We start from the raw sequence: 72,089 nt of genomic DNA on the forward strand, positions 1-72,089 counted from the left end.
CCTGGTGCACCTGAGAGCCTGGTATCCAGGTGCCCCGCACACCAGGCGCCTATGGGTAAGACGGTCCTGGGGACTGGCATGGTTCTGAGGAAGAGAACTGGCATTCACAAGTACACAAAACTGTCTTCCTTTCACCTAAAATGTTAGAGGGCATGTGTATAATTTGTGTTACTGTCCAGGTCCACGACACTATTTTCAAATCTTAGAAATTAAAAACATTTATATTTTCTTGGGGTGTAGAAAGTAGGGAGAGCAAGTTATACTATGGTATACTTTCATCAGGAAAGAATCTGGAATTTTGCTGGACATGTATCTCATTAATCTGGAAGTTTGAGGCCTGGGCAACTTCCTCATTCTCCTTGCCTGGTTCAGATCTAGGTTTGGTGTTCCACATGTTTCAGAACTATTGTTTATCCACATTTCTGTGCCATGCTTCAGAGGCGTAGGTGCTCTGAGGCCTGTTACCACCACCACCACCACTGCTTCCACACAAGGAAGATAGTACAGTGGTACCTTGGGTTACATACACTTCAGGTTACATATGTTTCAGGTTACAGACTCCGCTAACCCAGAAATAGTGCTTCAGGTTAAGAACTTTGTTTTAGGATGAGAACACAAATTTTGCTCCGGCGGCGCAGCAGCAGCTGGAGGCCCCATTAGCTAAAGTGGTGCTTCAGGTTAAGAACAATTTCAGGTTAAGTACGGACCCCGGAATGAATTGAGTACTTAACCCGAGGTACCACTATAAAGCAAATTCTTTCCTCCTCTATTTGATCAGGGGTAAGCAGTGATCAGGGCCAGTTCAGCCATTAGATGGGGTGAGGCCTCTGCCTCAGGCAATGGAAGGCCCTAAGGGGGCACCTCTGTGGGTTCCTTTCCTGCCCTGAGGCACCAGCATCAGTGCCAATTCGAGGTGAGATCTTGCTGAAATTGCTCAAAATCCTTGCAGAGCATTTGGGATATCACCTGAAATCAGCACTGATGCCGGCAGTGGAGGCGGTGGGACAGATGGTGGCAGTGGTAGCAGGGCAAGGCAGCATTTCCCATTTTGCCTCAAGCGGCAAAATAGGACGTGTTGCCCCTTGGTGGTGATAGCAACAGTGCACTGTGTCTTACCAATCCTGGTGAAGTCCTGCTTGTCAACAAGTCACATTACTGTACTAAACCCAAGCTTAGCAAGGAGCATCTGTTGACACCATAGCCACTCTGAGGTAAGGCTGCCTTACGTCCAGAGTTTCCCGGACATTACCAGGATTTCAAAGGTGGAAGCGACGTCTGGGGGTGATTTCCGAAAGGTGGTGCTTTGTCCTGGATCTTTGACAAGTCAGTTGGAAAACTGTGAGGCTTTGGGCGTTTTTGAAGGGGTGGGGGGAGCTCAACAACTATCAGGGTATGGCAACCCTACTCTGAGGAAAAGAATAGTGCAGCAGGAGTGATAGCACAACAGCTCTTGTTAGGTAGAGGCCCAGACCTGGAATTCAGATGCAGTTTGATTATTATCACTATTAGCCTATGTGTGCCAGACCTCAGTGCAAGTACATAGTAAAGAGCAATTGCAAAATAGGACCCTCTGAAAATTCAGTAAATAAGACAGGGCAAGTGCAAACAATGCCCAGAGTTGTGTGCGTATTACTGAGCAGTTCTTTTTTAAAAAAGTGAGCTCTTTCCAGTCCCCAAATCTAGGTCCTTCTAGAACCTACTAAAACTAGCAGAGATGCCAAATGCAAATTTTGGTTTCCTTTGCTATGCCTGCAGCATCACTAGTGCTGGTGAGTAGGCCTGTATTTTGTAAAAAAGAACAGCTTGCTAGTAGGAAGTTGGCTTGGCACCAGAAGACTCTCTTCCTGAGTCTTTTCTCTCAGAAAATATTATTGAAAGGGGAGAAATCATTGGTAGTGTTAAGGAAAAATTTAAAGTGTTGTTTTCTCAAGCTTAAAGCAAAAATAAAAAAAAAAATCTTTCTTATATTTTCCCCAGGTTTCCCCTGCATCTGTAAATTGGTGAGTGCCATTTGCTGTGGGCTCTATTAAATGGGGAAAGACCCCCTACTATGGTATTTTTCTCTGCTCTGCCCCAATTTTTGCCTTCTGCAGAGACATTAGGTAGGGTTGCCATGTTTCAAGACGTACCATTCCTGAGTTGCTGAGCTTTCTTTAGGAACACCCCAAAATTGTAGAGCTTTATTTCAGAAACCTCCCCCAAAAATAGTGATTTTAAGCTTCTGGAGCTGTTTCTGCTGCTTTTTCCAGCGTGTTGCCGACACCGTTTTTTCACCCCAAAACCAGGACATCTAGAGGCCTACATTAGGTCTCTAATAGTTAAAGCTGCAGTCCTAGATGTATTTACATGGGGGTTAACTTCTGAGTAGGCATTATTAGATTGCACTTTAAATATTTGGTTTCAGAGCAGTCCACATAGCTATACATGCACACACGTGCCATTGCTCTTCTGCTTTTGTAACCACTCCAGCACAATTCACTGTTTTGACTAATCCTGTCCCAGCATTTAATGAATATGTATTGCAGAAGCAGGGAGATGATCAGAGTTGCACCCTCCCCATCCTCAGCTTCCATGCACACTCAGCAGCCTTAAACGTATGGAGGTCAGTGATAGGGCCAGCAGGAGTGATCTACATGCTCATAATGGACTAGATGAATGAATAGGGCTGTAGGAAATAGGATAGCTCTGCTAGACTTCTAATGCCAATGTGATATACACTACATTGACCCACAAATCCCTAGCATGAAGCAGCAGCAGAATGCGTGGACACAGAATTGCATGCAAAAATCTTTGCATACTGCAGAAGAGCGGCACTGAACTGAGGAGCCCCAGAAGGCATCATAAATTTAAAGGGGGTGGGATTCAAAAGATTGGAATTGTTGCTTTAACAAACAGTGGGAACCCTCAAGGAAACAAAAAACAACTGCTGCAGGGAAACAGAGTCAAAACCCAATCTTTTGGATGAGATTTCCAGGATAATCCTATGCATCAGAAGAAGGTTTCACAAGGCATCCAAGATATATGCAGCTTTGAACTTCGGTGCCTACCACTGTCACTTGCCCTCCCTATTTGGTACTGATGCAAACAACAACAACCTTAACTATCACTTCCTGTGCTGCTAATCTAGATCCTTGCATATTTTAACCGGGTGATTTCTCTGGCCCAGCCTGGAGATAATCCAAGTATAGATGGCCAGCCTCTCTTGATTTGGAAGGCTAACTTCTTCTTTACACAGTAATCTGTGGCCTAGCTGGGGGTGAGCTTTGTAGTACATTTGGCACCGTTGGAGATCAGAAAGAGATTCAATATTTGCACTCAGGCATGCCATGACATATGGTGGACTGGGCAGGAAACTACAAAGCACATCTGCCTGGTGAGCACTTCCCTTTGCTGCCACTGCCATTGAGGAGAAATAGAGCCAAGAGCCATGGTAATTGGACATTAGCCCAGGTTTATCTGACACCATGGACTGCACCTGACATTCAGATGATAGATAGCTTAGAGAAGAGGCTTGCTTCTCTTGCCTGAGGAATACTCTCAGACCAAATTGATAACATTATTCAGAAATAATTTTTCCCTGTGCCAGGTTGTTCTTTACAGGATCTGTCAGTGTGAGGCCCATATCATCAACTTATAAATCTGATTTATTTGTTTATTATGAGCCACTTTGAGAACAATTATGGTTGAGAAGAGGTATATAAATTTTGTAATAAATATAAATATGCACATTGACATTTACATTCACTCACAGAGAGCTTCCCTGGATCCCACCCCTCCTCCTGACGAAATTACACTGGAAATAAGTCATTCTGTCATAGTCAGTGTAATCGTTTGTGGGCCATGCTTGGTTGTGGTGAGTGTGCAGTGTCCGTGACAGTTTCCCCAGTTAGCAAACATGCCCATGCACTCAAAAATCAGGTTAGAGGGTGCCTGATTTGCATACTAGTTTCAAGTCGAAAACACAGGTGCAGCATTCTAGGATGGGATATATGTTTCTTACATCATGAATGCAATTTTCATAGGACCATCCGGGAGAAGAAAAATGTGCACAGGGACATCTGGTTAATAATTAAACCCTTAGAGGTTTAATTCTTTCCCCGCCCCCACCCAATGCAGATAATCTTCTTGATAAAGGATTCATTCCTTAGAGGAATGAATTATTCTTTCTTTTTATTTAGTTCATTTGGCTAGCATTCACAGAAACAGCTCTGTCTTCTATTGCGTGTGTTGTTCCATCTCTTCAGTGATATTCATTGAAATCTCATTTCACCAGAACCACACACACCTTTCTCTGTTGTGCTAGCAAAATGGTACATACAGAGTTTAAATCAAGCAATTTATTCTTCTCTTCCTAACACCAGCCACATTTTTAACAATGACAATAATTTCCTGGATGGCTAGGAGGAAATGATCAAAGGTTCAGCAGCTCTTTTAAAAGTATCAAACCCACAGTTGGTGAAGCAGTTGTACCCCCCAGCCCCCAATTTGGGTTACCAGTATGGACCAATGCCAGGAATGAACCATGGAGAAAGCAGTGGGTGGCCTTAAGTAAGTCACTCTTTCTCAAACTAACCTACCTAAAAATGAGATAAAATGGGAAGCACAGCCCTATTGGGCTTTAAACTGTTGCCTGTTCTTCCCAAGCCACTTAATTGAAAGGGAAAGCTGCAGCTCATCAATGACTTAGAAGTGATGGTGCCCTTTGAAAAATGTTTCCTTTTGTTTAGTATCCAATCTGAGTCCTGTGCAAATCACAAGTCTGGAGTTGATACCACATGGTGACTCTCAGTTGGTTTCTAATAAAGGTAAAAAGCTTCAAAAGCAATCACTCAGTTCTTATCTATCTTTCCCCACAAACCATTTTGAACTTCTGCAATGTACAGCTATGGACCTTAACCTTTCCCAGGGACCGATCTGTTATATAGTCTTGAACACACCTAATGATACTTGGAATATTTCATCAGATTACTCACATGCTATTTTCCCCTGCACAATTTATCATGTTTACTATGAAATGTGTATTGTGCCAGATACACCATTACACAATCTCTCTGGTGTAATATACGCACTATTCCAGTCAACATCACTCATGAAAAGGGGTTTTATTTTTTTTATTTTTTCCTCTGGTAGCTCTTAACAGCTTTAGGAACAGAGAAACTTAAAGCCGCTTCTCAGCAGGGATGTCTATATGAATGAAGAAGAAGAAAAATCTCCAGGGATATGATGGTGAAGGCTTCATTGACTGAATAATGTAATACTAGGCAAAACACCAGAAAATATGCTGCACAAATTGGAAACTACCCCAGGTAATCATATGATAAGAGGAAAGCCTGCATCCCATCATTCATTCTGGTTAATAAGATATATTCCCCGCCCCCTGCACAAGATGATAGCATTTAAAATCCAGCTTAAAAATAGAACTTCCAGAGCAATTATGTCATTAGTTTAATGAAATTACTGTAGCTATTTCTCACTGTTGAGCAACCACAAGCAGGGCAGGTTAGCATTGTGAAGTCCTGATTAGTCTGTTTTTTCGTCTTTGGAGAGAATTCCATTGATTTCCATGGGCAACTCTCACTTCCATCCCTGGTGGCATTTAAAAATAGCTTCTCAGCATGAACCGCAGAAGTGACCTAATCAGAAAGTAAGATGGTTGAACTGTTTTACACGTTTTTAGATGCCCTCAATGTTTTTAAACACCTGTAGAGGTTTTTACTTGTTTCTCAAATGTTAAAAATAAGTTTTGTTTTTCATAGTGTGGCTTTGTTTTTAATAGTATTGTCTTATCACTTTAGTGCTTGCCACTCTGAGATAGAAATTTAATAAACATATAAAATAAAATTATATCCTGCAGCTCCAGTCCCTCTATTCTATTTCCCCTCCCATCCAATTGTCAGAATACTTTCTCAGTATTCCATTTCTCCCGCCCTTCCAGTCAACGAAGACTCCACCCCTTCTCAGTCATTCAACACCACTGAGATGATGCTATTTTTTGTGTTCTTCCTAAGTTCTCCCCCCCCCCCCCGATTTTTTATTGTTTCCATTTGTGCATACATTAGAGTTAACTCCTGGTCTAGCAATACATGCCTCTTGTTTAGTTTTGGCTTCACAAAATTGTATGACTATATAGATTATGGTGGGGATGTATCTAAAACAGCACTTCTTAAAGTGTAGGGCACAGCATTGCACCAGATGGGCTGTTCTATCCCTGGCCACCTTTATGTCCCTCACTTCACAGTGTCTTGACACATGCTGGCTAGTTTCTCCTCATTTTTCATGGAGTGAGGTGTGGGGAGAAAACGAAGAGACTGAGCTTTAAGGGGGAAGAACAAACGTAGGAAGTTGCCTTATATCAAGTCAGATCACGGATCCATCTAGCTCAGTAATCTCGATACTGAGTTGCGGTGTTTGTTCAGGGTTTCAGTAAGGGACCATTTCAAGTTCTACCTAGAGATCCTAGGGATTAAATCTGGGATGTTTCTGCTTGTAATACAGCAACCCTGCCACTCAGCCACCCCATTTCCTGCCATTTTATACATGTCTTCATCTCACACAACTTCTTTGTGGCTGTCCTTGCCTGTCCTGGTGCCATTGCGACTTTGTGACTTGTTCTACCCTGTCCCACTGCCATTTTGTGACCTGCTCTGCCCCTTGCCTCTGTTTTTAGTCATTTTTAATCCTGTCAGGAAGGCTACTTGAGAACTTCTGGTCTAAAAGCTTCCCACAATGCAATTCTGCACAGCAGGATTGATGTAGGTCTGCCACTGGATTCTTGACTGAGGGTTTTCTCATTGAAAAGCTGCACAACAGGCAAATAATTCAACATTTGTTTAAAATAAGGACTTGTTACATTTCTGTGGACCATCTGGATTTTTTTTGGAGCAGGCCATCTTTGTCAGGAAAATGTTGGCAATGCTAACCATAAAGAAGAGAGTCATAGTCTCATGCAACATCTCTTAAATGCACTTTGAAGTGTAACATATATTATGGTTTGCATGCTTTGTTCAAGTTAATTCAAAGTTGACCCAAGAGGACTTAAGTTTCCCTCAGGCAGTAGAGAAACAAAATCACACACAAACAAAATCATGTACCCCTCGTAAGAATTCACTTTCTGTAAACTCATACTTTTATTTAACTTGTTTTCCTCTGGTTTTTACTCATCTGAGATTAATTTTTCCACAGCCCCAGGGGCTATGTTTTGGGTTGTTTTGAAAGCCGTCAGATAATCTTTTCTTTCCCCCTCAGAGTATTCTGAACTGCATGCTTCTCTCCAGGCCTTCTTACCATTGCTTGGTGATTTGAGGACAGGTTTTTGTATAAACAGTGGGGCTGGCTGTTGTCCAGTCATTCCATTTCTAAGTTTTCACTGTGAAGTAGATGTAGACATAAGCAGGTAAACATCCAATTCCTTACTGATATTGTCATTTACTGTCTCTTCATGACTGAATGTTGCCTTACACAAACGGAACTGGACAAATCTTTACTTCAAACTGAATGACGTGTTCTGATCAGGGTGACCTATTTGTATCTGTATCACCACTAATATTGGCTAGCATTGGTAAGTTGTCAGACATCATGTCTGGCTCAGCCCAAGCCAAACAGAAAACAATTAAACAAAGCAACAACTGTGATTGAAGATAAAATTGCATAGAAATCTCTGTGCACTTTTCTTGTACAGATTTCTAATTGTATAGAATCTGTTCAGATACATACTTTTCAATTCAAAGAAAGGCATTTAAATTAACAAATCCCAGGTCCTCAAATTCCACAGACACATTTTTGTACCCTAGAGCAAAGCTCATAGACATACATGTATTATTTAAGAGTAGCACTGATTTGTGAAACCAATTGGGCCAGTTAATCTTCTAGGTGTTCTATCTTGGACAATGGAGTCCTGCGTCACATCCACACCTACATTTAAAACACTATTATACAACTTTTGACAGTCATGGAGAATCCTGGGAATTGCAGTTTGTTAAGAGTGCTGGGAATCATAGCTCTGTGGGGATCCTTAACAAACCATAGTTTCCAGGACCCTTTAGTGTAAGCCATGACTACTGAAGTGGTATAAGAGTGCTTTAAATGTATGACGTGGATGTGCCCTCAGAATTCATCATCTGGTTAGTGAATTTGAATAACATTTTTTTGCAGAGATGGTGTGGGGAAGGACTATCGTTGGATTATTCATATTAAATCTGTCAGTTAATCAGTCATTCAAGTGCTTGTTGAAATGTGAGGGTTGAGGTGAATCCAGGAATGTTACAGAATTTTAATTACACGGTCAAACTACCATAGTCAGACCAGTTGAGTTTCAGTGTTCAGGAAGGAAGGAAAGAAGGAAGGGAGGGAGGGAGGGAGAGAGGGAGGGAGGGAGGAAAAGGATCCTGGGCTGCATCATCACTCCTTCTAATAGTGAACTCAAACAATGAGTGCCAATAGCTGTGTTGGCAATGCAGGTCCATTGGAAAGCAATGAAGAGGATGAGGAACTTGAAGAATTGCAAAATAGCAGCAAACATTTAAAAACAACCCCAAGTAGGGGGATCTTTCAGAATGATCATGCACAGTAGCTATGGGATATTGACTATCAACAGGGAAATGGAGAACAGGGAGTTGGCTGGTCTTCTTGGAGGAACAGTTGATTAGAACCCTGTACAGGAGGCAGGGCATATTGCAACATTGTGCTTCAGGTCCCACTTGCTCAGTGATACAGGAGTAAATGGAAACTCTCAGCTGCACTTAGTCACCAGAAAGCTTTCACCATTCCTTTAGCTGCACTGAAGAAGATCCAACTACTGCCCCATAGCTCACACTATGCTGCTTAAGTGAATTGCAAATATTGTAGAGAGACTCTATCTTTCCATATGTCTGTTGAAGGTCCATAGCACTACTAGCACAAAGACAAAGAAGATAAACGGGCTCTGAATGAATGCACACCTCGAGTTTCATCAAAAATCAGTTAATTATTATGCATTATGAGAATGGAGATAAAGCGGTGTAAATTAAATTGAAATGAAGAAGTCTCGCTTGAGATCTCACCTAATACGCAAAGCTTGCAGAACCTCTGACCTACTTTTCCAGTTCTTTTTTCAAAAGTAGCAATCTTAATACACTGTGTTTGGGTTGCTAGCAAGTATCTGTGTTTATAATACTGGAATTATTTGTCAGCAAAATTGGTTTGAGTGGCACCAAGACTGTTCTGGCAACTCTTATCTCAACATTTTCATACCACAGTACATTCTAAATATATATATATATATAATATTTCAGAACTTGAAGAATGGGATGTGATACGAAGATGGGGGGAAATGTGCAGATGTGTGACACCTAAATGTGAAAAGTACTTTCCAAGAGATAGAAAAATATATATTGTGACATTCAGGTTTTCAGAAATCATTTTATCAGCTCTGACATCAAACTCCATTGAAGTGGCTAATTCATTTGGGTTCCTCATTGCTATACCATGCTGAATGCTTTGTTCATTTAATATCAACATGTGTACATCATTTTACTATCAGATGATGGAGGATATGAGTATTCAGGAGCTTTAAAAAACCAGATTTGTGTTTCTTCACATTGGCCTTTTTGAAACAATATGTTTCCTCACTTTATTTATTTATTTATTTATTTATTTATTTATTTATTTATTTAATCTCTATACCACCCTTCACCCAAGGATCACAGGGCAGTTTATAATATAAAAACACAAAAATGCATAGCATAGTAACAAACAAAAACAATACCCCCCCAGCCCCCTTTTTTTAATTAACCAAAAGCCTGAAACACAAAGATATGTAATGAAGGAGCCAGGTGAGCTTCCCTGGGGAGAGCATTCCACAAACGGGGAGCCATGGCAGAGATGGCCTGTTCTCATGTTGCTTCCCTCTGGACCTCTCATGGAGGAGGCACATGAATAAGGGCCTCAAATGATTGCAGAGTCTGAGTCAGTTCATATGGGCAGACATGGTCCTTGAGGTAGCTTTGCTTGATCTCTGGAGCTTTTCTTTCATATTTTTGATGGCTCCCACTTTTTGAGGAGGAGGAGGAGGAGGAGGAGGAGGAGGAGGAGGAGGAGGAGGAGGAGAAGAAGAAGAAATAATTGTGTTTATTTAACCTACAGTCATTCCTTTAAGTGATTTGCACCAAAAGGCAACAGCAAGTTACCAAACAAAAACAAAAAACAAAAGTCAGATCATAATAATTGGAGGCCAGATTAACCTTGCACTGACCAGAAAGCAGAGAAAGTATCTGTTTCCTGTGCAACCAGAAGTTCTTGGCATTATTTTTGATCATTCTCCAGTGGTTGGCTGGTCTATATGACGCAGGGGCAGGGACAATAATATAGGCTATTTCCACCCCTCTGAAGTCAGAAAAGGTCATGATTCACCAGTCCCCTTCCTTTCACATCCAAAACATCTCTCCACCTAGGAGCAAGGAACTGTTAATGACACTGGGATAGGCACAATTTTTACTCTGGCATCTCAGGAGAAAAAGATGGTGTGAAAGATTCCCATCCCACAATGGCCAACTATCACCCAGTCTCAAATCTTCCATTCTTGGGCCAGGTGATAGAGTGAGCGGTTGCCGAACAACTCCAGGCACGCCTGGAAGAAGCGGACCATTTGGATCCCTTCCAGTCGGGATTCAGGCCTCATCATGGGACTGAAACTGCCTTGGTCGCACTGGTTGATGATCTCCGGCGGGCTAGGGACAAAGGTGAGAGCTGTTTCCTAGTTCTGCTGGATCTCTCAGCGGCGTTTGATACCATCGACCATAACATCCTTCTGGACCGTCTTGAGGGGCTGGGAGCTGGGGGCACTGTCCTACAGTGGTTCCGCTCCTTCCTCCTGGACCGTGTTCAGAAAGTGGTGGTGGGGGATGAGTGTTCAGACCCCTGGGCTCTCACTTGTGGGGTGCCTCAGGGTTCTGTCCTCTCCCCCATGCTTTTCAACATTTACATGCAGCCGCTGGGAGAGATCATCAGGAGGTTTGGGCTGGGTGTTCATCAGTATGCAGATGATACCCAGCTCTACCTCTCTTTTAAATCAGAACCAATGAGGGCAGTGAAGGTCCTGTGTGAGTGTCTGGAGGCGGTTGGAGGATGGATGGCAGCTAACAGATTGAGGTTGAATCCTGACAAGACAGAAGTACTGTTTCTGGGGGACAGGAGGCGGGCAGGTGTGGAGGATTCCCTGGTGCTGAATGGGGTAACTGTGCCCCTGAAGGACCAGGTGCGCAGCCTGAGAGTCATTTTGGACTCACAGCTGTCCATGGAGGCACAGGTCAAATCTGTGTCCAGGGCAGCTGTTTACCAGCTCCATCTGGTACGTAGGCTGAGACCCTATCTGCCTGCGGACTGTCTCGCCAGAGTGGTGCATGCTCTGGTTATCTCCCGCTTGGACTACTGCAATGCACTCTACGTGGGGCTACCTTTGAAGGTGACTCGGAAACTACAACTAATCCAGAATGCGGCAGCTAGACTGGTGACTGGGAGCGGCTGCAGAGACCATATAACACCGGTCTTGAAAGACCTACATTGGCTCCCAGTATGTTTCCGAGCACAATTCAAAGTGTTGGTGCTGACCTTTAAAGCCCTAAACGGCCTCGGTCCAGTATACCTGAAGGAGCGTCTCCTCCCCCATCATTCTGCCCGGACGCTGAGGTCCAGCGCCGAGGGCCTTCTGGCAGTTCCCTCATTGCGAGAAGCAAAGCTACAGGGAACCAGGCAGAGGGCCTTCTCGGTAGTGGCGCCCACCCTGTGGAACGCCCTTCCAGCAGATGTCAAAGCGATAAACAACTACCTGACATTCAGAAGACATCTTAAGGCAGCCCTGTTCAGGGAAGTTTTTAACGTGTGGTATTTTACTGTATTTTTGGTTTTTATGGAAGCCGCCCAGAGTGGCTGGGCAGGCCCAGCCAGATGGGCGGGGTATAAATAATAATAATATATTATTATTATTATTATTATTATTATTATTATTATTATTATTATTATCCTTCCAATATAAACAAATTAACTGCCAGCTGTATGGGGGGGGGGGGTAGCCCACAGTTCCAGCCATGGCTTCCCTTTTTTCTCTGACCAGTTGGCCATCAACCCCACACAGCCAGATTGCTCACTGTAACTCACAAAAAGCATCTTTTGCTAGATGCAAAAGAGTATAGGGGTCCTACACCTTTAATAATTGTGCAAAATAGAGAATGTCTATAGATGTAGCTTGTCGTGCAACTATTCAAGGTGCACGAGCCCTGACTTCCTTTCATCTGCCCACCCTGCTTCTCACATGCCTTTAAAAGCCCATCTGCGAAAGCCCATATTTATCATAAAATATAGCTTATTTCCTACAGAACTTACCGGTGCTTGCAGGTGGCTGAATTTCTCTTAATATTTTATTTAGCAGTTCAACAACACATGCTCTTTAAATATATGAAGGTAAGGACCCAGCTGCATATACAAAAATGCTTTAATTCCACTGTGTTTTCTATGAGCAGGCCAACTGGTCTGAGCCTTGTATATCATCAACCACCTGGTATGAGCCATGTATCTGATTTCTTTAATTGCACTGAAATCATATATACCAACTAATGCCACATTATAGCAGTGTAATTTAATTTGGAGCTGTTCATTATACTTCTATTACCTTCCAGAATTGGGCCTCTTCCAGAGAGTGACCCAGGAGTAGCTGGTTACACATTTCCTGGAGTGATAAATATGCACCTCCACACAGTGCAATGCCAGCTTTTTTGAAGAAGAGACCTCTGGCATAATTATATTTCTTGGCTACTGCCTGTGTTGGGTTCAAAATAATAATTGTTTCTTCTTAGGCTTTTCAACCCTAGATCCTAACTTCTGCTTTAATCTTAATTAAAAACACAGCACTGATTATGTTATGTTCTTCCAACAGGAAGAATATTTAAGTGGAAGCCCATCCAAATTTATAAAGTACTAATACTACAAGCAAAAAGCAAAACGAAAGTCAAGGTGATTTATAAACATTCCCCTGTGACAGTAATTTTTTTAAAAAACAGCACAGTCCTTTATTTTTGCAAAACGGCGTGCTTCCCCCCCACCCCAAACAATCTTTTGTTTGTTCTTGCAAAAATCCATTCTGTCATTGCCCTAGAACTATTTATTGCAAGGTTTTGCAATTAATCAACAGTAGGCATTGTAAAAAAATAAATAAAAGTATTTATAGCTGAAATTATAAATGTCAAGCATTCTGTTATGCAAACTTTGTCTAGGCTTCTTTCCCAGGAACATTAAAGTGATTAGGGTAAAGGATGTTTATTAAAAACTCAGCAGGTTGTCTTTGCCTTTTAATGTTATTTATAGAAATCATTAGGTCATGTATGATGCCAGGAGGTGCAGACAACATAATTAGGAACAAGGAATGGCCATAATCCAGTGAACATCCAGCGCTTCAAAGCCCATAGAATTCTTCTACTGAAATAATAATAATAAATAATAAGAAATTTTATTCTTATCCCGCCCTCCCCAGCCGAAGCTGGGCTCAGGGCGGCTAACAACAGTTAGCAGCATGTGTGACTTAAAACTGTTTCACTTTGGCAAGATCGTGCCCATTTCCTATAGAATTCATCCTGGTAGTCCTCAACCTTTTATTACTTTATTTATAACATTTTTAGCCCACCTCATATAATGCAGTTTTCTGGGGAGCTTATGGTAATATATCTGTAGAGTGGAAATTATGCTTCTGCTTGGCTCCTTTTCAACCTGCCTCTGTAGCTGTGCCTTTAGCAGAAGGCTGATGAGCAACTTACTGGAAAATTCCACTTGTTCATTTATGCACAGTGCCTTGTTATTAAGGCAGAAGGGTGGGGCAATTTTGGTCATTTTGGCAACCCTAGGCTTTTAATTTTCTAACACACATCAGTCTTTCTACCTATCACCACTGTCTCTCATGAGAAGATGCAAATGAGGGCACATATCCTGCACCTCTAATAAGTGTGCAGAAGTACAGTTGGTTGTGCAGGCTGCACAGCCCATGAAGAAAAAGAGCTTCATCCTCCTTTATTAGTAGATCACTGTCTGCCTTGGTTCAGCCATGACTTGGTACTGCAGTGTTTCCTGGGTTTAAGAACAGCTTGGATTAAGAACGCTGCAAACCCAGAAGTAGGTGTTTTGATTTGTGAACTTTGCCTTGGAAGCAGAACATGTTCCGCTTCTTGTTGAGCATAAATTGAGGTCCCCACTGCTATGGGAAAGCACGCCTTGCTTTAAGAACACTTTGGTTTATATGGTCAGGTTGCAGGATATTAGATATCTCCTAGAAGACAGCTTTATCTGGAAAAAAAGAAAGCTTTTTATCCCTCCTATTCAAACTATCCTTATGACTCTCCATCCCTCTCTGTTGCCTCCACCCCATTCTTGCCATACACATTGCCTGTGCTGGCAATTGGTTGGGATGGGTGGGAATATGAGGCCCCCTGGTTTAAGGGGGTCATGTTCTTCAGAGGATGCTGATTCTGCAGGTCGCAATTCAGGGTCTGTGGTTCAAGAGGCTGCTGGTTCTGCTTCAGGCTCATGAGACCCAGACCCAGACCATAATTAGCCTTCCACATTAGCTGGCTATTTGTCCCCTTTTGTTCCACCATGGTTACATGATCCTGTGCTGCTGCTGCTTCTCTTCTCCCTCCTGCCTTCATAAGCTCTCTTTTAAATTAAATAACTTCTCCTTAGCAGAAAACATAGATTGCTGCTGCATAAAAACTGGAAATCAATGGTTTGTGCTTATCTTCCAAATTGTGGCTGCAAACCACAGTTTGAAGCTGGTGTGCGATCCTGATTGGGAAGAAGCACAACAATTACTGTGGTTTTATGGTTCTGATATAACTGCAAATTACCGCTTGCATTAAGGATGAAGTAACTAATCAAAGCGTGAAAGGAGTAGGGGATGCAAATGAGCACAATACTTGTTTGCAGTTCACCATTGGTGTGAAGCAACTCTCTGTCTTTCACTTAAAAATGTGGTCATGATGTCACTGCTGGAACACACTTTAGTTCAGAATATGAATCACTTTGGGTTGCTGAAACTCCCCACCAGGATCACACTTCTGTTGTGATAAATGGTATGCACTTAAGACCCATTCATTTCCTTTCAATGGAACAATCATATACTGGATTGGCTTACTGGATCTCTTTTTTCAGCATTATTAAAGAATATTTAAATTTTAAAAGATAATCTTCATAACAATAGAGATTATTCTTTTTTAAAATAAATCTATTTATTACATTTCTTTTGCATCTGATGAACTAGAATTTGCCTATCAGAGATCACCCCACTGTAAATTCTAAGATACCATACCCGCTAGAGCCTTAGTTGCCTACCCTTTTGGAATAGGTTTCATTTGAAAAGGGGATAAGATAGTTGGGTGCTAAGCACTCTTGAGATAGAGTGCCTGAAGTCGGTCAGGTAGTTTGAAAATGTGGAACTTTAATTTACAGATTTTGTTACAGTTAGTTAGCTCCTACAATCTGTTCTCAGTTCCCAGGAGGTTGTCTAGACTTCACCCTTCCTAGGCTTTCTATTCTGGTAAACTGACGCACGCAGTGGGTTGCCGCTGTTGGATGCAGGATAGATACCAAGAGTGAGCTCTCTCAATATGTTTATGGTAACTGGAGGTGATGGAAGCTGGTGCTCTGTCATTAAATGACTCAGCAGTCCTTACAAGTGCCTTAGCAGGATGTGGCAAAAATAATAATAAACTGCAAAAAAGCAGTACCCTACCAAAAGCACTCGGCATGCACTAACAATTTCAGTCATTGTGATCTGAATGCCATTTATGTTGCTCTTTCACCATAATCTGTGATAGCCACTCAAGCATATGCAATCATATCCTGTGCTGCCAAAAAATTAGATAACTCCTCCCAAGTGCCCACTATTATCTAAATTGCTCCAGAGTGCTCTAGGAGGAATCTGTATTCACAGAAGGGGGCAGCTGAAGTGTTGATAAGTGCTCAGTAGGATGAGTGCTTTCACACCTTCTGCTGTGAGAAGCTGTGCCAACAAGAGTAACATTTTTACCAGGTTCAGTTTCTGGTTCTTGGAGGCTGTACTTTAGACCTATGCACACACAAACATGGCAATAAGACCCACAGAACTCAGTGGTCATGGGACTGCGCAAAAGGAAAATCGTTTCTGTCTCAAGTTGGTCAAATTATTTTCACTGCACTTGTTTGCTTGTTTTTTAGAAGGTACAACATCCACACTGTCCGGTAGGAATTTAACAGGGCATTACAAGATCTATGACATTTCTTGTGAAAAGAGGCTTTGCACATTTTTATAAGGCAAATGATGCAATGACTTGAATGCGTGCCAGGAAGAAAAGCCACTTTTAAAAGCTGGTGAAAAGCTCTGTTAACAAATGCATCTGGGTGGCCTACTCAACTTTTGGTTTTTCAAGAGTCTCAGGTCCTTGAGTCTTTATGCAAGGTTTCTTCGAAGGGAAGTGATATCATGTCTTCTTACAACATCCACATTATATGGGTCAAAAGGTAACAATGCTCCTGAGATTCCTTGCTACTTTGAAACTATCACAAACAACTATTTGATTGCTAGAAAACTATCTACATGTGATTTACTTTGTTTCAGCTGAAGATCACAGCAGTTTATTCACACTACTACTACTACTAATTTTGTTGTTGTTGTTGTTGTTTAGTCGTTTAGTCGTGTCCGACTCTTCGTGACCCATGCACCAGAGCACGCCAGGCACTCCTGTCTTCCACTGCCTCCCGCAGTTTGGTCAAACTCATGTTGGTAGCTTCGAGAACACTATCCAACCATCTCGTCCCCTTCTCCTTGTGCCCTCAATCATTCCCAATATTGGGGTCTTTTCCAGGGAGCCTTCTCTTCTCATGAGGTGGTCAAAGTACAATAACTACTAGTAATAATAATAATTTTATTATTTGTACCCCAACCACACTCTTCCAACATATATAAAAACATAATAAAACACTATACATTAAAAAGGTTCCCTAAATAATAATAGTGTTTTTATTATTATAGCGTATTTAACTCTGTGGGTGGTATTTATCCAACTCAAGAATTTTTATTGATTGAAAAAGTAATGAGTACTTTAGCTTCCTGAAAATAAATCTTGAAAGCTTCACTGATTACATGCTTCCTACTTTAATTGCTTTTATCTCTGAAGCTAAGAATACTGTAAGTTAAATATGCTGAAACTTATTGACCAACCAAGTCCCCCAAAAAGCTATCAATTAGGTGACTGGTTTTGTTTATGTAATGCTAATCTCTGGTTACATTTCAAATATGACTTATTCTGACAATGCCCATGAGGATGGTAACATACTGAAAATCAATCAATATTCGAGGATTAACAATGCAATGAACCATAATGGGCAATTTAAAATTGGCCATAACTATTTTCCTTATCACATTCAGGTAAAGTAACCCCTTCATGGTGGCTTAAATCTGCCAACTTTCAGGCAGAGCCATACATAGGCTTTTGTCTTCGGAACCTTTAATGTAATGTAACTATGGCTGTTATATTTCCTGCCAGAACTGAATACAAACTGCAGGCCTAGTCACTCTTTCAGAGAGGATGAAGCCTGCAAAATTTCAGAACAGGACAAAATTTCAGAAAGGACAGACTTTACTATTTTGGGTTTGGAAAATAGGAATAATGTTCCCTCCCCTAGTTTTTTGTCGTTCGGAAATGGAAAAGGGGCCCCTGAGTAATAAATCTATAGGTTGGGTGGCCATCACACTAGGGGATTTTAACTTTGTTATAAAAACTGGGGAAATCACAGTTTTTCTTGCTGTGCCCCACACTTTGTGGAAGTATCTTCCATGAAGCAGAGAGGAAGAGAGCTATGATTTTTAATTGTTTGTCAAGGGCGGGAGATCAATTGCAAAAGAAGCAGGCCACCCCAAGAATCTATCTCCACCTTTTGCATGCTTTCACAGCCAAAATGGGGAATGACAACCCATGTGAAGAACAGCTCTGTTTATTTACGTCAACATCACTGCCACACATCATCCTGATTGAAGTGGCCTCTAAAAATAATTCACTGGGTTTAAGAGTAATCACTGTGATTGGAGTGGCCTCAGGAAATAATTCCCCTGTTCACCATCCCACCACCTCCCCTTCTGAGCTGAGGGTGTTTCCCTCAGTCAGCTAAGCTTTGTTTCTCAGAAAATAAAAGGGGAAGAAGGATTTAATATTTTGGAAAAAGTGAAGCCACAGAGTGGCTGAGGTGCAAAGGAGGTCCTTGATACACAACGGGGTGCTTTGTTTAACGGTACGTTGCCAGTTGGGAACATGAGTTTATGATTACTCCAATTCACCATGTTATCTGGAGTATACATAGTGCTGATGCATACCATACCCATAGCCTATAAGCCACCACAAATATCTAGGAATTCCCACCAATGCACTCTTCATTTGCTATTTGCATGAAAGTGCATCATGCAATTATTGGAGAGCTGGGCCCCACTCCTGCCCCTTGCATCAAGCATGTTGTCTACCTTTGCTTCTAGCTAGTTACACAATTCTAGTTCTCTCTCCTAATTATATGCACTAACTGCATTGAAGAAAACAAACTTACAGCAAACATTTTAAAGGCAAATTTACATATTTCCACAGCAAATTTACCTTCAATAAAACAGCTAATTAATTGAATTTTTCAGTTATCACAAATGACAATAGACTGACATGAATTGTTGATTTAGTCAAGGTTGCAAAAATTAACTACAAGACTCTTGATTAGTCATGTATTCACAAGTGACAGTGAGAAGTTAATAAGTGCATAGATATATAATCAATTCTTTATTTTTAATCATCGTAAAATGTTTAAAAATGTGAAATATTACCTAGTGTAAAGCCTTCCTAATGAGACTTTGCAATCAACAGTGGATTGACAGTGGCCAGATGTATGAGATCTTCCATAACTAGTGTTATCTCTATGGAATCCCTAGTTAAAACTTCTCAGGTTAGTATAGCAGGGAAGAAGGACCTCTGTTGGAGAGCTTTGAGAGAAGTTTAGACTGATGGCTTCAGTTGAATCCAAAACTGAATCCTAACCTTCACAGAGATGTAGAAAAGTTAGGTTAACACACAGACCCTATAAGTCAAGGCTGTTCAGATTTTTCTTTTCATGAAATTTATGGGACTCTTACTTTCTTCACATTTGTTTTTGCCCCATTATTATTAAAGGAACTCACACTGAGCCTCTCACATTTTATTTATTGATCCTGATGTCTAATGCATAAAGTAAGTCACCTCTGGGCACACGCTGCCTTTTTCATCAATTAAAAATGCCACGTGTGTTGCCCAAAGCTGCCAAACCATCTCTGCTGAGAGCACCCACTCTATTATTCTATGAAGACAGAGATTTCCATCTCTTCAGAATTAGGCCATCCATATTTCAATTTAAATTCATCTAAGTTCGTTTTTAGGTTTCCAAGCCACACTTTCCTGATAGTTTAATTCTTTTACCCTATCATCATCATCAGGTGCAGTTTATGCAGGGAAACGTCTCTGAACTATGAAGAAAACATTTAGGAACCAATTTACACAGGTTCCTCCACATTGTTTGTTCTATATGTAGAAGAGTGTATAAAACTTGTGTCACACTACGTGTTTGTACAATTAGTTGTTAAATGTGTCTGTTTTTTGCACTAAGCAGTATATGTAGCATCAGCAACAACAACAACAACACATGCCCAATTTATAGGTCACCCCCTCCTGTAATACATGACCCAATGGCCCATTCATAGCAGAAAGTATGATAATGATTCAGAAAGCAATTTCTTCAACTCACTTTTAAAACATATGAGAATCTTCTGCAGAACAGCTAGATCAACCAAAAATAGCTAATTGTGCAAGTCAGTTAGGTTGGATTTGGCTTATATTCTTACCTTTCCTTTGTGTATTTGTGATGTGTGTGTTTTTATAATAGAATAGGTAGAACAGAAACTGAAATACCTTTATTTTTAAAATATATGAATTCATTCTGATTATTCAGTGATCCTTGCCACAGCTCTGATGCCTAAGGTCACCTGGACTAATTCTTGCTCTTCTTCTGTTGCTGAATTTGCCCTGTCAGTTGGCTGGAATGAAGTTTGGCTTCTTAACTCGCAAGAAAGAGCCCCTGTCATTCTTCCTGGGTAGGAGCAGCACAAAAATCCCATCCATTGTTGCTTCTCATGGCCACCAACATAGGGCAGACCACCCGCCTCCATCCCTAATGCACAGAGGGACCATTGACCCAGCAGGAGATGAAATTCAACTTGTGCCATTTTCTTTTCTCTCTGGTGCTCTCTTTATTTTTCTGCTGCTTGGCTCGCCCTGCCTGTTCACTTTGACAGTTTGCAATCACCAGCTGAAGCACAGCAGGGGCCAAACTCCACTGAATGAATCACTCAGGGATCAGAGGCTTTCAGCAGCAGCACCATCCTGCTTTGAGATCTCTCTCTCTCTCCCTTCATCACTTCCTGAGTTTTTAGTGGGAAATGATAGGGTGGAGAAGCTGAAACTGTTGGTATGTCAGGAGAAAGAACAGCAAAAGAGGATGAGAGGGACAGAGCAAGCAACCCAGTTGCTGAGGTCAACTTTCTACAAAGAGCACTGATTGGCTGTTGTCACACAGTTCAGGTTTTAATTCCTGCAACGCACCTTGTTTGGGGCTGCTCAGAAACTGCAGCTTATGCAGAATGCCGCAGCAAAAGTACTGGTCCAAGCTCTTCCCCTTGCATGCAATTAATCTGAGGGATTTCAACCGGCCAGTTTTCAACTGTGTAAGGTTGAAATAGATAAAGGTAAAGGGACCCCTGACCATTAGGTCCAGTTGTGACCAACTCTGGGGTTACGGCACTCATCTCGCTTTATTGGCCGAGGAAGCCAGCCTACAGCTCCCAGGTCATGTGGACAGCATGACTAAGCCGCTTCTGGTGAACCAGAGCAGCACACGGAAACACCGTTTACCTTCCTGCTGGAGCAGTACCTATTTATCTACTTGCACTTTGACATGCTTTCAAACTGCTAGGTTGGCAGGAGCAGGGACCGAACAACAGCAGCTCATCCCGTCATGGGGATTCGAACCGCCGACCTTCTGATTGGCAAGTCCTAGGCTCTGTGGTTTAACCCACAGCGGTTGAAATAGCACAAGTTAATTGTGTGCAGGATGCAGTCCTACTGTTCAACACTTCCCTATTGCGCCTCTGACTGCCTCCATGCTGCACACACTTCTCTTTGTGAGATGTTAAATCAAAGATGTGTGCATGTTGCATCCCAGTATACCTGTGATTTCCTTGTTTCTTGGCATTATTTTCCTACCGGGGCTGTCCCTTCTGTTAAAAACCTACCCCTGTTGTATCCAAGATTCCTGGGGCTTTAGTCTTGACTAATGGTATCAATGGAAACATTTGCCATTTTTCGAAGACTTCTACTTCTAGCCTCTGTTGCAGCAGCAGCTTATGCAGTCTCAACAGCCCTTTCTAGAGTAAGATCACAGTCTTCCAAGAGCCTTTTTAAAAGAGAAGAAGAAGAAGAAGAGTTTGGATTTGATATCCCGCCTTTCACTCCCCTTCAGGAGTCTCAAAGCGGCTAACATTCTCCTTTCCCTTCCTCCCCCACAACAAACACTCTGTGAGGTGAGTGGGGCTGAGAGACTTCAGAGAAGTGTGACTGGCCCAAGGTCACCCAGCAGCTGCAGGTGGAGGAGCAGAGACGCGAACCCGGTTCCCCAGATTACATGACTACCGCTCTTAACCACTACACCACACTGGCTACCATGAACCATCTCTAGCACCCAACACTATCTGATCTCTAATTAATTACCCCAAAGGTGCATGTCTGATTTGCCAGTTTAAGGTCAGTAAGGAATTCTGCTGATTTTGCTTCACTCTGAGGTGAAACTAATAGCTTTCATGTCATTGCTCTTGGGTATGCAATATTCTTCAAATAACTACTGTTCTTGTATGGCATGGAAGATGTCTACTGCCCATAGCTGTCAAGTGTCCCTTATTTGAAGGGACAGTCCCTTATTCCAGTGCCATGTCCCACTGCTGTCCCTTAATGATGGATGTCCCTTAAATGTCCCTTAAATGATGTCCCTTAAATTTCAAAGGAAGCAGCTTTTCTCCCTCCCTCCCTGCCAGCCAGGGAGGAGGGAGGCTCCAACTGTGTTGCTTGGCTGTGTTGCTCACCAAGAAGTCTAAGAACGACTGGGGGGTGGAGCTTGCATGCCTTGTGTGTGGCTGGTTAATGCAAGCTGAGGGGGTTTATGAATGCTAGACGCCATTTTGTTGCACGTGCTGCTGCAAACTTTGCAGTGCAAAGCCAGGCCGGGGAGCCATCTTAAGTTGAGGCTGCATAGGCCTTGTGGTGCATGTGATTCAGATTCTATTCAGTTGAACCTCTGGTTACAAAGTTGGTTGGACAGTGTTCTCGAAGCTAACAGCATGAGTTTGACCAGACTTCATGAGGACAGAAAGACTGGAGTGCCTGGAACAGGTGATGGCTGCAGGTCCCTTATGTTCAAGGCTGATGGTCCCTTATTTTCAAGGCTGCTGGTCCCTTATTTTCAAATCTGTAAGTTGACAGCTATGCTACTGCCTCATGCTATGTGCAAAGATGGCTACCTTTTGAGGATCTTCTTTTTCATCCAGTCCTGTCGAAGATGAAGTCTTGTTTAAACCCATTCCAAGATTCTGCTGCATTGCCACTGAGTTTTGAATCCCTTGAGGCCTTGAGCTATTCCATCTTTTAGTCTCGATTTTCTGCCCCTTACTTTTCTTGTTGATCCCACTTCTGGTACCATGTAATGTTCTCTGTTTGATGATGAGCAGATCAAAGGAGCAGAACAAGAAATAGTTTTATTAAAGAGCTTGGTATAGCAAGTCTTCTCTTCTTCAACTACTTTCCAGCTCTGCCTCCAGCTAGGGACTAACCTCCTAAACTAGTTATGGTAGGTGCCCTTAAAGCTATAGTCACATTTATCCTAACACACCCTTTTTGAGTAGAAAAGTAGCATGTAAATTTTAATATGAATATAAATAAAAAGTGGGTACATGAATAGACTCACATCGTATCTTCCTGATCAAAAGAAACAAAAACCATGAATGGTGGCTGAATAAAATGGCAGACAGAACAAGCCTAGTAACCTTAGGCTTGTTTACACCTTACTGATTAAAGTCCATTCTGCACATGTACAAGTGTTTGTGTGAAAGAGCATACACTTGTTGATTTGTTCAGCTCAACTGTTGTATACATAGGTACACAGACTGCATGCCTGTTAAACATTATAGCTCAACTATTTGTATTTATTAATTAAATTTGCATACCGCCCTCCATCTGAAGATGGTGGTGGTTTACAAAATACATAACAGAAATGCAAACCAGTAACTCACAAACTCATTTAAAAGGCCATATCTTTATTAAATTTGTATACAGACTGTACACTCATTGAGAGTAACATGTGAACACACTTCTCGTTGGATCTAAAATCGTTTTGTATGAGTGGGACAAGATATATGAAACTCCTTAATTTCTGACTACCATGGTGCAGTTGAACCTCTAATTGTTAATATTAGGCTAATATTAGGTGAATGGAGGGAAGCTTAGGGAAGCTTCGCCAACACAAACCTAAACATGCTTAAGTCCCATTGAGTACAATGGAATTTACTTCTGAGTAAAAATGCATAGGATTGTGCTGCATGGTTATTACTTTAAGCATGCTGCTGCTTTGTAACTGAGTCTGACACACCACTGCACAGATTTGCATATTATGTGTATTTTGTCCAAACACTAGTACCGAAATATGTCGTAAGCCACTTGCAGTCTTTTCCGATGGATTCTGAGGATGCATTTTGTTCATATGCCTGCTCCAGGAAGCTTCCTGCTGTTATGAATAAGCTGTCAACACATGGTCTGAACAAGTCACTAGGTCTACAGAATGAGTGTGGATTAAATTAGGTAGCATTATAATTGCACGTCTCTTCATTTTTGATATTGTGATAAAGTATGATGATCAAGCTTTGAGATGGTATTTGCCCAGAGGAAAAAAGCGAGTGCGTTGGCTTTCATTTTGTAAATAATTTGTATTTGGAAGGCTCTGTTTGTTTGTACATAAATATGTTAATGTTGGCTAAATTATCATTTTTATGATATTTCCTCTGCCAATTAGTATTAAGGAGGGGAGCTTAATTTTGTAAAAGTTATATAATTATTCAAGTATGGGTTATCGTATATTAGGAAAAGTGATTTGTATATATTACCTGGAACCTTATCTAAATAGAGAAAATACTGTTGCTTTTTTTTGGAAATATCATTGTTTATGCTTCAAGTTCTGTCGTGCAGGCCTGGCATCAGCACCTAGGAAGCTGTACCAGGCAGCTGAATTTAGCCTCCATATTAATTTCCCACAGTGTTGAAGGGGTAGAGAACCTTTCAAAATGTCAATGCTGGACATACTGGGATGGCAGGGAGAGAAAGAGGTCATCACCACTAATCCTGACCTCCACAGCTACTATGGATTCACAGAATTGTAGGGCTCTGTCGAGACTGCCTGCTGAAAGTGCAAATATTGAGAGTGGGGACAACAGGCCCAATCCACGGTCCCTCGACACACTCCAAAGCCTAGGCATTGGAGTGCAGAGAACATGTGTTCAAACTATTTCCATCTACTTTAGAAAAGCAGATTAGTATTCACTAAACCCAAGTCCCTTGCTCAGGCAAGCTGCATCACTTCCCATAGATATAAGAGAGGTGATGACTGAGGAGCTACTTAGCTCGGTGGGTTAGTGCACACAACTTAACCCTTTCTCAAAAGGATTGATTCATGCTAAGTGATGCCATATGTATCTAAGGCTGTCTGCCAGGGTTTTTCCAGAAACTTCATGAATATTGTAGAAGCGCCTTTAACCTCCGTGATTAAAGGCCAAAACGGGGAGGGATGGGTACCAAGTTATAGCACAGGCAGTGCAAATGGAGGCTGAAAAGAGCAAGACTCCAGTACTGCATGCTAATCTTCCCAACAGAGAAGCTTCTTGTTCCTCCATCATTTTCTTCAAGTTTCTTCTCAAATATTTAACGTTATTTAATTAGTGTTTTTCTTCCCCTTTCCACTGGGTCATGCTAATATCAAGAACGTGTGATAACATCGCTTTTGTGTTTTGTACAGTACTACTATATTTTCTCAGCTTTATTAGGTTATTCCTATTTCATCTTCAATCTTGCACATGTTAATTAACTCTCAGCTCAGTCTCAAGCTGAAGTGTAAGGATATACTTCAAATCCTGTAGCTAGGAAATGCTTTAATCAGTAGGTTAATCAACTAACGCTTTAGCTGCTCAATTGGCGGGGCCAATTCTTTTTTCTTTCTTTACAAAGTTGTTATTGTACTTCACCAAATCTTAACCTATTGCAGTATTTGTAGGAATGGATTCCAAATATCATTGAATTTGTCCATGGCAAGTCTGCATATATATGCAAGTTGTTCATATGTGGCAAGATTGTATAAGTCTTCAATCCAATCATAGAAAGGAGCTGCATTTTTATTTTTCCAATTCATCAGTATCAGTCTTTTTGCTGTGATAAGGGCACAGAGTGTCCACTCGTATTGTCCTTTTGTAAGGTTCCATGTGCAGGGCATATAATTCAAAAGGATATTTTGCTCTGTGCATGTAAGGTTCCTCCGTACAGTTTTGTTGATAATTTCAGTTACCTTCTGTCAAAAATCTTTCAATATAGGACAATGGAAAAACATATGTTTTAGAGAAGCATTATCCCTATTGCATCGCCAACAGTTAAATACCTCAGATAGCCCTTTTAAAAACAAACATGATGGGGTCCAGTATATTCTAAATATTATTTTTTGTTGTATGAGCCAAAATTTAAGGTCCAGAGACACCCTTGTTATAGCACTTAAAACAGTTCCCCCCTGCGTGGTTAAAATTGAGATCTCTAATTCTTTATTCCAATCCTCCCTCAGTACCTGTATATAAAATTGGTTTGCTAGTAACAAAGATTTATATATGCTGATTGACAGGTTTTTTGTTGCGTAAGAATCAATCAACTGCTTCAATATCTCTGGGGTCTCTGAGGCTGTAAAAGCTGCTGGTCCGTAGATGGTAGTTAGCACGTGTTTTATCTGGAGATATTGCCACTGAGCATTTGTAGGTAATCTGTAGTTGTCTCTTAAAATGGAATGTGTATAAAATTCATCCTCTTCATTTATCAGCTGTTCTAATGTTAATATGCTCAAATTGGCGGGGCCAATTTTAATCAGTTTGTTCAATTAGCTAACTTACGTACTTCTTTCTTCCGGGTGCATAGAAGTGCACTGTGCAATTTTTGCATTGGTAGTTTCAACAGTCATGATTCGAAGTAAAGAATCATAGAAGGGTGTCCATGTTGACTGAATAAGATGAATACAATCATAATCATTATCGTTTATCATTTATACCCCACCCATCTGTTGAGTTTCCCCAGCCACTCTGGGTGGCTTCCAACAAATACAACAATTCATCAAATATTAAAAGCTTCCCTAAACAGGGCTGCCTTCAGATGTCTTTTAAAAGTAGGATAGTTGCTTATTTCCTTGACATCTGATGTGAGGGCGTTCCACAGGGCAGGCGCCACTACCGAGAAGGCCCTCTGCCTGGTTCCCTGCAACCTCACTTCTGTCAGTGAGGGAACCACCAGAAGGCCACCAGAGCTGGACCTCAGTGTCCAGGCTGAACGATGGGGGTGGAGACGTTTCTTCAGGTATATGAAAGCCTCCTTATGGATCCAAACATGGCATATAAATCAGGTGTTAGGAATGAATGCTTACTGCTGAAGGAGAGCAGCTGTTGCAGACTGGCATGGCTGCAGCAGTGGGGTGGTCTTTGGTGCAGCTGGGGGGGATCACTTCCTCCTCCACTGGCCACACTGGCCGCCGGGGCTCACCTGCAGTTGCAGTTAATTGTGGGTGAACTAGGGGGCATGGTTTAGGAAGTGGACCAGAAGAGAAACGTCTTCCTCTGGCTTGCTCCCTGGCTATAAAAGCGACCCACCCTGGGTGACATCTGTAATCAAGAAAGTTGTGGCCTGTTTAAATCCCAAGTGGTTATCCTGTGTTTATTGCAACTTCACCATGCCTTGGCCCTACTACCCATGGCTTCACTGCTTCTGCTTCTGCAACCTGCAAACTCCAACTCCCATAATCTCTCACCATTGGCCATACTTACTGGGTTGGCGCAGCATGTGACAGTCCAAAGGTTCCCCACACCTGATAGTGAACTTTAGCCAGCTCACTTTGCTGTCTGAGATGAAGCAGCAAATGTACATCTCTATAAGTCAAAATGTATACTTAAGGGTCAGTCAAATTGTTTTGGTACATAAGGCAGAAAATCCCACAAGCACATCTCTCCGTCCCTGTCAGTAAAACTACAATAATAATACATTAAATAACAAACACTTCCCCACCCTTTTATTACACCCCAAATCAGTTGCCTTAGGCAGCCAAATCACTCTGACTAATGCTAGAGGAGGCTCTGTAAGGTTTTAATAAGCTCCCTTTATCACCTACAGATAACACTAAATTTGTTGTACTTTTGCAGGGGAGTGGACTGTACAAAACTCTTTCTTTTGAAGCAATTGCACAAGGAGGAGGAGAACAGAGTGAGAGCTGGTAAAGATATATAAAATATTATAAATCCAGTGAATGGCAAAGTAACTTTGCTAACCCATAACCTCATTTCCTTTCTGTTGGGCATAAAAATAAGGAAGAGTTCTCATCTTTGTCTGAAAGTGAAACAAATTCTGTTTCTCTCCCCCCCCTCCCCTCTCCACCTCCCCTCCAGTCAGATTTAGCTCTGCATTTCTATAATATATTTCCACAGTAGTCCCTGAGGTTTATTTTATTAAATAGAATTTCCCCAATGTTTGACCTTGAATTCAGGACTTGCGTTTTCAAAATAGCATTGGTCTGGTAATCCTATTCCATACAAAATGCAGTCAAAATAAATCCAGAATCTCTCTGAATGACAAAATAAAGGAAGAAATGCACACCGCAGGAGGCATAACTTAAGAACCAAAATACACTTTAGACATTTTGCATGCATAACAAGATGTAGTGCCCAAATCAAGCTGCTAGCTGTCAAATTATTATTAATCCATTATATACAGACAGCACATTTGATTCTATGTGAAAAAGAAAGGAAAGGAAAGTCTCCATCCAAAGGAGTTTACAAGTTAAGTCTGTCAATAGAAGTCTATTTAGGGTTCTGTGCTGCCATACCACTTAGCCCTTGGGGAACACTGCTTACATGCCTCCTAAGGGCAAGGCGGATATTGCATTTATATCAAGGCAAGTGGAATTTTCAGCAAAATATTGGCGTGTGTCCTAACCTGCTTATAGGAGTCTCCTGTTCATGATTCTTCAAGCAGGACATTCTACTGCCCTCCCCCCTCACAGTTTTCTGTTTTTCCTTTCCGATGGACACCCATCATTTCATTGCTACTGAGCATGTTCAGTCCTCATTGGGCTATATTTTCAGGGGATGATTTTTTAAAGGTTTACAGAGCCTAGGGTTTGCTGATCAGAAGGTTGGCGGTTTGAATCCCCATGACGGGGTGATCTCCCGTTGCTCGGTCCCTGCCCCTGCCAACCTAGCAGTTCAAAAGCACATCACATCAAAGTGCAAGTAGATAAATAGGTACCGCTCCGGCAGAAGCTAAACGGCATTTCCAGGCATTGCTCTGGTTTGCCAGAAGTGGCTTAGTCATGCTGGCCACATGACCCAGAAGCTGTACGCCAGCTCCCTCAGCCAGTAAAGCGAGATGAGTGCCACAACCCCAGAGTCGTCCGCGACTGGACCTAATGGTCAGGGGTCCCTTTACCCTTTATTACTATAACTGTTATTGCTGTTGCTATTATTACTTCTGCATCCTTTGAGGTTCCCCTACACACACTGGTAAACCCCCATTGTTTCTCAGTGTGTATGTCCTGCTGGCACTCACAACCTTATAGAGGGAAGAGGTTAAAGATTGATTGACTAGACAGAGACCCCAGGACTAGTTAAATCATCTCTGTGGAGTATTCTTCCCAATGGAACTATGGCCCTCTTAAAGATATTCAAGCTGTTTTTCTGAGAAGTATTATTCCATCATTAGACTCACAGCTTGTGGGTTGTTTGGAGGCTTCAAGCAGTGAAAGCAGAGGATTCTCGCAAGCATCCTCTGGATGTGCCAAATTACCTTTACTCTGGGCTTTCACATGGAACATTAGATGAAGGTGCTGTCCAAATAGCTTTTGAAGTAGCTACTCACTACTTCCACCTCGCCTGTATACATAGAGGCAGATGGAAAGAGGTAGGTGGTTCTGAATGTGGCCAGCAACAGCAGAGAGATGTTTTGTAGCAGGGTGGAAATAAAAGGCCTTGGGTGGAGAGCAGGGATTAATGCTGCTCTGAAAACTAATACTACCAGTAAGGGATGCTTGAGAAATTTGATACCTGTGTATTCTGACGCAAGCAAACTGATCTACAGCTCCTACCCTGATGTGCAGATTAAAATGTATTATCATTTGGATTTTGTACTTCTCTGAATTTTATGATATAGCTTTAAAATGCATTGCATATATATTTTAGGATCAAATGTATTATTTATTATTGGGTTATTAATTTTATTTTTTACCCATCCTTCACCAGAAGATAGATCCCAAGATGGGCTGCAACAATATAAAAATACAATATTAAAATCTCTCAAAAGCACACAGAGAGAGGGACACTGCAGTCACTATCTCTCTCCATACCCTATTTATATGTATTTAAATGTGAATTTTCATGCATTTTTTTAAATTTAAAAAAATCACAGATTTTTGTGGACATAGGACAGAAAGGACATATGAATGAGTACATGTAGACATGCATCAGAAATAGATGGGTTGGTTAATCCATAGTATCAATCTTGGTGATTGGTTCCCCTCACCCCTACATTTATTAACCATAACAGAGCAATACTAACTACAGGAAGCCAGCATAACTTGCACTGACATAATGTAGGTTGGTGTAATTTATCCCTGTTCCAGACTCCATTCAGGCGCCTCTTGGCGGGGCTTTCGATGGCTGAGTCAGCAGGTGAAAATAGGCCTGAGTTTTAAGGATTAGGCCCTAGGTCACATGACCAAGCTAACAGGTTTTAGAATAGGTGTAAGTTTCTCCTTGTCCCATCCTACCCCACCACTGCCTCAGAACAACAATTTTAAAAGATTTTTAGGGTAGCTTAAGGTCTACCAGGCTGAGCCAAAACAAATTCAGTCTGACAGATCGTGGGTTGGATTGTGCTGCAAGTCTTTCCTTAAAATTTACTCCCTCTTGTGAACGGCTGACCTTCTGGAAATGTCTGGAAGCAAGAAACAATATCCTTAGTCAGGGATTCCAGAGGAGAGAAGGTTTTGTCTTGACCGCTGCAACTCTGGTTATGACTTTTTGACTTTTTGACCTTCATGAAGCTAGCTACACAAGTTCTCTCCTTGGTATTTAATAGCAGCCTGTTTTTAAATTCAAATGATAGAGTTACATATCAGACCTACCTTCCCATCATGCACAGAATGGCATTGTACAAATTTATAACATCAGGGGAAAGAATGGTATGCACATTCTGAAAATATTTGTTTATAGCTAAATTTTCATTAGCATACTTAAATATATATATATATCATCAGAGAGGCAAGAGTTGAAATGAAAAATCCACCTTAAAGTTCTCCTGCACATGGGCCACTGAAATAGGTTTAAAGTAGGTAGTGTGTACACAGGTCTCCATAGTGGAAGAATTTTGATACAGATAAACCTCAAGCATCAATCAAAACTTTCTCTCTTACACACACAGGCTGCATTGGCCTATTGTTCTCCCTTCTGGGATGATGCAGAACCCAGCCAGTTGAAGTGAGAAAAGGTCCATCCATCTGTCTCTATGGCAACAGGGCACCTGGACAAGTACATGGCTAGCTAAGGTGATTATCTCCCAATGAAAGTGGTCTGACAGATCTCCTCATACATACTCTAACTTCACATACAATGGGTCTGAAGGGGACCCATTGGAATCATCCAGATTGACTCCCAAACCTATAGTAAAACAGGTCATTTGGGCTCATCTGACAAGCCTAATAGTTTTGTCTGCTTCTAGTAGATTACATCCATTCTAGACTGGAGCTCTTTCTTAGTGCTCTACCAAAGAAAGTGCTCTTTCTTAGGTAGGCCCACCAGAACTTGCATTTTAACAGCCATCATCTGTGATCCCGATTGGTTGACAAGATGTCGCCAGGGTGAATTTAACCTTAGGGGCTCTCTTCATACACTGCCAATTTTATATTACAGTGATATTATAATTTTATATTCACTATGGCTATTGTGCTGCTGTTGTACTGAAACTGTTTATTTTTCTGTTAACTGCTTTGAGCGCAGTGTTTTGTGGTATATAAATAAACTGACTATGACTAAATAAAGGTGCCAAGCAGAAAGCTACCAATCCTGGTTATCTGTGGGATGAAATACATTTTACCATCCAAGGAATGGAATGTTATAAGAGCATCATAGGGCAGGCATTCTCAAACCGAGGTCCATGAGCTGGACTCAGCTGGTGTGTCTGCGAAGAACAGTGGGAGCAGTGGCTGTGAATTTTCCACCATTCTAGCCCACCAGGGAGGGGAGCTCAGGGAAGACCAAAAGTGACAGGGGGAGGAGGCACTTGAAAGAAGTGGAGAGGATAAGGAGTCAGAAAGACATACCGAGAGGCACGTCCATTGCATTAAACATTTGCATTGATTTCTAACTGTTACTGCTTCTTTTGCTTCATAGATATGGTACCTATGGAATTCAAACTGTAATACCATAAAATACATACAAAGTGTAAGAAATAAAAGAAGCAATAAGATAAAATTTAAAAGCATACAGCGTCTAGCACAGCACATTTCAATTGCTACAACAGACAGAAAAATCATTAAGTCATCCACGAAGACCTTCAGCAAGTTTCAAGTGGTTGGGGGGAAGGGGTACGGGAACCATTGGCATAGAGCATTTTTTGTTGGTTGTGCCCTCACAGGATATATATTTTCTTTTCACGGGAGTCGGGGGTAAACACAGAGAAGAAGATGTGCAGGGAGGAAGAGTATTTAGAGCAATGTCTTAATCACAGCAATGGCAATAATACCTGGAATTGACTTCTGGATATTTGAATCCAATATACATAATAAAAATGTATTCCAAAGGTCATAGGATGTCATTTATTATATAAGACTGTCCTGTGGGCATTTAAAATAATCTGTTTTCTTCGATTTCTATCATAAACGTTAATGGCCATTGCATTTTTGTTTCGATAATGTCATCATTATACTGTGGCCAGCAAGTGTTCCACGCACTTCCCATTCAGTATCTCAGCTCCCTTACAGTTTAAGCCAGAATGATTATCCCCATATTGCAGATGGGAAATTGAGGCTGTGAAAAATCTTGCTAGGGAATTCAAAGCACCCATGCTTAGCCTGTGTTCTGTCCTAGCTCTACCTATCCATCTTGCAAAAGCATGTTGTAGCTTGGCATGCGAAGAATAAAGGGCCTTTTAAGATCAAATATAATATTATGATACTAGTATTCCTTAATAAGCTGTCCAAATATGAGCCCAGAAATTAATCTCAAGAGAGCAAAAAAAGAAACAACCCTGGCCTCTGCTTCCATGTCAAAGTAGTTACTGTTGTGTGCTTTGTAGTTCTTTAATTCCCACAAAAGATGACAAAACTACAGGCTTGTTAACATGTAACATTCTGGAGGTGACAGCAGTTCCCGGCCCCCTCAAACAGAATCACAGCTTGCCCTAGGCTTAGGAATGGCAGCAGCTCCAGCCCGTCTTGCCGTAATGGACTCTTGGGGCTGGCTAGAGAGCTATGAAGTTTCTCATTTTGGAGGAGAAATCTGTTATATAATAGCACCACTGGCCAGATGTAACAAAAGTGATAAGTTCTGACTGAGTTGTTTATATCTAAGGGCTATTCACAAGACGAAGCTGAGATGTGGACTCAGTGGCTCAGCTGAGCGCTGAAGCTGTTTATTTTACAATGTGGTCACATGCCCTCCTCCTTGAAGCCTATCCCATAAGGAATTGTACTACTACAAAGCTTTGAAGACTGGTGAGCAATGGATGAAGCGCGAGTTTAGTTGTGAGTCCAACACAGGCCAAAAGTGGTTGTGCAACTGCTCAAGCATATATGCTATTAAAGCATACACACATTTTGCCCTCTGACACTGGTCAGTCGGTTTGCTAATTTTGTCTCTCAGCAAGAGCTTATACTACAGTTGTCAGTTTTTACAGTTCCATAAACAGCATCAGAATTTAAGTACTCTTCCCAGGATCCAAAGGAATAAAGTAAAATCTCAGCATTTAGAGCCAGAATCATGGCAAAAACTATTGTTTTCTTTACTTGAGAGTATTTCTTATGTGCTCAACTCTTAGCATGTTTAGCATGCTCCAGAATTTAAGTACTGGAGAAAACTTACTTCTTCCACTGATCTGCCATACTCTGAGCCTCAGAAAACCTGGCAAATGAATGCTTGAACTGGCTATGAGTATAGATGTATCCCACATGTCTGCTGATCATAGGGCTGCTTTTGTGGCGTGAATGGGCTATACTGTACATGTGTGAATACAGTGGATTTCTATTAGAACCCTCTTGAAAATAATATTTCAATGTTGGCAACAGCATAGCTACATACAGCAGGTTCAAAATGATCACACCGTACGATCCACATTATCTTTGTAGGTACTGAAAGCTGGCAATGCACATGTCTCTCTACACAGGACTGCTGCCACCAACACATGGCGCCAGCATCTTCCTTTCACATAAAACTGAATCTCACTTGACCATTCGTATTGGCTAGCACTGGTACTTAAAAACAACAACAACCTGCCTTAAAAGAAAACTCATTATCCAGCAATTTATGAGAAAAGGCATTTGAAAATTATGAATGGGGTAAATGGGATCCAGGATCTTGTTGTACAGTGGTACCTTGGGTTAAGTACCTAATTCATTCCGGAGGTCCGTTCTTAACCTGAAACTGTTCATAACCTGAAGCACTACTTTAGCTAATGGGGCCTCCTGCTGCTGCCGCGCTGCCGGAGCCCGATTTCTGTTCTTATCCTGAAGCAAAGTTCTTAACCCAGAAGCACTATTTCTGGGTTAGCGGAGTCTGTAACCTGAAGAGTATGTAACCTGAAGCGTATGTAACCCGAGGTACCACTGTACATACCTTACTTTGAAGATAACCAAAGGAGTGTTTGTGAGTGTCCTTTCTTTCATTCTACAAATCATCTCTCAAATCATCTGCACTCTGAAGCCTTCCTAGGTGCTTCTTTCCTGAAACCCCCACGATGTCCCCAACTGAGTTTTATAGTAAGCATGGGGAGATGGCAGGCCGACTGCTGCAACTTGACAACTGTTTATTGGCTTTTTGCGAGTAAAAAAAGGGCTACTTTTTAAAAACCAGTACAAAAGGTTTTTCTTAAGATATGAATAAGAACCTAACTTTGAAACAAAATTAGTAGCTGCAACAAATCTCATACATTCAGTAGCCTTCCCCTCTAGCTTCCCATGTTTCAATTAAAAGTTCAGGCAAAGATGTCATGAGGTAACTACTTCCATAAGGCTTTCTCAGGTCAGAAAGTGCAGGCACCTGAGGAGACTACAGAGCACTGGAGAAAAGGTTAATGGGGGGGGGGAACCATACACAACACCTACAGGCACCTCACAATGATAAAGTATGTGTTAAAAACCTCCACCCACCAACATTATAAATAAATTCTTAAGTACCCTGAAAAAGCAACAGGAAAAAAATGGAAGCCCCTTTCACAGGGAAAGTAAACATTTAAGATGGGAGGAGAGTTTTTGGCACAGCAGTTAACAGCACACATTTTTTAATAACCAATGAGAAAATGTGGTATTTCTATCACTTTTGTTGCAACTGGCTTACCACCATTTCATGGCAAGTCTTATGTTGTGCTCCGGGTGTGGCACTCAGGAGGAGCAATCTGATCCATCCAATGGGCATCATTTTCGTGCCAGAGCTTGATCTAGCTTGTGTCCTAAGAGCCAATCAGTGGGCTTGGCAGTCTCCCAGGGGGTGGGCTTCCCTGTAGCAAGAGTGCAGGCTTGATTCAAGTTAGGTTTTAGAACAGACACAACATCTTGGTTGGACAAGATCCATAGCTTGTGAGGGGACTCTCATAGGAGTGGTGGCAGTTGAAGGCTTCAGCCCTAGCTTGGGGGGGCAGGACCAGTCACTATGATCCTAGGTTTCAGGCTGGACCCACAGAAGGGGCTGGGATCCACTCCTGGTTGCCCAACATGTGGACTGGAGCAGGGCATCAGAAAACAGATGGGCTTCCCCATCATTGGATCCTTGCACTGTGCCACACCAAAACATTGACACAGTGTGACACATGAAGTTGTGGCCGTGTTTAGCCCACACTCCTGCTGTGACGTGGCTTCACTGCTCCCAGAGGACGTGCTTGATTGACACAATGCTGAGGCACCATGTTGAGAGAGTGGCTACTAGATTCATACCACTTGCAGAAAGCCTGTCTTGCTGCAATGGACTTGGCGTTGGAAGCTCTTGCACTAACTGTGGCTGGTTCCTGTGCTGTAAAACTGAAAATAAAGTACCTATGTGAGAGTCTAGTGAAAGCTCATTGTTCCTGCTGGGGCATGTGGGGGGTTTCCACTTTATCAAAGATGACCTCCAGGAATTAATTTAAAGGTCCAATGCTTCACAGTTAACTCACTGCCAGGGATGGAGTTGGGGACTGACTCATAATTCAGACGAAGAAGGGGTTTAAGTAGAATAATTCTGAAATAAAATCTCCTCATAAGCCCCAACTGTGATGCTCTCATTATTAAGAATTTTTTTTTGGGGGGGGGGAGTCTACAGTCAACAAATTGGATTAAGGCTATGTAGTCCTTGGCTGCATAGGTGAGGTAAATGAAAAAGAATCAAAGCAGCAGACTATAAATTTCTGGAGTGATAGTAATAAGAGTTCTTCAGACTTTGGAGGGATCCTGGAAGAGTGCACTTAAAGAGGAATTAAGCACTTCAGGAAGTGAGCAGATACATAAGAATTTTTTAAGAGGAAGCATTCCCCCCACCCCGCTCTCCAAGACTTGCTGCTCTCATGTCACACAGAAGCCTCATATAAGTGGGATGCACTCAGTCTAGAATAAACTTTTGCATTTTCCATAGGTGTGTGTTAAAGTAGGTTTCAGAGTTTATTATGGGAGAAATCTTGAGTTCCTCTGAATCTGACAAGAGACTCTTCAGTGAGAAGATCAGTGATGAAAGACATGCTTTCCTGATCTAAAAGACAGTTGAGTGGGCCTGCAGTGTGTAGTCAGGGGTAAATGTTGAGTGTGTTCTGCAGCACATCCTTGGCACACACAGAGATTTGTTAAGGCAATCCAGCAGGTCAGGCCTATGTGACCTGGTGTTGTATCATAGAATATGAACCCAGCAGACACTTCAGCATGGGAAAGTGAGTCGTCAAATTGGAAAAATCTGCAAAACATTGATCTCATATGTGTGGCTGGATGGCACCTCCTTCTGGCAAGTCCCGCACCAAGCTGGTCCAAACGTATTGCTCTGCTTTCCTTTGGACCACGTCAACAAGGGTGTGGAAAATGGCTTGTAGTCTGGGCAGCTCAGTATCTCCATATAAACTTCCCAGGCTTGCTCCCCAATGAGGTCACTTTGGTGCTGCTCCCCTAGTGGTTTGACTTCACCCCCAGAAGGGCACTCCATTGACAGATGCAACAACATTCTATGCCTAAGAGCCTCATGTTCTCACAGTTGACGCCACATTAGTGACTTGCTGGGAATATGTAAGATTTTCCTTTTAAAGTGTTCTTGCATTGGAATTTTGGCCCACCACGCTGCTGCTGTTGTGTCTCTCTGTGCAGAAAGATCATCCAGTTTACTGGCAACTTTCTTAAGTTCAGAAAATGAGGTTGGCTTAATGTACTGCCAGCTAGACCCTAAGTCAGGGTGATCCAATGTGCGGCCCTCGAATGTCCTTGTTGAAGTTTTGAAAAACATCTAGCAGGGGTTCAAATATTTAAAAGGAGCACTGGAAGACTTAATTTACCCTTGCACTCTGCTGTGGTCCTAACATTCCCCTTTCCACATGACCAACCACCCCGCCTCACCTTGGGAGAGGAGGGTGCCCTTAGGGAATTGGTGCTGACTGTCCCTCCTAGGTGTAAATATAACTTCACATCATTTATTGACTGTTTTTGCTCATTCACATCTTGTGCTGTAAATGTTACGCCTGAGCAGTTGTAGCTTTTTAAAGAGAAAATTAACACATATCAAGTCCCATCAAGCTCTCCAAACATTCACTCTGATAACGTCTTATTGAAATAATCATAATTAGAATAGGAATTTTGTTACAGAACCCCCTTAAACTCCTGCTGTGCTTCAGCGCTTGCTATTTCTGCACTGTTACAAATGCAAGGAAATATACTGTTATATAAGAATACGAAGACACACACACACACACACACACACACACACACAACCTGATGAAGGAGTTCACTCTAAGAAGGTTTTGCTTCTCCCATAGCCACAGCCTTGGATCACAGCAGAGATCAGGTATGGCTCTGTCTCCTAGCTGCCCAGCCTGATTCTTTTCTCCTCTCTTCCATCTCCCTTAATGTCACTCTCAACTCTGGCCTTTTATTTTTGTCTTTCCAACTAACAGACAGTTGAGGGAAGAGGGCCACCCATTTGCTCTCTGGCACAAAGCCACTCCTTTTGTTACCTTAACAACCCATATTTAGTGGCCCATTACCAGCCTGGCTATTCCAAGAATTTGAATGGGAACCTACAGCTTCTCTCGCGCCCCCCCCCCCCCGAAACTCATAACAATATCATGGTTGCTGCTGCTATTGTTTTTGTTGTTGTCATTCCTTTGCAATACAATATACTTTTGATTAATAGACCATGGTATATGCAAACTGTATAGAAAGTTAAAATGACGAATCAGAATTTGGAAGATTGGAGCTATTACAAATCTGTACGGTGAATGACTTGGAACTATTTTCTGAATTGGCAATGAGATTGCATTATTATTCCCTCTCCAGTGTGTTACAATCAAGAAGAAAAAATCCTTGTTTCACCAGCCCAGTCCTTAAAGTGCTGCACACTGAGAATTTGTTCATGTGAGAAGACAATACTTCTTTTCTGACCACTTTGAAGGACCTCTTTTGGAAATGTTCACTTATTTTGTGGTTTTAGTTATATTTTAAAGTTATGTGGTTTATTTATTATTGTTGCTGTTCATTACTCTGTGCTCCAGATTGGATAATAGACAGGATATAAAACTATGAGAGAGAGAGAGAGAGAGAGAGAGAGAGAGAGATTAAATTGCTCTTCCCTTCCCTCAGAAAGGAGTGCGTGTATAGTGTTATGAATTGGGGGGGGTATGCTGTATGCCTGAGACCTTTCCAATTCCTAGATCCAAGACGGATTCAATACCTGGAATAGCCAAGCTAGCATGCTGCTGAGGTAATGTCCCTCTAAGTATGGGCCATTATGGTAACAAAGAAAGTGGCTGTGTGCCAGATGCCAAGTGTGTGGGCTCCTTTCCCTCAACTCACTGGTAGTTAGAAAGACAAAGGCCAGAGCTGAGAGTTGAGTTTGTGAGGTAGAAGCAAGCCTGAAGGCTGGGCAGCTGGGAGACAGAACCGTGCCAGTTTTCTGCTGGAATCCAAGGCTATGGGAGAAGCAAGATGCTCTTGGAGTGCTGATGCTGTGAGCTGCTTCATTGTAGGCTCAGGTTGTATATATGTGTATATAAACCATATATCCTAGAGACACCATAGTCTCTGCTGCCCCAAGGAAACACAAATCCTGGGTAAGTGCCTGGATCCCCTGGAATCTGACCCCGCTTGGAGATTGGGATGCAACTATCTCTCTCTCAGCGTGGGTGTGTCATGCCCAACACATTTTGATGAAGACTTTCCTTAGGGGCAGAAGAATTCAGTTTCATCACTTTGCATCGCTATTGTGTCCTTTTTTTTTTTTTTTACTTGTTCAAGGACTTCACTCCCTTCATTGTTCAATTGGATACAACTTCCCAAACTGTTGGCAACTGATGTCGAATGGTGATAACAAGTGAGGGCAATCCTCATGCCTGCCTATACTCTGGCAGCTGGCACTCTATTCTGCTCCTTCTGTGAATATGGCAGAAATTGTGATGGTATCATTCTTTAAAACAAGGAAAGTGACATAACATTGTTCAGAACTAAGAGCTACATTGCCGGATATTGGTGTGATTGACTTAAACACGTAATGTAGAAAAGCTTTGCCACTCATGAATTAGATCCAATACGTATTAATACTTCATTGCAATTAAGACGGCAAACTGCAGGTGCTAATATAACTGAAGCAAAAGACTAAGAGCATTTCGATCTTCTAAAGTTGCATTACAACTGACATTGTGAATTTTCAAGATTTATACAGTGGATGAAAAAGCCACATACATCAGAATGCACATTTGAATTAAAAGTGTTCTGTTCCACTATCTAGAATCTAGAGGCATGTCGACACTATGAACCTGAATCAGTTTAACTTTTAAATATCCTGGGAATTTTAGTTCAGTGAGGGCACAGAGAATGGTCCATTAGAGATTCCTATGGCCACAGCGAGTTTTTCCTCATGGAGATATGTAAGGAAAAAATGAGTTTAAATGTTCTTCCCACCCCCTTAACAGTCCCTTTTTTCTGCTTCTGATCAAAGAGATCAACTTGACCTCAGAATCATTCTCTGCATGCACAGAGTGAACCAGGATAAATACGTCACTGTCTTAGTCTAAATAGGGAATCCTCCCCCTCCCTAATAGTCAAATTTCAATATCAGACACATGATTACATTCAATAACATGCTGTACAGTGAAACAAGAAGCATTGCTTTAACAGCAATGCTCGAAAGGCACTGCTGTCTTGAAGTTTGATCTTGAATACATCCAATCCAACTGTACTCTGTGCATCTGGCTCCTCATCCCCTCTCTCCTAAAACTGAAATGTGCAAATGGCAATCCTCCAATCTTTCTGCCCATAAACAGGTTGGAAAACTGTGAGGTGTCTTGTTTTGCATGCGGCTCTAATAAAATGTTCACATGTTGATGATATGTCTCTCATCTGATAAAATAAGGTAATAAAATGATTGATGTACTTGTTTAGGAATTAATTGTTGGTGTGGCTTTAATAGGGATATTGGAGAATTCCAACACAAACAGCTACGGGATTGGATATAGCTACTGTTTGCTTATTCATCCCATGTCCAGAATTGAAATCATTCCAGCAAATACAATTGATTATTTGCTGCTTCTGCTGTTGTTGCCACTTCAAAAATTATACATATTATCCACCTCACTTCCATTTTCATTGCAATGCATGGAATAATGGAATGACAATGTAATTTCTATAATTTAAGAAATGTACGTAATTGATCACATACATTACATACGTTACATGGTTTCTCTACAGTGGATAGCAAAAGAAATAGAACTGCAGCTGAACAGAAACACTGCTGCATTCAATAAATACAGGGCACAATGGGAAATGAAACATGAATCGCCATTTAATTCTTTAGAATGTTTTATAGAACAGCTGAATGAAACAATCATTTCAATCAGTGGCATGTATAATCCATGGGCATTTCTACCTTACACAAAATTGGTTTCACATATGCTTTTCATTGCTAGTGATGTTACTGTTCTGCCATTGGGCATAATTATGTGGAAAAACCTGAATCTACTTAAAACCACTTAAATAATCAAAGCTGCACAATGCATTTGTGCCCTGGCTTATTAAACAGACTCTCTTACTGCAATTCTTCAAAAGCTCTATATTCAAAATTCCTCTCAGAAAAGCACTTTGTTCTCATGTAGCATCACAAGTGGACAGAGACTGAATCAATCATTTACAGAATGCATATATTTATTTTAGGTAAATAACCATTATTAATGTTACACAATTGCTCTTATCCATGATTTATTTTCTTATGTAGCAGGATCCCTTTGGCTCAGAATAGCTAAATAAGATGGCCACAGTACTATTATTATTATTTATTTCTGACACTTTTCTGACTTAGTACAGGATTAATGAATGCAGTACAAGCAAATTGAACGCAGTCAGGATAATGCATATATTGTAATTTTGTAAAGAAAATCTGCGCAGTTAGTGGGAAGAGATATATATGGCATACTGTCAGTATAGATTGCCCAAATGTGAAATAGCAACAAACTACATGATTATTATTTTTTTAAAAAAGAAAGCATTTCAGTTTGTAACAAATGTCAAGCTACTAGGCCACACATCATATTCTTTAGCCCTTGTGGAAACCATTTTTTCCTAATCATAGGATTTATTTTCCACCTTTAGGATTAGCAGTGCCTCACTCTTGCAGAAACACATGATGATGATGATGATGATGATGATGATGATAGTTTTTAACTCTTCTTTTATCCACTGGACTACGGAGTGGATAAAGGCACCTAAAAACATTGCAAAGAGAAAACAAAATTTGCTGCTCAAACTCTATTCCTCATTCCTAATGACAGGCATTTCATAGTCTGAAATATTGCTTATTATTTCAATTGAAATCTTGGAAACAAGGAATTTACCCATATGGTGACTTAAAATATTAATAGTGAAGAAGATCTGTAAGTCTGCCAATTCTCTCTCTGAGTATCAATTTTCTTCTTGACATGTGAAGGCTGCAGGTCTTCTGTAGCTGTCTAATATTGCTACAAAGACTTTCTGTCCTACATATAAATAAATTAGTATTTCCTCCATTCCCAAGAAAGAGTCATCTTTTTGGACAAAGTCCATGGGATGGATCACGCATCCTTTTCTGCTTCCAGTCAGCGGTAGCCATTTTAAGTCTGTAGCAGTAAAAACAAGAAAGAGACTTGTGGTCCCTAAAAGATTATGCACACACAGACGTCATATTTACTTCGATTGGACTTACTTCCAGGTAAGTGTGTATAGGACTACAACCTTATTGTGACATAAGGATTCATGGACCACAGCGGGGGTGGGGAACCTCTTGGCCCATGGGCGAATCTTGACTCACCAGGAATTACAGTTTGGCCTACAAGACCCTTTCCCCTCCAAAAAACCACACCCATCCATCAATCAGCTAACATCACCCCAATGTATTAAAGACCAAGGGATTTGGTTTTATCTCATCAGGCACATGAGTTGTTATTCCATACCCTTCAACATGTTCAATTCCCATATTGAGGCACATGTTTTCCCGACCGTGCTCCTGCACAAGTCAAGTGACCTACATGAGATCATGGAATTCCAAAAGAAGTGTTTTGGGGAGGATGAGATCTTGACACAAAATTTTGCAAGATCACAGCATCCAAAATGGCCTACGTGCTCTCACGGGGGGAAAAGGGATGTCCCAGTTTTTCCAGGACACGTGCATGATACGTTATCCTAATCCTAATCAGGAAATTAATTTGTTATGCTTATTTGGATGAGGATCTGTCTTCTTTCCCATGGTTTGCCTTGGACTTAAATAGCAGAATATATTTGCTAGTTGCTTCTCCAGTCGACTTGCTGTTTGACCTGATCCAACCGCATGTGCTTTGTTATGTTCTTACCTTGTGCCTGTAGACCATAATCTTGAAATGAAATGTTAATGAACCCCATTGCGCATCACCATGTGGTTTAGGCCCTGTGGTTTAGGAGGCATCTTGACACTTTTCTCACCATGCCGGTTGCAGAAATAGCTATACAAAGGGCAGCGGATAAATTATGGTTGTTTGGAACCTTCGCACGATTACAGGTGCTGCCTGCTTCTGAAAATGCATTCTTGACACTTTCAACTTTCACTGACAGGTTTATCAAAATGATGTTATGGGAGATTAGAGAGAATCCATTTTGTGGGTAGTAATTAATGAAAAAGGCTCTCTGGTAGCTTTTTCTTTTTGTATTTAGCAGTACAAAAGCATTGCATGCCTTTAATAAATGCTTTCCTTAACAGATGTTCTTAGTACCACAATAGGTTGCTTAAATATTCTCTGTCATCAAGCAAATAACTTTTGTATAGATGTCTTCCATTAACAGATGCATTAGCATATCAAACACTTACACTCTGGAATTTGTTGTAAACGAGTCTACACTAAACAACTCATTAGTTACACAGACGCTTAATTGTGCTGGGTATTTAAAAAAGGAAAAAGAAAGGAAGTATAAGTTTGCAATCTTTCATGAGGAGGTGGGCAAACGGACGCTAAGAGCATCTAATTATACTTTGAGTACGAGGAGAGTGATTGTGTAAGGTAAAGGTAAAGGTAAAGGTACCCCTGCCCGTACGGGCCAGTCTTGCCAGACTCTGGGGTTGTGCGCCCATCTCACTCAAGAGGCCAGGGGCCAGCGCTGTCCGAAGACACTTCCGGGTCACGTGGCCAGCGTGACATCGCTGCTCTGGTGAGCCAGAGCTGCACACAGAAATGCCGTTTACCTTCCCGCTAGAAAGCGGTCCCTATTTATCTACTTGCACCCGAGGGTGCTTTCGAACTGCCAGGTTGGCAGGCGCTGAGACCGAGCAACGGGAGCGCACCCTACCGCGGGGATTCGAGTGATTGTGTAATTTTATACAAATATACAGTCTCATCTTTTCATGGAAATTTTGGAGAACACACTGGTCAGGAAGCTAGAAAAGAACTTTATTGTGCCTGTTAAGAGAAGATCAGAGCAGCAACATCAAAGTCTCATCTCTACCAAGATTTAGGATGACAAGATCCAAAAATGGACAAGTTGCTGGCGTTTTAGCAGGTGAAACTTGGCCACCTTAATCCAGATACAAATAAGTGCCACCAAGTGTTTTAACTACAGGTAACTCACAACTTAAGCACATTTAACTTGTGTGCATTAAGCTATACACAATTGGCAAAAATAAAAAGAACAATAGCAATTAAAAGGGAGCAAAAAGGTGGTGGGTATCCAGGAAAATAGAATCTGGCAGTCCCACCAGCTACTGAACCCAATGTGTTTTGATTATACTTTATTTTGGTTTTACATGCTATCCCTAAAATGTAATCCCCTCTTAAACTGAGAACTACCTATATAATATTATCCACAGATGCCACAGTCTAGCAAGAGAGATCTGTGTATGGATGGATGGAGAAGCTCATCTTGATACAAATCACACACACATTGTTCATCCAGACCCAGATGGTTAGATACAACTTTTGAAGCAGGTAGGGCTTTGTTTCCACAGCTTTGTTGTTAGCATCTTTCTGTCTCAAGAGACAATGGAGTGCACCTCTAGGGGTGAAGTCAAACCACTGCATTAGCAGCACTGAAGTGAACTCCCCAGGGCAGTGTGTATGGGGGTCCTGGGCTGCCCAGACGACAAAACCTCCCCCCGGGCTCAGTGATATGGTCAAAGGAAAAGCAGAGCAATATGTTGGGCACTGGCTTGGCTGCAGGAGTTGCTGGAAGGAGGCATACAAAATGCCATCCAACCATATTAGGGACTCCACTTTATGGAGGGCTTACTTAGCTTTTCTTCTCCAAAATATATTTTGCAAGGCAGGAGAGATTCAGGACCAGAGTTCTCCTAGATGGGCTACCTTCCCAGGTTGACAAGCCCCATCTGCCCCTTGCTTCCCTCTATAACATGTTCAGAAACAGCTTTTTGACTCCATAAAGTGAGCCAAGGTGGCCGTCTTCTTCTTCTTCTTCTTCTTCTTCTTCTTCTTCTTCTTCTTCTTCTTCTTCTTCTTCTTTCTGAAGTACAAGTTCTTAAATGAATTGTTTTTGCCTGAATGAGAGTGGAAGGGGAGGATGTTCACTGGAGAGGATGTTTTCCCCATTCACATTTTTCACTGCTGCCACTGCGTGTTCAGTTCTCACTGCCGCTGCTGCCTGTCATATGTTCTTCTTTCAATTCCTTCCTCAATAGACAAGAAGCATTTCTTCTAATCCTCACTTCCGATGGTGTATGTCCTGATGTCGTCAGAGTGAGGACATGAGTGGGAATAAATGCTTTCCATCACTACTCTCCTTTACATTCAGCGTCAGGATGGAACCCATTGGAGCGGGGGAAGAAGAAGGAGGGACATTTTCAGTCTGGTGATGAATGAAAGACACTTGGGGTGGGAGGGGGGACCGAGTTTAGCATTAGTGGAGAGAGTGAACGATGCTGGAACAATCTTCACCCCTGTTCACCCTTTCACCCTCCCCCCATAAAACACTAAAATAGCTCCCCAGCTTCACAGTCTGCATATTAGGTGGCAAACCCGGGGAGGGGATTGCTGTGGACTGTCACCTAAGGTCTATTGTATAATTTTGTTTTCAGGGGAAAAAAATATTAAGCATGTTTAGCACTACAGAATGCACTGATATTCTCATTCTTCTGCTAGAGAACCATGTCCTCCTTGAAGTGTTTACAATTTATAGCAAACAGAGCATTGATCTGCAAAAGCCAATTACAGTTCCTGAATTAGCAAAAGTGCACATATCAAAGGAGTGCATATTCTGTTTAGTGACTTTCCATTGTTCAACTGTGGACCTTGCTCTTACTTCCGTTACAGGCTGTTAGTACCAAACATTCATTACAGTCGCAGAGCCCTTTGGTGGCTAATTCCTAGCTCAGTCGAAAGGCACTAAGTTCACATCAGGTCTGCTTTTGTATACCTCAGTGAAGCAGAGAATGAACTCAAAATTAATTGCTACCCAAGCCATCAAATTTTATGATATCTATACTTGAACACAGAGGTGAGACTGCTTCAGGCTCCAAAGCTCTATTTTAGGCCATTACAGAAATTGAGGTGTATACACATATAATTTTTAAAAATGGCTCTATGAAAGGTTTATTTCTTTATAAACATATGATTTTTATACATCACAAAGGTCTTAAGATAACTGGGTGCTTCATAAGCAGAAAGCAATTTAGGCAATCCCTGGTCCATATTTTTTAAGAATTCTAAATTAAAATATTGTGCAAGCCCGTTCAAAGACTTCTGATTTCTGCCTATTTCTTTCCCTTCTATATCTAGGAGTCAGAAGTCTTTGAATGCACTTGCATCACAGCATTTTAATTTAGAATTCCTCCATTAAAATTCATTTAGGATTTGGGCCAGGGATCTCTATGAGTACTTTCATTCTATTAGGAATCCAGTTCTTAATTTGCATCATGTTTTGGCTGCATTTAGGCTCTGAGCAGATGAGGGAATCCTTCCTTGCAGTTTGAGAGCAGTTTCAATATAGCACTGCATCATAGGGAAAATAATTCTTTGCCTTTAGGAATAAATCTTGGAAACTGCTTTCTGCAAGTTTCATTAATTTCTCTGCTTGGGATGCAGCGGAAAGCATGTATTTAGGCTGCTTACCTATTCCATTTGACTCATTCGCCTTGTGTCAAATTTGTATTGACTTTTTCTGTATTGACTGTTTAGCGGTGGTGGTGGTGAGAACCAAACACAATCCAAATTGCTGCATCGTTATCATCAGAGAAGAGAGCTGAACTGAAATGTTATTAGCAAGGTAACCAATCCTGTCTGGGTAAAATGCCCCCTTTGACACCTATCCAATAATAAACATTATCTAATAGCTGCACTTGCAGGAGATACAGAACTTGTGTACACAGAAGAAAAGGTGCAGCAGAATGTCATTCTAGTTGGTGCAGAAAACAGTTTCATAAGAAATAACCTATAGATCCAATGGCTCTTCCTTAGATATTCCCACAGAATATCTCAAAGCAATTTCACAGTAATAAAATCAACAATAAAAAGGATTCAAAACAATTTCTTTCATACGAACAGTTAAAAATCTGGAGCAGGAACAATCCCAGAAGATGGCTGACCAGCCTCTGCTTGGAGACCTCCAGAAAAGGAGAGACCACCACTTCCTCAGGAAATTGGCTTTGTTATCAAACTGCTCACACTGTCAAAACATTTCACCTAATGTTCAACTGAAATGATGCCTTCTTGTAACTTAAACCCATCTCTTCTAGTCCTGTCCACTGTGGCATGTGGCCATAAGGGTGCTTCCAGATCTGGGACGAGCGCTCTTCAGGTGCGCAAGGCACCTGCATGACTTTGCTGTCATCAAAATGCCAGCCCATATTTCCCAACCAATTTAATCTGGAAGGGACACCGAGGATCATCTAGTCCAGCCCCCTGCAATGCAGGAATATGCAGGTGTCCCATATGGGGACTGAACCTGCAACCTTGGCTTTATCAGCACCACCCTCTAACCAACTGAACTATCGAGGAGGAAGAGTGCTATCACGTCCCGTCCCACCCCCTTCTCTAAACATACCCTGTTCTCCTGCCAACCTAGTAGTTCGAAAGCTCACATCAAAGTGCAAGTAGATAAATAGGTACTGCTCCAGCGGGAAGGTAAACGGTGTTTCCGTGCGCTGCTCTGGTTCACCAGAAGCAGATTAGTCATGCTGGCCACGTGACCTGGAAGCTGTACGCCGGCTCCCTCGGCCAATAAAGTGAGATGAGCGCTGGAACCCCCTTACGGTCAGGGGTCCCTTTACCTTTACTAATACTTTACCTTTACTTTAATAATAAATTTACTGAGCACTGACCACCTTTATTATCCCCTACACACACACACAGACACAGACACACACACACACACACACACACACACACCAGGCTGTATTTCCTAAGTCCTTCACCCTGCCTTAAACTCCTTAGTTGAAAGGCTAGTTAAAAGGGAACTATACTCTCAGCAGAAGTGCTATATAAATTCATATCTATATGTGTGAAGCGCTGCATTTTAAAAAGCAGCATTTGCCCCAATCAGCTTTGGCCAGCAGTTCTCCATACAACTGATTGGTGAAGAAGCATGCATTATCTATTTATTTTTTAACACAAACTGCAAGTGCTTGTTTACCAAGATCAGTTCTTAAAAGACTATTTGCATTTTTTTAGAATAGATAATGTTTCATTTAATCTATACACATTTCAGAATTAGTTTGGATGCAGGGGGCAGATATTCTGAATTGTACATTTTAGAGGGAAAAACTGCATTAAAAATTCACCAGTAGCAGCAGAGAGAGGAAAGGAAAGTCAGCGCTCTGTGCAATGGCTTTTCTCCTGTCATAATCCTTTGAAAAGCTCAACAATAATTAGTAGTTTGTCCAATTGCAGCTGCTTTGGAACCTTCTCTTGGTTTGTCAGATCTGTTATTTGGGCACCATCCAAACTGCTGGATTGTGGAGACTGCTTGACAGATGAATTTTTCCCCCTGTCAAAGAATAGCATGCAAGCCAAGTCTTGAAACAAAAACAAAACAAAACAAGAAACAAAAACCCACACCCAATAATTGACAAGAAAATAATCATAGTGTGCAGACATTGCGATTGCAAAGACTTGTCACTCTGGATAATCTATTCTGGTTAAGGAAGCCTTAGGAGAGGTACAACAAGGGCAAAACCTTTGGAATTCAAATAATAAATCTATGGGATTGTTGTCATTTTTGCTCTAGACTTCTGAAATTTCTCATATAAATTGTACATCCTGTGTTTAGCACAATTTGGAAAGTATGTGCAGCTGTGGTATGCCACTTAAGCAGTCTAATATTATGCAGCGAAATTCAGAGATGGTTAGGCAGGACCAGAATGCAATGCAATTCCTTGGAGTACATGGTTGCATCCTTAAATCCCACCGATTACAAAGGGGCTTATGTTTCATCTGAATTTTGCCATTTTGTTGCTAAAGGAATTGTATGGAGAGTGATCTTGTTAGAATGTCCTTATTCGTAATTTCCTGTCTGTTGGGAATAGCTTAATTACCTGTTTATCATACGATACCCCTAGCTTAGTGAACACTGCGAGAAGCGAAGTTACAGGGAACCAGGCAGAAAGCCTTCTCAGTAGTGGCACCCTCCCTGTGGAATACCCTCCCATTAGATGTCAAGGAAATAAACAACTATCTGACTTTTAGAAGACATCTGAAGGCAGCCCTGTTTAGGGAAGTTTTTAATGTTTGATGTTTTATTGTATTTTTAATATTCTGTTGGAAGCCAGATGGGCAGGGTGTGTGTGTGTGTGTGTGTGTGTGTGATTACTGACCCACTAACAAGCAGCAGAGGGTGGGGGAAAACCAAGCACAACCCAGTCTCAAGGCCAGTTTGCAATAAAGATTAACATTCTTGCTCGGTTCTGAAGCAAACAGCTAGTCTTGCCCTGCAGAATGGAGGCTATGATTTTAGGCTTCTGGTCCTAGCTATTATAGCCTACTTTCTCACTGACCATCTGACATCAGGAATCACAAGACAGAGAAACCAGTAGCAGAACATTTCAATCTCCCAGGACTATACAAGATCTATACAAGATCTCAAAGTAGCTGTCATATTACAAAAGAATTTCAGAAATAGACCAGAAAGAGAAGTTGCTGAATTACTACCAAACTTAAAACCATGGAGAGACCTGCTGTGAATAGAGACAATGGATTCTTATCTCATTATACATGATAAAGCTATTTTTGGCCATCTCATCCCTTGCTTTTTCCTGTAAGACCAATTGCAGTCATTAACAGTCGTCAACAAGTCTACCATACCTATCAGCCAATCACCCATTCCCACTACTCTTCTAGGGAATACCCCTCCCCACCCTCTTCTGAAGAATACCCCTCCCCACCCTCACTCTATATATATAGGTCTGGTGACTTCTGTTTCAGTGTATCTGAAGAAGTGTGCATACCAAGAACAAACTTAGTTGGTCTCTTAAGATGCTACTGGACAGTTTTTTTAAAAAAAATCTCACTGACCAGGGAGCAAAAGGCTGCTGTAGCCAGCTGCTGATACTGCTCTCATCTTCTCCCTCCTCAATACAAGCATGACCTATGAAAATGCCACTGCTAACTGCTAATAACAAGGCCAGTGGAAGTGATGATATTCCAGCTGAACTATTTAAAATTTTAAACAATGATGCTGTTAAGGTGCTACACTCAATATGCCAGCAAATTTGGAAAACTCAGCAGTGGCCAGAGGATTGGAGAAGATCAGTCTACATCCCAATCCCAAAGAAGGGCAGTGCCAAAGAATGCTCCAACTACCGCACAATTGCACTCATTTCACACGCTAGCAAGTTTATGCTTAAAATTCTACAAGGAAGGCTTAAGCAGTATGTGGACTGAGAACTCCCAGAAGTGCAAGCTGGATTTAGAAGAGGCAGAGGAACCAGAGACCAAATTGCAAACATGCGCTGGATTATGGAGAAAGCTAGAGAGTTCCAGAAACACATCTACTTCTGCTTCATTGATTATGCAAAAGCTTTTGACTGTGTCGACCACAGCAAACTATGGCAAGTTCTTAAAGAAATGGGAGTGCCTGATCACCTCATCTGTCTCCTGAGAAATCTCTATGTGGGACAAGAAGCTACAGTTAGAACTGGATATGGAGCAACTGATTAGTTCAAAATTGGGAAAGGAGTACGGCAAAGCTGTATCTTGTCTCCCTGCTTATTTAACTTATATGCAGAATTCATCATGCGAAAGGCTGGGCTGGATGAATCCCAAGCCGGAATTAAGATCGCCGGAAGAAACATCAACAACCTCAGATATGCAGATGACACAACCTTGATGGCAGAAAGTGAGGAGGAATTAAAGAACCTTTTAATGAGGGTGAAAGAGGAGAGTGCAAAATATGGTCTGAATCTCAACATCAAAAAAACGAAGATCATGGCCACTGGGCCCATCACCTCCTGGCAAATAGAAGGAGAAGAAATGGAAGCAGTGAGAGATTTTACTTTCTTGGGCTCCATGATCACTGCAGATGGTGACAGCAGTCACAAAATTAAAAGACGCCTGCTCCTTGGGAGAAAGGTGATGGCAAACCTAGACAGCATCTTAAAAAGCGGAGACATCACCTTGCCAACAAAGGTCCGTATAGTTGAAGCCATGGTTTCCCCAGTAGTGATGTATGGAAGCGAGAGCTGGACCATAAAGAAGGCTGATCGCCAAAGAATTGATGCTTTTGAATTATGGTGCTGGAGGAGACTCTTGAGAGTCCCATGGACTGCAAGAAGATCAAATGCATCCATTCTTAAGGTAATTAGCTCTGAGTGCTCACTGGAAGGACAGATTGTGAAGCTGAGGCTCCAATACTTTGGCCACCTCATGAGAAGAGAAGACTCCCTGGAACAGACCCTGATGTTGGGAAAGATAGAGGACACAAGGAGAAGGGGACAACAGAGGACAAGATGGTTGGACAGTGTCATCGAAGCTACAAACATGAGTCTGACCAAACTGCGGGAGGCAGTAGAAGACAGGAGTGCCTGGCGTGCTCTGGTCCATGGGGTCACGAAGAGTCGGACACGACTAAACGACTAAACAACAACAACAAAAATGAGGACCAGCAAAAGTAAGGTGGAGGCATTGCCTTGGAGGACCAGAGGGGTGCCATATTAACAATGCAATTCTATGCACGTCTATTCAGAAGGAAATCTGATTGAATAAGGTGTGCATAGTAACAACAGTTTCGTTGATGTGCAGTTCTCTTTATTACAAAAACATGTAGTTGTGCCCAAGGCCACAAAGTATATTGCAAAATGTCTATTAGCAGAAATAGATTTTTTTAAAAAAATACATGCTTGAAATAGGTATTATTTATATTATTACTAATATTATGAATATTAATATTAATTAATCTGCTTCCACGCGTATGTCTCAAGGCAATATGCAACCAGCTAAAAACACAGTTTAGAACAACACAGAAAATAGCAGATATATTTAAAGAATACTAAGTGGACACCCACGGCAGTGACCCATCAGAGCAAGAATGTCTTCAATTGTTTCCAGAAAGTGCAGTTTGTGGGCACCTGCCATAACTCAGTAGGAATGCCATGCTGAAAGCCCTGCTCCGAGTTACTGTGGAGCAGGTTGTTGAGATTTTTGGAACTTGCCAGTGAAACTGTCCCACAGCCTGCAGTGACCTCCTGGTTATATAAGGGATAAAGCAGTTGCTCAAGTAAGGTATGGCTGAGTTTTAAATCTCCTCCAAGAAGCATAGCTGCAGGATTCAAGCCAGCTGTGATTAAGACTTTAAGAATGTAAACTGCTGTGAGTGTGAAAAACAGCTGCGACTAAATGTCAAAAGATCTTAGTCTAATCCTGATGTGAAGACAGCCCATCTATCCATTTTGGCTCTCCCGTAATCATGGGAGAGCTCATCTCCAGCGGTTACCAGCTGAACAGCCAAATGATAAAATATAGCCTGCATAATTAGCTGACATACATCAATTTCATCAACTGAGTGGCAGTGATAAAACATGTTTGGTTTTAAAGTGATCCTTATGTCAGCCACACAGTTTGAGTACCATGTAGATATGGCAAAATTATTATTTTAAAAATGGTGCAAATTGGCAATAAATGTACCTTTTAAATTTAATTTATACCATTTTTTTATTTTGTTTAATAAAATATTCTTTTAGGAAAATCAAAATCCTTGGTTTGTTTAATTCCATGTGGTTAGTTTGCACATAGTGACTGGGTTAATGTGCCCATTTCATTTTTTTAAATGCAGTATGCAATCTTATTTATTTTCAATAATGAGCACTCTTGCTGAGTTTCATAGACCTCCAAACATGAGGGATGGTGTTAGAGAAACATAAATATCCTCTGTGCCATTTCCTGCCATGCTGTGCATTCCTAACAGCCACTCTTTCTCTCAGTACTTTTCAGAAATAAGTTAGATGTGGGAAAGATTTATATTCACCACAGCTGACATCTGGAAAGTACAACCTGGGAATATCTAGTCAAATATGATATGTTGCTATTGACATTATACTAGCACTCCAAAGTTCTAATTAGGGCTAAGCTCCAGAAAAGCTTGTTCTTGCCCAGAAGCTTTCATTTTAACAATAGGTGATATCCAACTGAGGTGTCCCAATTGGGCAGCAGACTTCCACTTCTGCAAATGGGCCTTGCCCTTCCTTCTCTCTATCCTGCAGCCCCCATACACCCAAAATCTTCTATAGAGGGTTGTGAGACCCTCAAGAGCAGATTGAGGGGCATGGGGGAGTGGAGAGACTGCTGGAGGAAGGGGAATCCTGGAACAACTGCAGGCAGGATGTTGTTGTTGTTGTTTAGTCGTTTAGTTGTGTCCGACTCTTCATGAACCCATGGACCAGAGAACGCCAGGCACTCCTGTCTTCCACTTCCTCCCACAGTTTAGTCAAACTCATGCTGGTAGCTTCGAGAACACTATCCAATCATCTCATCCTCTGTCGTCCCCTTCTCCTTGTGCCCTCCATCTTTCCCTTCTCCTTGTGCCCTCCATCTTTCCCAACATCAGGGTCTTTTCCAGGGAGTCTTCTCTTCTCATGAGGTGGCCAAAGTATTGGAGCCTCAGCTTCACGATCTGTCCTTCCAGTGAGCACTCAGGGCTGATTTCCTTAAGAATGGATGTGTTTGATCTTCTTGCAGTCCATGGGACTCTCAAGAGTCTCCTCCAGCACCATAATTCAAAAGCATCACTTCTTTGGCGATCAGCCTTCTTTATGGTCCAGCTCTCACTTCCATACATTCCATAGAAGGGGAAGAAATGGAGGCAGTGAGAGATTTTACTTTCTTGGGCTCCATGATCACTGCAGATGGTGACAGCAGCCACAAAATTAAAAGACGCCTGCTTCTTGGGAGAAAAGCAATGAGAAACCTAGACAGCATCTTAAAAAGCAGAGACATCACCTTGCCAACAAAGCTCCGTATAGTTAAAGCCATGGTTTCCCCAGTAGTGGTGTATGGAATGTATGTATGCAGGCAGGATGTTAGCTATTGCCAAAATAAATTTATCTACTTTGACTAAAACTATGGGGTTGTTTGTTTTTTTTTTAAAAAAAGAGTGTGCATCATTTCATAAAGTACACAGTTGAGGGGAGGGGGGAATTAATGGACATTTTGTCATTTTATTTTCAAAAAAGTAAAGTAAACCTCCTTGAAATCTACGCTGGCCTTTGTGTACCATTCAGGAGGAAACTGGAAATGATTCCTTTTGTTACACCATCCAAGTGTAACCATTAGATTACAATCCAAAGATTCTAAGACAATGTTGTTTTCTCTTTATTGACTTTTCCTGAATGAATTCATTTGTCTGCCACTTACAATTCTCTCTTTTTTTTCAGCATTTGTAACAGGGGCTTATTATTAAAACATTTCTGTCATGGTACACCCCCCTCTCCCGCAAATATATTGGTTCTAGCTATTTCTGTCTTGGGACATTTACCCCTCCACCCATGAAATATATTGTTTCCAGCTATTTTAATATTATCTGCTTCAACTGGGCAGTCTAAGGCACACCCACAGCTCACTGAGGCTGCAAATGGGAAAGCCAAGTCCATTACTAGGAGGGTGAGGCCTTCAAAATGCAAAATATCTGAAAAGGTCAGAATAATTCTATGCATCACTGTAATTCAGCAAGCACTGGGGACATTAGTATTCTACCACCTTACACCAAGGTAAAATTCAAAGGAAGCGAGAATGCAGTGCTACTTTCTCAAACTTTAAAATAGAATAAGGAAGATGGGGGGGAGAGCAGTAATTTTATCTTATCTATAGCGAGCAGAAGAACACAGGAATCTGAGCTTTATTTGACATAGTATTACGTCAGTAAGTAAATGTATTTGTTTGATGTACTGGGCATATAGTAAAGATCACAGTCAAATGACCAACACTGAACAAAAACATGGTGGGGGGGGGGGGGCGGGATACAATTACAATTCCAGGGCAAGATGTGTCCTCACATGAGATGCACCACCTTTGGGTAGAGGGATCTCCATAAGGCAAAATAATACCCTGTTTTACCTTCTACCTTGGCAAGCTCAGAGGTAGCATGTGGAATCATAGGGCATCATAGGGAATGTGAGGTCTCTGCATCCCTCACATAAGTCCTTCCCCCCACTCTCTTCCTGCATCTTTACAAGAATTCTGGAACAGACATACAGAAACCAGGGATAAATCTTTTTGTTGTAATCATGTCCTCGCATGTACACTGAAGTGTGGAGAGAAATACGCCCACATTGACCCCTCTGTAGATCCTTCCACACAGAGCTACTGCAGCCTCATATGGGGAAAGATTATGCCATCCTGTTTGAACTGAAAACTTAATATTGAAAGTAAAACAAACTAATAAAGCCATTTTGATTTGAAAAGATTAGCCATTGCTATAGCTACCAAGTCAGGAGCATCCCAGACCCTGAAATTCCAGGCTTCGCCTTGGGGAGTGGGGGTCAGGGATGTCACTAAGCAAGACACATGAAGCATTAGCCACAGTCTCCGAGAGCATGCCATTCAAATGAAAAACGCAAAGTCTAAAAATGAGAATACATGGAGACTATAGGCCGGCCCTGTGGGGTTGGCAACCCTAGTCAGTACTAATCATCTTAGAACATCCCGTTCAGGAATAAATAAGATTTGCAAAGTTGATAATAACTAAAGACAGACTGAGGTGACAGGACCACTGCCTAGGCCAGGCATAGGCAAACTCTGGCCCTCCAGATGTTTGGGACTACAATTCCCATCATCCCTAGCTAACAGGACCAATGGTCAGGAATGGTGGGAATTGTAGTCCCAAACTTCTGGAGGGCCAGAGTTTGCCTATGCCTGGCCTAGGCCAATGGGAAAGTATTAATGTGAAAACCTACCACCACCACCGAAAATTCTATCACCGTTGGATATAAATGGCCTACTTCCACTAAGGAAGGGACTTAGGAAAGAGCCTTGATCAAAGATCTTAAGATGGTTAGGGAAAGGCTTCAGAGGTGTGGATGAAAAACTATGGAAAGAAAGAACAAATTATTCCTTATAAGATAGGAATAATAATTTAATAAAAGAGTTCAAGCATTGCTCACAAAGTTTTTCCTTGACAAATTAGAAGCACTGCAGTGGACTTTGGAAGGTACCTCTTGCAGTTGACTGCTCCTATAATTATCAGCAGGGCAGGGCACTTGTGCTCAGAAGATATGCCTCTAGCGAGGAGGGTTTGAAAAGCAAGGCTGTTTATTGGTCCCATTCATTTTCAATTTCTACATTAATAGTAAAGGTAAAGGAAAAGGTATCCCTGCCCGTACGGGCCAGTTGTGACCGACTCTAGGGTTGCGTGCTCATCTCGCTCAAGAGGCCGGGAGCTGGCGCCATCCGAAGACACTTCCAGGTCACGTGGCCAGCGTGACGAAGCTGCAACTGGCAAGCCAGCACCAGCGCCGCACACGGAAACGCCGTTTACCTTCCCGCTATAAAGCAGTACCTATTTATCTACGTGCACTTAGGGGTGCTTTCAAACTGCTAGGTGGGCAGGAGCTGGGACCGGACAACAGGAGCTCACCCCGCCACGGGGATTCAAACTGCTGACCTTATGATCAGCAAGTCCTAGGCACTGAGGTTTTAGCCACAGCGCCACCCGCGTCCCCAAGCATTAATAGTACTGTAGAACAATTAAATGATCCAGTTTTATTCCATCATGAAGCATAAAACATGTGTTCTTTTTGAGAGGAGGCTGATCTTATTGGTTGCCAGAGAGGGGCATGCTAGCCTAGGTTTGAAACTTTAGGTATTTTGGTTAATGGCCAACTATGCTTGAAAAAATCATACAGTGGTACCTCAGGTTAAGTACTTAATCCGTTCCGGAGGTCCGTACTTAACCTGAAACTGTTCTTAGCCTGAAGCACCACTTTAGCTAATGGGGCCTCCTGCTGCTGCCATGCCGCTGGAGCACGATTTCTGTTCTCATCCTGAAGCAAAGTTCTTAACCTGAAGCACTATTTCTGGGTTAGCGGAGTCTGTAACCTGAAACATATGTAACCTGAAGCGTATGTAACCTGAGGTACCACTGTATATCGAACGTAAAGTTAATAGCTGCCTGAGTGACATAGACTATTCTGAAGTTATCCCTACAGGAAGGGACTGATTTAGTTATCCTGACTATTAAGGTTCTGTGAAGACTGTCTTAAAGCAGCAAAGTATGGCCCATGGACTAGAGGTTCTTAACCTCTGATCTACACTGACTGGTGGTAGCTCTCCAAATTTTCAGAGAAAGATCTTTCCTTGTCTTACCTGAAGATGCCAGGGACTGAACCTGCGCCCTTCTGAATACCACTGAGTTATGGCCTATTTTCCATTTTAATTATTCACATCCCTTGAGATTTCTTAAAACTCTGGTTTGTCTCCTGTATTGTACACCAGTTGCAATATATGAGGTACATGTTCCTTCCTTGAAGGAAAGAATTAAAAATGTTAATTCTTTATGGTGACAACTGCAAAATCATCTGGGGAATCAATATTTTCAGAACAGCTACTCATGACTGGGCCTTGTAGTCCAAGAAGTTAATGCTGCGGTGTAATTTATCACCAGGTCTTGCTAGATCAATAGACAAGAGCCAGAGCCAAAAAAGAGAATCAAAGATAAGATCTTTAAGATCTTTAAATTTGCTGCCATTTAGATCTGGCAAAAATTCAAAATACAGGTTTCTTGTGATGGTACTATCATTACAAGATTGATCGTTTCCCACAATGGTATTAATTTGAACTCACTCGCGCATCCATCCTTGAGAAAATCTTTCCCCGGATTAAGTTTCCACACTGTGCCCTCAGCATTCTTAAACTGGATATATAGGAACATAGCCAATGAGTTTATTTGTATCTGTAGAGAAAATTATGTAGTAGAGCTTGCTCATCGTCCATTTCACTGCCCACTGTACCGACGACAGAGAGGAAGAAGTGTGTGATTTCACTACCAAATTAGAAGAGTTGGACAACAGTCTCGTCGTTTCTCAAGCACAGAGGGGGTAGGCAAAATGCAAGATTTTGTGTATTATAGTTGCCAGTTCCCATGAGACTGAAGAGCTGAAGGACAGAACACTCTGGTCCTTGCCATCAACCATGGGACCTAGGGCTACTGGGAAGCTCCTCTCAGTGACACCTAGAATGAACCTAATGGCAAGGGGGTCTGGGCAGATCCAGGCATGTGGATGCCAAAAGCAATGCTAAGTTTAAGAGGCCCCCTGTAGCATTGCCAAAATACATGTCTTTTTCTAGCAGAAAAGACAGTGAAAATAGAAAAGCTAAAGTTTCACGTAGAGGAAGATGAAACTAAAATCCACCTATCTAACCGAAGCATGTACATTGCAGTAAGCCTATTTGTTTATTTTTAACCAATTATGTAAAACTTGTAATTTTTTTTGTTGTTGCTGCTGTTGTTCAGGGGCCCCTCACAATCTGAGGCCCCAAACTGTAGCTTACTTAGCTTGTGCATGAATTCAGCACTGCAAGGGGGAGACCAATCTGGCTCCAGTCATTGTCTAAAGAAGGAGCAGCTGAAGGGCAAGTTATTCCCCACCTTGCTGGAAGGAACACTCTGCTCCAGTTGCCAGAAGCCTGGGGACTACAGAAGCAAGGGAAAGCATTTCTCTGGCTCATTCATTCCATCAGCCAAAGCAAGGAACAAGAGCTACCAACTGACATTCAAGCAAGAAGACCAGCACGAGAAGATCAGCAAGGACCAATTGGAATATAAATGCTTAAGGCTCAGCACTTTTTTCTGGCCTTAAAGAGCTGATCTCCCTTCTCTTTCTCTTCTTTCCACTCTCATTACCTTCTTTTGTGTTTTCCTGCCTTTTTAGTTGTAAGATCAGTGGCATATAATAATAATAATAATAATAATAATAATAATAATAATAATAATAATAATAATAATATGAGAAGTAACTGTCTGTAAAGCAAGATAAAATTATAGTAAACAACCAATTACCTGGTCTTCTATAACTTACTTATTTTGCTTATCTGCTCATGGAAGGAAACATGTATGTCATTTGCAGGAGGGTGCCTAAGGCAGCTGAGAATCTTAGAACCAAAATGGTGGGAGAGATGGTTGTTTCCTGCTTTGGTGATAAATGCACAGAACTGGTAGTTTTAAAAGTATTTTACTTCTGTGCATAAGCATCTCATCCCAGAATTAATTGTGATGCAAATAGACTGGCAAAACATCTTTGTATCCATTTTCAACAGAACAGACAGCTGTAAGTGAAATGAGTGCTTAGAACAGATTCTTTGGTCCTGCAACAACAAGAGTTCCCAGTGGATAGTAAGCAGTGCATTTAAGTTGGATGGTTTAAATTGTTTATTTTTAACATATTGTATGAGAGGCTTGGGAAAGAGGAATTAGGAAGATGCCTGGCAGATGTAAAGAAGGAAAAAAGAAGACTGCCTTCTCTTATATCTGCTTCAATATTTTAATCTGGGAAGCTAATTCCTGTAAACCAGAGTCTGAAATGGCTAGTTATGGTATGTAACTGTTTGTGGCATGCATAGTAGGTTTCTAAAGCATTTGCACAGGCTGGTCTCTTGTGCTGCATGCCTAATTTCTTTGACAAGACAGGTCTCGGCTCACACATTTTGTCTACTAAGATTGGAGAGGTATTTTCATAGCACTCATGTAATTCTAAGTGCAAAGGTCTTCTGCTACCATTTTGTGAACACTGCTGTAACATTATAGTTGTATCATTCCCCAGAGCTGAAGCATATAGTGGTATATTCTATATTTTTGAAAGAGCAGCCAATGGAATCCCCCTGCAACAAATCTATCCCTCCCCTTTCAAGTAAGGACTATAGCTCACCGTCAAAGCATCGGCTCTGGTTGCAGAGGGTTGCTGGTGATTCAATTCCTGGCATTTCCATAGGGATAGAACAGGGAATGCCAGTTTCTGGGAATCACAAATGGGAAGATTGCTGTTGCTCAGGTTCTGTTTTCAGGTTTGCCACAGGTGTCTTGTTGGCCATTGTGAGAACAGGATGCTGGACTGGACTGGACTTTCTTTTGTTCCTCTCTCTACAACCTTGGAGCCTCTTACAGTCAGTGCAGACAATACTGAGCTAGTTGGACCAATGGTCTATCTTGGTATAAGGCACTTTCCTTTGTTTCGAAATACAATTACCTCACTCCATCCATGTTAATTGCAGACAAATATAGTGTTGTTCTCTGTGGGACTCTGAAGAATTATCTCACAATAATCTCTGTGGGACTCTGAAGAATTATCTCACAAGAACAATGGTTGGTTCTTGCTTCTAGGTTAGACTCGTGGAGGGCTACACTTTAATTTTGTCGTTAAAACTTTTCTATCTTTGCTGTATCTCATTGAAACAATACAGGAACTCTCAGTTGATTGTATGGGACTGATAGCATGAAATATATTACTAACTGTGTTTGGGTTGTTTTAATTAAAGATTTAGTATGGCGGTAGCTCACAGTTTTCACAATATAGGACATAACTAGTATGAATGAATTTTTTTTTCTTGTCTTGTCTTGTTAACATGAAAATGTTATTCTAGAAAATGCAGACCCTCCAAGTGTCCCTATTTTCCAGGGATGTCCCTGATTTAGAGAAGCTGTCCTGGTTTCTGATTTAATCCCAGAATGCCCCACTTTTCCTTAGGATGTCCCCTATTTTCATTAGAGAAATGTTGAAATGTATGAAGTTATCCAACCCCCAAGTTATCTGAAGGCAATTTTGTACAGGGATTTTAAAAATATATATTTAATGTTTTATTATTATATATGTTGGAAGCTGCCCAGAGTGGCTGGGGCAACCCAGTAAGATGTGTAAATAGTAAATAGTAAAAGTATCATTATGGAAATGGGGCATCCCTATTTTCATCGGAGAAACGTTGGAGGGTATGAAAACATTATTAAGGTGCCTTCTTTTTTAGATAATTGAAAAATAAATGCATTCATTTAATGGCAACAAAATGCTCCTTTCACTAGAATTCCTCAATATTTCCATAGTACTGTAACAGAGAATGTTTAAATAATTTAATTCTTAGCTTACTCACTGCGCTGATACGTGATGAGGAGCAGTTAAGGTGGCTTATCCGAAGGAATAGAGTTAACAGGATTTGTCCTGCAAATTGCATTGTGTTTTTAGTTCAAAGAGACAAGTCACATATATTTACTTCGATAATGTTTCTAGGAAGGTTTAAACAACATTAACTTTATAGGAAATCTATAAAAGTCAGTCATTTGTTTTTATTTATTTATTGCATGGGCCTCCCAGGTCATCTTCCGTCCAAGCTGTGAGCCAGGTAAAAACCTGCTTAGCTTTAACAAACATCCTCAAAGATGCTGGGTTCATCTGGCTATTTTCTGGAGCCAAAGCAAACAAAACATAGCTGATATTTAGGACGGAATGGATTCTGTCTATGGCAATGCACTGTGAATCCTGCATTTCCCCAGTCTGAAAAGGCTTATCAAGGAACCGGGCATGTGAACCCACATTCATACTGACAGCAACTGTGTTGGTAAATTGTACAGGAGAGGGAACATTTGCCTGTACATGAGTGGGAAGTGAAGGGTGGATTTACATATCCCTTCATGTCAAGGTTTCCCCCCACTGCAACATTATCCTTTCCCTGTCTAAGATCTGGCAGAAAAGCATATGGGTGGAAACACAGTTGGCTGTGAAGAGCAAGGACTTCTTGCACGCGAATTTCTGCAGTTCATTCTTATTCTAAATAATAAATAAGAAGAAACTGCAGTCATTCACATATATGAGTGAAAACAAAGTGATGCACTGATTTGAGAGCACTATTGGGATGGGACTGCGTCTTCCCCTGGTGACATCTGCCCTTGCAAATGAAACCTTCTTCACTCCCTGTAGCCTACACCTCAGCCCTGTTATTGGTCTTGCTCCTATGTGGCAGGATATTGTGGCTAGGACTGATTCTGCATGTGACCCTCCACTGCGTCATGTGTCATTCACTTCATATCAAGAAGAGGGGCAGTTCTGAACAGATGCCCGGAAGCTATTTGGGGATGAATGAAGGAAAACCAGTTGAAGTCAATGTCTGTCACAATGGAAGATCTATGCACCAGGAAATCCATTCATTCATATGGAGGAGGCCATCTTGCTCTGAAGGGCATTGCACTCCCCTGGAAGAGTCAAGAATATAGTCTTGGAGTCCTCCTGGGCTCAATGCTGTTGATGGACGTGTGGGTGGCATCAGCGGCCAGGAGTGTTCTTTACAAGTTTCAGTAGTTTGTCAGCTGCATCCTTATACCTATATCCTGACTAGATTAGTGTAATGCACTCTGTGTGGGGCTGCCTTTGAAAATGCTTCAGAAATTTTCATTGGTGATGAATGCAACAGGAAGAATGTAGGAGCCCAATGCTAAAATGGTATTACGCCTAGCCTGCACTGCTGGCTGCTGATTTGTTTCTGAGGTCTATTTCAAGTGCTGGGCTTGGAGTTTGAAGCCCTAAGCGCTTTGGGGTGCAGTTAGCTGAGGACTGCCTGCATTTGTATGAGCCTATCTGAGTGATAATATCAGCACTACCCTTGCTGGTACCTTTCCCAGGAAAATCAGAGGCTCACTATGTCAGGTTCCTATTGGAAGACCGGACAAATGCTAGAACATTAGTAGTGGCAAAGTTTTATCGGTGGTTGCAAGAACAAATGATCCCTATATTCTGAACAAAATGCTTGTTTAACCTGGAGGTAGGTTGTATGAATTGTGTATTGCTTTGTAATGATTTGTTTGGTCTCTGGACCGTAATAAAGATTGATGATGATGATGATGATGATATCAGCTTGTTGTCCATTGTTAAGAACGGCTAAGCTGATGGGTACCGAGGGCAAGTTCTTTTCAGTGGTGGCTCCATATTTATGGAACTTGATCCCTATGAAGTATGCATGGTTCCATCATTAGTGACTTTTAAAAGAACCCTTAAGATTTTTTAAACACTTTTTATTAATTGCTGCTCAATTCAAAGGAATGCAATTGTGCATTTTACACGGTTGTATTTATATGTTTTATTACTATTTTCTATCAGCCACTTTGTGAGGGTGCTTATCCTGCACCTTTTAGTACAGAAAATGACTGGATAGCTTAGTGCAGATGTTTCAACTGGCAAAGCCTATGTTTGTAGACCTTGACTACAGGAGATGGGAAACTGCCAAACCAGAATTCATTTCTTAGCTGTGTGTTCACATTGTGGGGACAAGTGTGTGGTGATCCAGATTAGAGGAGGGGTCAGGTAACCATGTGACCTCAGGGACATGACCCTACTGCCCATTTAATCATGTGAAGTCTATTCACACATTTAGGTGCCATATCAGGTGTGGCTAATATTTTCTTATCTGAGAGCCACATTCACCTTTGGCCAACTCCTTGGGGGCCACATGCTAGTGGTGATGAGTGCAGCCAACTATAATTGTGGCCACCTTCACTCTTGCACACACATCCAGGACACACATGTAGGCACACAGCCCCACCATCTCAAGCTGATCTGTGCAGAAAGCTGAGGAAAAATATTGTCTCTGCACAGTGGATGATAAACCTGGGAAGGGGAAAAATTGTAGGCCCATCAGGTTGCTGTGTTAGATGGAGAGATTTAAGCCTTTCCATGTGCCCCAGTGCTGTGGCAACTTTCTTTTTTCTTTCTTTTTACCAGTCACCAAAACGGAATTGGGCTTGGAGTGCCAGGAAAAGTGCACTTGAGGGGACTGGATGTTAACCAACCATGTATGCTTTAAATCAGTAGCATAGATATGATAAAAGCAGTTCTCAGAACATAAGCATTCTTGTGATAATGTATTTTAAAGGAACAAGTCTCACCCACCCCACATAAAGGATAAGCACACCAAATGCCACTGACATATCTAATTACCCTCCCAATTAAAATCCATAAGCCTGGGTGAATAGGAATGTTTTTGCCTGGTGCCTAAAATTGTACAGTGGTGACACCAGAACATGTAAAAGCTCCATTCTTTTTTTCACTCACCCAGCAAAATTTCACATCAATGCTTTCATTACAGTGTTTCTTTAGGAATGGTATGTAAGGTTCTAAATTTATTAGGTCGATACTGATTACCTTGTTCCTGCCTTTGATTTCTGAGAAGTGAAATGTGTGAAAAACTGGATTAGCCAGGTTATCCTCCTTCCTTTCTTTGAAAATTAGTTCATTTTGCCTCTTCATCTGCAACTGAATCAAGATGAAAAGTTCATTTCCTTAAATGGGACATAGTCTCAGAATACAAAATTCTGAGACCATTCAGTCAATAGACATGTTCCCATTCACAATTTTCTTCTTATGTGCTGAAGCAATTTATTTTCCTTTCATAAGTTTTAGCTGTTTCATACATTATGTGGAGCTGCAGATGGGCATGGCTTGAAAAGGCTTCATTATTTTATGCAAATACAATTGTCATAATGGCTCGATACTAAACAACATACAAAAGAAAAGTTAGAACTCTAAAGATTTGTGCTCTTTGAGACATTCTTTTAACAGTGACATTTGTTGTACTGGAGATGATCTTAGAAGCAGGGGTGGAAGCTGCCTTATTATTCAAGCAAAGTACTCTAGGAAGGAACAGTCTAAACAAAACACTTGAAGGAAGCTAACCTGCAATCATTAAAATGTGCTTCTGCATTAATACAAATAAAATACATTATTATTAAAAGTAGTTTTATCATGCTCTCCAGGCAAAGGCTTTCAGAGCAGCTTACAGATCATTAAAAGGGAGGGGGGGAGACAATTTCCAAGTTCAAGCTTAAAGACATGACACAAAAGGCAAATGGATTGAGAGGGAAGAGGAGAAAAACTCAGGTATAGGTCTTTAGTTCCCTTGTCACTGTGTAACTTGGATTTCTGTTTTGGGTTTTTTGGATAGTGGTATTTCCCCCCTATCATAAGTTCTAAGCCCATTAAGAACTGCACAATTGTCAGAAAAAGCAGCAGTAAGAGTCATGCCAAAGGGGTTAAAAATGAAGAAAGCAGATTGGATATGAATGCTGATTCTCACTTACACCCAAGAGAAGGTGAACTGGGAGTAAGAAATATTGAGCTTTTTTTTTCTGGCAGTGTTGCCAGCTGCACTACATGACATGTGTGTGCCTGTGTGAACATAATATTTTTACTACTGTGTCTGCATTGTTCCAAACGTTTATGTAAAAAAACATATTTACTTTGCTAACTCGTCACTGCAATCTCATTAACAACACACACACAAACACCACATAAAAAGCTTCTAATTGTCTTCTGGGGTGTTTCATCTTGTGCCACTTCAAACCTGCAGTTTCTGCTGAAGGGGGGAAATTGAGCTGGGATCAACATTTATGATGGAAATTGGACTGAACGGCTGTATGTTGTCTCTCTGGCTCAGCTCTGCCTGAAGCTACTGTTCTTCACATCCACTGTTCACTAATTGCATAACACCTGGGCCTTGTCAATAATATTAAGAGGTTCATTCTATAGACTCTTCAAAGAGATAAGGGAGTATAGGACTCTGCATTACCATCGCTAGCATTGTCTCAGGAGACAATGGAAGAGTGCACCATCTGGGATGAAGTCAAACCATTGGAGAGTTGCCAGTTGTGGCTGTAGAAGCCAATAGGGGAGGGACATGTGTTATTGCAGGTAGGGCAGTTGAAGGCAACCAGTTTTGATGCTACAGGTGCATCATGGTGTTTCTTCTCTCAGTGCTCCTCCCAGCAGTCATTTCTTCTGTGGTCACTGCTGTGGATACAAGACCTGACTGTCTGTCTCCAGGCACTGCGATAGTCTGCAAGAGATCCCCATCTTGCCATCCTTCATGTCACATTTGCAGACATCGTCATGACGCTGAGTTGGTTTGCCAACAGGCCTAGTGTCTAAAGCCAGTTCCCTATAGAGCACATCCTTGGAGATCCTGCCATCTTCCATTCTGTGGACATGGTTAAACCAGCGTAGATGCCACATTTATCTCTGTGCCATGAAAAGCGGGTGTTGCAGTTGTCTGCCACAGCTGCAATAACCTTTTTTTAAAAAGGTGGGAAGAGGAGGACAAGCTTCTGAAACACAAGTCCCTTGATCCTGACATACATGATTATTTTCTCCTGCCCTTGAAAACTATTATTTTTCTTCCCCTCCAGCTCCCAAATGTCTCCAAAAAAGTTTCAAATTGGGGTTTTCACCCCAGCTCCAAGTCATACCTTCCAAAATAAAAGTGACAGTTCTCCAAGAAAAGGGGACTGCTTTTAAAATTCTCAGAATCTTCTTTCCAAATCAGCAAATTCTGTGGGTCGATACACTTCCAAACATAGAGTCACTAGTTACTGTAGTTGTTCGGCTCTCCTGCTTATACATTTTAACAAGATTAGCAGTGGAAGCGAATTCTTTTGAAAGAGATGAAAGATAGCAGATAGACAAAGTATCTGGGAGAAGTCACCTACCATATGAAATCGGTGTTCACACAGCTTTTACTAGCTGATCAAAGGCTTGATTTCCATTATGACCTACAGCTCATCTCAGCCTCAAGGGTCTTTCAGACTTCATCTGCCTTTAAGGCAAAACCCAAAAACGTCAGAGATTTGGTGGCCTGATTCGTACCTGCCAGCAGATACATATTTAGCAGAGAGCTGCTCTACATTTCCCCCACTTGAGCGCTGCAGACAAATGCTTTGAAATCCCTGAAAAGTGCAACATTTTCATTGTCAAATATTTATGAAGAGATTAAGGTTTACATGCATCTTTCCCTAAAACGTTTCTTATTAACATAACATCCAGTTTCTTTCAGCAAACCAACAGCAGCTGTTCTTGTAAATTTACACTCTAATAGTCCAAATGTTGTTCTTAGATCCATATCACTCTCAGAAACCATCAAGTGTAGAAAGTCGAAGTCAGGTTCGAAGGTCTTCTCCTTTCTTTCCTGGGATCTAAATCTTGCTGAATATGGATTTGCTAATCACAGTACATGTGTTTCAGTTCTCGGTTCTCAGTGCTTTTAAACCTTCCTAAAACATCTATCATAAAACATAAGATTTCAGATGCTTTCAGATTACAAGTTGTTTTATATCTGAGATGCAGGCAGATCATTTTTGCCCTTGTACACAACAGCCTTAACTCTTAAACATGACCCTGTCTTTACCCTTGTTAACAAGCCTCTATCAATGCAATTTCAATTTGTGAGTGTTTTGGAGTGGGCAGCCACAGCCATTGTCATGCAAGCTCAAGTGTTTGGTTGCCACTCTTTTTGTTTGGGGCTTGCAACTCTTGTTGTGGGAATTAAAAACGGGACAAAGGATAATTCTGGCAAAAAGGTGGAGCTCTTGGCATGCAAGAGGCAGATGCAGGCCCCGGAGCATGTTGTGGGTGAGATATAGAGGCGAAATAAAAAAATTAACACTCAAAAAGGTTTATTTTTCTTCTCCCCTCAAAAAAAAGTTTTGTCACCCCTAGCCCCCCCAATCTGTCATTAATAATAATAATAATAATAATAATAATAATAATAATAATAACAATAATAACTTTTCTTTCTTTTTTTAAAGATCACTTCAGGGAGTACCCCACAATGATTCCATGACGCTGAAAGTCTTTTAGCTGTCCCCCAAGCAACATCCCATTTTTTCCTCTTATTTAAATTAACAGTCTGCTCCTATATGGGATTTTGTGCCCCCACTCCACCCAAGACAGAGGAGGCCCTATTTTTAAAAATATATATACTTCATATTTTAAAAATGAAATTACAGGACCCACTTTTTGCACTTTGGCCACACACACAGGCTAATAAACTCTTGGTTCAAAAAACGTTAGCCATCCCAGTTTATGGATGGATTAAGCCATATTCTACACATGTACAGTATGTGTAGACATGTACAGTATGGAAGCAGGGGTTTTTAGGGGATTGGTGGTTGGTGGAGATAGCTTACTATTAAGTGTTTTGATATGAGCACACAGTATTCTGATCAAAGAGAAAAAGAGCATTTCCAATGTTTGGGTAATTCAGTTGGTCATTAGAAACATTCACTGATTTGTCTTGGGAAACAAGGGAGGTCTAGCTGTTGATTTTTGATCCACTAAGCATAGGAACTTGAATAATAGTCAATCAACTTTTACTCAGAACAGACCCACTGAAATGAATAGATCTAAATTAATCATAGTCATAAATTTCAATGTGTCTGCTCCAAGTAAAGGTTAGTTGAATACAACCTCGGGATGTAGAATCCATCTTGACAAGAACTATCAATACCGAATTTCAGAGCATGAGATGATCAGCAAGGACTTGATGGTTGCTGAGGCCACTGAATGTTTGTTTCTCAAGGATGGGATAACTGGGCTGGAAATGAGGTCCAGTTGTATACAGTGGTACCTCGGGTTACATATGCTTCAGGTTACATACGCTTCAGGTTACAGACTCCGCTAACCCAGAAATAGTATCTCGGGTTAAGAACTTTGCTTCAGGATGAGAACAGAAATTGTGTGGCGGCAGTGTGGCGGCAGCGGGAGACCCCATTAGCTAAAGTGGTACCTCAGGTTAAGAACAGTTTAAGGTTAAGAACGGACCTCCAGAACGAACTAAGTACTTAACCCGAGGTACCACTGTATTGGATGTGGTTGTGACACCGTACAAGTTAGATTGGGCTGCAAGAAAAATGAATCAAACCATCAGCGGGGTTCATGTTAATCAGCTAGGCACAGTAAGAGCTTTTATGAAGTACTATCTAGAGCACAGCTTTCCAAACTATGTGTTGCAACATGCTAGTGTGTAGGTGTGTCTGTGCTCCTCCTAGGGCTTTAATCTCTGGTTTGCTAGTAAAACCGAATTACTGTGTCATGAAATGCTGCATGTCTAAAAGTGTGTCACCGAAAGGAAAAGTTTAGAAAGTTCCGATCTATGAAGCACTATTTTGTTTAGGTATAAATATATTCCTTTATACAAGGAATATGGTAGCTGGGATGTGGTCAGGAAGAATTCAGTTAGGCTTGGCTGATACCTTCCTATAGCAGAAGGACCGGTGTGGGCATGGAAAAAACCACGTACAGTGGTACCTCTGGTTACGTACTTAATTTGTTCCAGAGGTCTGTTCTTCACCCGAAACTCTTTTTAACCTGAAGCACCACTTTAGCTAATGGGGCTTCCCTCCGCCACCGTGTGATTTCTGTTCTCATCCTGAAGCAAAGTTCTTAACCTGAGGTACTATTTCTGGCTTAGCGGAGTCTGTAACCTGAAATGTATGTAACCCGAGGTGCTACTGTAGTTGTTAAGAATATTGGAATCTCCAATAGGCAAACTACCTCACACTTCCATGTGGAATAGATGCCTTTATCAGGTTTACTTTCAAAATTTGCTAAATTATGCTGGTGCAACATTGCAGCTGACTGCCCATGCTAATCTTCCTTATCATCTCAGGATGAAAGCCTACAACCAACCTCATCCACACAGGTACTAAGTGCTAGCATCTTCTGCTGTGTTCCTTTAATGAAGTCCTGGCCTGTTTTAATCCCAGCTATTAGTGACTGTCTCTAATAGAGTTCCTTTCCTTTGAGAAGGTTTCATTTACACTTCTAAGAACATGAGAAGAGCCCTGCTAGATCAAACCTAAGGCCTATCTAATCCAGCTTTCTGTTCCCACAGTAGCCAACCAGAAGCCTATGCAAAACTTGCAAGCAGGACATATAGCCTCTCTCACTCATGCCCCCAGGAACTGGAATTCAGAGGTGTGCTGCCTGTGATCAATTGGAGTTCTGTTTTTATTAATAGTATAGGCTTTTGTAGACAGAGAAGGGCTTGGAAATTCAGATTTATATCTTCACCTACCAGTATGCAACATCATTCTGTGGGGATAAAAAGGCCCTTTTGACAATATTTTGATAACTGCCTGTCAAGTTAAGGGTCTTTGGAGAGAAAGGACTCAGAAAAGCAACAGAGACCAAACTCTGTGTTTCCAAATAAAAGATGCAAGCACTTTGCAGCCTTATCTGTGGGAAGCCTGGAAAGACCTCAGGGTTGTTATACAAAAGTGTGGTTGTTGTTTTTTTGTTTATTTATATGCAGCCCTTTCGGGGCTATTCCCCCAAACATAATAATATAATCAAAAAACAATAAATGCAGTTTGAAAACAATCCTAAATTAGCAAAGGTGGCAGCAGTAATAGTTAGAAAGGTTGTGCAAAGACTAACAAAACAATGTAAGAAGAGCTATATTTTGCAACATAATTCTTTAGCAGAAGAGTTAAAGGAGAGCTGCATTTTGCAACATAGTTCTTTATTTAAAATCTGCATTACAGAGGTCATGCACATCTCTGAGGAGAGAAGGTTCCCCTGTCAGGCAGTTATACATGCTGCTCAGTGAATAGCTATACCATAAAGGGCTGCTTGTCTCTTTTGACTTCATACTTAGTATTTTATTAAACTTAGCAGAACTAATGCCATAACCATAATCATAACTCAGTCCTAGGGCAGGATGCTGATGGAGACAGGGAAGAGGAGAGAGAGAACTACGAAAAGATTCCAATCTCATGAAAAATTACTTGGGAGAAAGTTCCGCATCTTAAATGAATATCATGGCCTTGGAGCAATTATGCATAAGATCAAGTTGTGTGACAAGAAAGGTATTTCTTTGTCCACTACCAAGCTAAGTACTGAGTCAGAGTAAGTTCCATGGTCTACTGCAAAACATTTTTTTTTTTAAGTGTAAGCCTGAACAATATGCTAAAACCCCTCTGGGGATTTTAAGGTGTTTGACAGGAATGTTCAAATTGCCCCTTTATTTCTGGGGAAGGACAAGTAACTCTCCTGAATACCCATTACTGGAAACTGCAGGAGGGGAGAGTCTTCTTATGCTTAGGTCCTGCTTGTGCCCAGCCAATGTTCTAGACTGGAAATCAACCAGCCCAATTATATTAGCCCTAACATTTTGACCACCTGCACCTTTCTTAAAAAGGCATTTAAAACACTCGCGACAATTAAGATACATTAGATACAGGAATAAAAAAAGACCCAAAGAACATACACACATACCTCCTTGTGGATTAAATCAAACTGGATTGTGGCTTCCATTTTGCAAACACGTAACTGCAGTCCCCATTTTGACAGAAAACATTGCCACATATGCACACACGACTATGGAGCTAGGTATTCTGCATAGCATTTTGGAGGAGCTAGAATGGAACAATCTGTTATTTGAGGTTAAGGGTTTATTAAGGCCCCCAATGCACTCTTCATACCATGCAAAAGAAAAATGTGTTTCTCATTGCTTTTAGAGTTATGCATATGCAGCCCTAGATGCTGCAATTGTGCATTGTTGGTTGGATCAGGGCTGGTGTGTGTGTGTGTGTGTGTGTGTGTGTGTGTGTGTGTGTGATGGCAGGACATTCAACATACAGCTGGATAGTAAACAGCAAACACATATTTGGTACAAGGAAAAATGCAGGGCTGGTCTCAGGGAAATTCTATCCAGGCATTTCGCATTTTTTTAAAATCAAGGTATGGTAAAAGTTTGCCAACAATTCCATTCCTATAGGCAGGGGATAGTTTCCAAGCTGTAAGAAATAGAGACATTCCATACTTCAATATAACATCTCTATTATTAATTTTAAGCCCGTTGTGGGTTACTATATAAAGCTACTCAAAGTAAGATGCTTGCTGCCTGCTAGATTCAGAACTTGGATTCAGCTCAAGCTGTAAGGCTTCTAGTGATCATGAGAGAGTGTGTGATGGAGAGAGGCTGCCAAATTCTTATGCCCCCCCCCAATTAGCTGTGCATCTTGCATGTTTTTATACCCCACTCCTAAACAAATTGATATGGACCTTTTTATTTATTTTATATTATAAAAACACCATTGAAATCAGTAGAATCAGGTAAACCTGTGTGGGATGTCCTTAAGGCTAGAACAAAAAATAAAAATAGTGTATTCAGTGATTCTGTTGAGTCAGAGTGATTGGAACAATCCTCCATGCTCTGCTTCAACCTGCATGCTGTCTGGAGGCTGGTAGTGTATATCTTTGTACAGTCCCCCTGTTTCTACAACTACAGTGGTACCTCGGGTTGCTTCAGGATGAGAACAGAAATCGTGCTTTGGCAGCGCGGCGGCAGCAGGAGGCCCCATTAGCTAAAGTGGTGCTTCAGGTTAAGAACAGTTTCAGGTTAATTATGGACCTCAGGAACGAATTAAGTACTTAACCCGAGGTACCACTGTATATTGTTTTGAATGGAGACTGTGTGCTAGATATGCATGCCAAAAGCTTCATAAAAAGGCACAATCCTATACAGGTCTGCTCAGAAATAAGCTCCATTTTGTACCTA

The sequence above is a fragment of the Podarcis gaigeae genome, assembly GCF_964106915.1.
Source record: "Podarcis gaigeae genome assembly, chromosome: 5".
NCBI classification, from domain to species: Eukaryota; Metazoa; Chordata; class Lepidosauria; order Squamata; family Lacertidae; genus Podarcis; species Podarcis gaigeae.